Genomic DNA, 65085 nt, shown 5'->3' with positions numbered 1-65085 from the left:
CACGAGTTAGAAATAAAAAAAAAGTTGACTACTCTACAAAAGCCCCAACTTCCGGCGCAGCTCATCGATCAACCCCTGTAGGTATTCGACTCTGGCCGGGTCCCTGCACTTCATGAGGGTGTTATGTGTGTCCAACAACGTCCGCGCCATCGAGGTCGTTGCCAACTCCGCGTAGGCAAGTACCGACGAGGTCGGGGTCAGGATCGGCGATGGGGGGCGGCCGCGGCTTGCGAGGAGGATGTCGCCTTCGCCTTCGCCTTCCCCTTGTTCTTCGCAGCCTTGACGCCTACGGGACGCCGGGAGGACATCGCCACATCGGTGTGCCGGAACTCTCATCCTCCGTGTACGCCCGGTTGAGGTCCACCGGATATGCGCCGCTTTCGCTGCTCGTGTAACCACCAGTGTCGGTGGTCTTCGTCCTCTTTGTCACACCGGTGTCCAGAATCCCGCCTTGGAACTTCTGTTTGTCCTTCAAGAGCGCCCAGACATAGAAACGCTTAATGTCGCCGTACATGGACTGGTACGACAACATCGCTCTATCGCGCACATCGCTCAGGCTCTCGCCGCTTCTCTGCTCCATCGAGCACTTCTCGTACTCCGCCGCGAACAGGTTGACTTGCTTCTTAACCTGATCCCAGTGCTTACGGAGCTGCTCCCTATGACGCTTGTACGCACTCGGCGGCTTCGCCTCATTGTAGCGCTCGACGATGCGCTCCCAGTACGCAAGCTGCTTTTGGTTGTTCGCGAATACCAGGTCCTCCGAGATATCCACCCAACACCTCGCCAAGACGAGGGTTTCATCCGGTTGGTAGTTCGTCCTTCCGGGGGCGTACTCTTCATTCATTGCCGGAGGTGGCAACTTGTATGCCCGGTATTTGATCCGCTTCTTTCTGGCGGGGGCGGGGGCGGTGGAGGGGGCGGCGACGTGACGGGAAGGGGCGGCGTGGCGAGTTGGAGACGGCTCCATGTCAGACAGACCGTACGAATCGTACTGAATTCGGGATCGTACTGCGTGTCGGGGTCGAACGACCGATATTCGTCAGGTTGTGTACCCGGCCAACGTGCACCACCTCCAAACATCGGAATATTAAGACTTGAGTAATCACCGGAATTCATTTTCTAGTGTAAATTGAGAGTGAAATGCGAATGAAAATGTTTCAAATGAAGGTGGGGTAGGAGTATTTATATAAATGAAATTTTTGAATTTTAAAAATATTTGAATTTTAAAAATATAGGGCGGATGATGCCCTATCGTCAGCGCTTCCTCCACGGACTATCTGTCGGGCGAGGACGACGCATCGTCCATCATCCGCGCACCCACAGTGGCGGACGATGGCATGCCCGAGGCATCGGGCGGCCTATCATCCGCCCCACTGTGGGTGCCCTAAAAGTCAGTTTGTAAATGTGGATCTTATATGTGATTAGTTTTGTATATACCGATAATTCTCTATAGGGTTGCAACCTACTTCTGTTAGCCTTCCATAGGCTTGATATAAAATACCACTATTCTATTACAATAATATATTTGTTCCATTCTTCCAGGCAGTGACTGATCATTTATGTTTCCTATGGGTGAGCAAAAAAATCGGAAACCGAATATCCGAACCGAACCAAACCAAACCAAACCGAAATTTTGAAATTCGGTTCGGTTTTGAAAATACAAAAATTTTGGTTTTTCGGTTCGGTTCGGGCGAAGAAAAAAACCGAATAACCGAATTATATATATATTCTATTAATTTAATATATTATTTTATATATAATATATAGTGTATTCTTTTAATAAATTCTACTATATTATATGTATTATTAATTTTATATTATATATAAATATTCTATTAGTATATATAAAATAAAATAAATTACACACATATATATTAATATTATATTTATTTTTCGGGTTTTTCGATTTTTTCGGTTTTGTTCGGGTTTTTCGGTTTTTTAAGTTCGGTTTTCGATTTTTCGGTTTTTCGGGTTCGGTTCGGTTTGGATTTTGAACTAAATTCGGTTTTTCGGTTTTGGTTCAGTTTTGACAAAAAACCGAACCGAAACCCGAATGCACACCCCTAATGTTTCCAATGCATTTTGTTCCTGAAAAAACATTTAATATGTTAGTATTCATATTTTAAACATTTCTATCTTATAAATCAGAAAATTATTTATGAAAATTGTTTTCTTAAAGAAACTGGAGAAATTTGAACAATTTACTAAATACAACCACCTTTGCTACAAAGCATTTCTATACAGAAAGTTGCATGAAAGTTAGTTCGTTTCTGAAAGAGAAATTGGGTAGTCTATATATGATAATCTTACTTGCGAAAATTATGGAGTTAATATCTGCAAAAGATTACTAATTCTATTTGAAAATGACTACTAATAATCTTTAAACCCTAATGTACATTATGCTTAGGAAAGTAACATTGTACTATTAACTTGAAACTGATTGAAACTTAAAACAAGTTTATTCGAACTATGCTCTTAAAAATCTAGACATAGATGATATAATTAGTAGAAGGTATAGGTATAAGGGATTAATGTGCACGGTGTACCCATTAGAATGATATTCAAACATGTGACTGATAGATGTTGATGCAGTAGTGTAGGTTTTAGCCGCATGATGTTTGTGTAATCATTGTGGAGTGAATAGTGAGGCAGCTCTACATCTTTCTGTCTTTCTAGGGTCTTGTCTCTCCTTTCTCTCCTTTTGCTGCAGATTCAAGAGTGAGAGGCGGCTGTAGTGTTTTAGGGTTTTGTTTTCTATTTTTCAACTGAAAAAGCCACCTATTTATAACAAAACATAAGTTAATAATAGGAGATATGAAATGAGCCTTAAATGAATATATGCTTGCAAACTTATGGACTTAAATGGGCCGAATTTTAGACAATAGAATTCGGTAATATTTAACCTAATACTATTAATGAATCAACTGAATATTAATAATAGCTTAAAAGTCAATGTATAATTATTTCACTAGTTATTTATAAAATACTTTTCAGTGTAAATGTTATTAAACTGATTATTCTGTTTTTATGTGAATGGACTCTCATAATTGTGTCATTTTCGGGAACCTACATAATCTTAAAATTGGCATGCTGACTAGGATAGCTCTATAAATACCTTGTCCTAAGGGTATCCACTATGGTTCGGCGTGGCTATAGCCGGGGGTTGGGGCGACGGCGGGGCGGATTATAGTGTATGCGACGTCCGCCCCGAGGCGGACGAACATTCCGGGGCGGACAGTCATCAGGCGTAATCGGGGCGAGGACGCGCCGGTCCAGGGCGGAAGCGGCCAATAGGCGCGCCGGCTATAGTGATGCGGTGGCCGGCGTGCCGGTGGACGGCGGTTTATTTTTTTAATTCAATTTATCACCTATAAATACACTCCATCCCATTCATTATTTTCACACCATTCCAACTCTTCATTACTCAAACTTTCTCTCACTAGAATTTGTGGACTGAAATGGACAATTTGTGGAATGGCGCGTGGAATTCTCTGATTCAAGAGGTGCAACACCAGGCCGGCCAGGAGGAAGCGGCGCGCGCAGCGGAGGCGGCGGAGGCCGCGACCCCTCGTGCGATTACGCATCGGCGGACCATCCAACGAGACCACGCTGGTACGCACCAGCGTCTAATGGCTGATTACTTTGTGGATAACCCTCGTTATCCACCCGAGATTTTTCGGCGGCGATTCAGAATGTCACAACGGCTCTTCAACCATATAGCGACGAATTTGACGGAGCGTTACCAATGCTTCACCCTCCGGCGTGATGCCGCGGGCCGGATCGGGTTGTCTACGCAGCAGAAGTGCACATAAGCAATCCGGAAGCTTGCCTACGCCAGACCAGCCGATATGTTCGATGAATACCTACAGATGGGTGAGACAACTAGCCTAACAGTCCTTAGGCAGTTTTGTAAAGGGATCCGGGAAATTTTCGGTGGGGAGTTCCTACGAAAGCCCACACCTGATGAGAGTCAGAGACTGTTGGATATGCACGGTTCGATCCATGGGTTCCCAGGAATGTTAGGAAGCATCGATTGCATGCATTGGGAGTGGAGGAACTGCCCGGTGGCCTGGAAAGACCAGTTCACAATTGGATTCAAAAGCAAACATCCATCGATGATTCTGGAAGCCGTTGCTGATTACCGTTTGCGGATATGGCATGCATATTTCGGTGTGGCAGGTTCGAACAACGACATCGATGTTCTCCAGTCATCGCCGCTCTTCAGCGATGAGTGCCAGGGGGAGGGTCTAGAAATCAGCTTCGTAGCCAACGACACGCAGTACAGTAGGGGATACTATTTGGCAGATGGGATGTGGCCCGTATTCGTCAAGACAATTCGCCCAACCGGTTGGACCGAAGAAACAATATTTTGCGCGCAAACAAGAGGGTGCTAGGAAGGATGTTGAGCGGGCTTTTGGTGTCCTCCAATCGCGGTGGGCAATTATACGGTGCCCGCCCCGAGTTTGGCACGAAGATGATTTCGCGAATATCATGTTAGCTTGTATCATATTGAATAATATGATAATAGAAGATGAAGGATTTGCGGCAGAGCGCTGGGCACCGGAAGAGGGCGCAAGTACAAGTCACGGTGTTGCCTCCGCGCCGATCCAGATGGGCGTACCACGGAGCAATGAATATTTGATCCAACGTTTCGCTGATATGCGCAGAAACACATCACATACCACACTCCAGGCCGATTTGATTGAAGAAGTTTGGGCACGTAGGGGAGGCGGCGCAGTGTGAACACCTTTGTGATTTGCACTAGATTAAATTTTCGTTGTATAATTTTTCCTGTACTTTAATACGACGAAAATTTAGTGTTTAATTTTAATTTCTTCACGTATAGTCGTTTTCTTCTAATTACGCATAGTCCGATAAATTTAAATATAATTGAATTAACATAAATGAAAAAAAGATTGAGGCTATTGGAAGTGTCCATCATAGTGGCGGAAACAAAATTTTGGGGCTGTGGACAATAAATTTGGGGCTATGGACAAATTTTGGGGCGGGGCTATTGGAGTGTCCACATTATAGTGGACACTCTAACACTCCCAAAATCACTCACCTTCTTCTCTCAACCGAAATCACTCCACAGAATCAACAATAGAAATTTAGTTCAGTTTGTTTCCTATCTATTCTTCTCTGCAATTCCACTTCTATGCAATTCCACTATTTCTTCTTAATAGGTCTCTTCCTATTTGTTCGTTATCTATCCTTTATGCATTTTGTTATTTATTATTAATCTATTGTTTTCAGTTTCTGCTATATATGTTCTTACAGTTATTTAATTTAAGTTCCTATTTATGTTTTTGTTTTTGTGTCCTATTTATGTTTTTGTTTAAAGGTAACTCTGTTCAAGTTGCTATATGTATTAACCTTGAATCTGTTGTTGATTCCATGTTTTCATCCATGACACCTTGAGTGTCTCCTATATTTCATCTTGACACCTTGAATGCCCGTTGATATCTTTTTCTGGGAGATCCATTCTCTGCAAAAAAACACCAGTTCTTTTAATTTTTTCCGGTAAATTTGTTACTCATGTTGCAATATTTATTTCTTGATAACAGAAAGCAACAAGTCAAGTATGACACCTTTTATTAACTCTACCATGAAGGATCCCAATGAAAACTATCTTGGACAGAATACATGTGTACTCTGTACAGTTAAGTGCATAAACATTAGTGACAGTAGCTTCAAGCTGGCTAACAAAATCATGTACGAGAAACTTTATTAGAATCCGAATTTCTAAATTATGGAGTATAATGTGCAGTACCTCAGTCTTGAAAACTTCTTTTCTATAGCAGTTCAGAGTTGCTCAACCTCGCATTTATCTCTTTTTAGAAGCATTTTAATTGATGTTAAATTGTCCAAAAATGGCAACAGTGTGATATATCGAGAAATGATTCTGTACCTACCTGTTGCCATTTTTTATGCGAATCAAGTTCTCAGTTTATAGTTTACTTTTTTATTTGGATTAATTGTAATTTTTAAAATACTGCAAAAATAACACGAATTTATAATTTACTTTTTTATTTGGATTAATTGTAATTTTTGGAGTATAAAACCTCACATGTATTTAAAGTACTGCAAAAAATAACACGAATTTTAAAATGGGATAATAAGTTAAATTTTTTAAAAAATAAATAACTTGAATGTTGATGTAAATAGTTACCCTTTTGCTTCAAACTGAGCTAGAAAACAAACATGGCAAAAAGCTGGACAGTTACCGTCTCCGCGCTGCAATTCGCTTGCACCGGTGATGTTCTCACAAACGTCGAAACAGCAGAAAGGTGAATCCTCTTCCATGGGAATAATTTTTTCTGCATTTTGTAATTGTTTTTCCGTGCTGTAGAGAACATTAGTCAGTTGTGATTTTGGAGGAATTTTAATCCGTGCAACATGAATTAGTGAATTTTTTTGAAGCATTTTTATGTTGAAGAGCGAATATTAAACAACAAGAGATGCACTTCAATCGACAAGCGAAATAGAGACAATGAAAATTGTGATTTCCTGTGTTCGAATACCAAATAAGTATATTTATTGTCAGTGAGCAGTCGGTGATTAAGGGTTGATTGGTTTGTACTAGTTTTCTAATGATGAATAGTTTATTAATACTATTGAACAATTGATATTTACTCGAAACGACATGATATCTATTAGATCATACCATTGTGCTTCCAGTGCTTGTCTTTTAGTATTCATAGTCGATCATGCTGTTACTCTTTTACCTTAGAAGAAAAAAAGTTTAAAAGGTAATGGTTCTATTGGGCTAGCATTATTTTGTGATATGCATGTATCATGAACATCAATGGAGCTGAACCTTATAATCCCCCCACAGACTGTTTCTTAGTGAGTAAAGTAGTATATCTTAAGCAACGCACATTTGCCAGAAAGTTTTGGCATTTTATTGTAGAATGAATCAGAATACTTTTGGACGCAGGTTGGTTAGAGCAGCTCATAAAAAGGGGGCAAATATTATTCTGATACAGGTTTGTACTCTTTAATGAAGAGATTTCATTCCTTGAAACCATTGTAACCTCCATATGCCTTTCTGGTTGCTTTTGCTATAAATTGTTTCGTGTTTTCTTGGATTCATTGGCTACCAAAATTATTTTCATGCTTTTACTCTAAAATTATGGCTATCTTATGGGAATGGAATATTTTGGAAGTCTCTTATGTAATCAATGATTTTAACTTTCTTGACTTTTAATCCCACATGCAGATAACTTTTTTCTTGTTAGTTTTATAGTGTCTGCAGACTCTGCACAATTTAGCTATAGAAGACAGCTCCAAAGCTAGTCAGGATTATTAGTTGCCTTGGCGACTAGGATTTTTTTGTTATAAACTTTTTCGTTACTTAGTGCCTTGTCTTCAATCGCTGCCTTTTTCCATTGAATTGGGAGAAACATTACCCTAAATTTGTATTTTGCTTGGATCATCCCAGGGTGTTCTACATCAACAACATTATGTCTCTTTATGTGCCTATCTAGCTACTCCTATTATTTTTTGAGTTGTGTTTATGACATTGCACCTTCAGGAGTTATTTGAAGGTTATTACTTTTGTCAAGCACAAAAGGAAGACTTCTTCCATCGAGCTAAACCTTGTAAAGAGCACCCGACTATACTGAGGTACAAATTTTCTACTCAAGAATCTAGAAATGTACATCACTAAATCGACCATGATACTTTTGGATATTGCGTTAAAACCAGAGCAGTATGCGTCTCTAAGGCTTGTGGAATTCAGGATGCAGAAACTGGCAAAAGAATTGGCAGTAGTAATACCAGTTAGCTTTTTCGAGGAGGCAAACAATGCACACTATAATTCAGTAGTTGTGATTGATGCTGATGGGACAGATCTTGGACTATACAGGAAATCCCACATTCCAGATGGGCCACGTTTGTTGAGTTTGATTGGCGCATCCAAGATTGTATTTCCAGCAGAAGGGTTTAATTATGGGTGATTATGCTTTGTCCAGGTTACCAGGAGAAGTTTTATTTCAACCCAGGCGACACTGGTTTTAAGGTTAGGACCATCGAGTTGAATGATTAGTCTGATGCTTATCTTTATCGAAACTATACTTGTGGTACTGTTGCTGATTGCTTCAAACATTGGTAATATAAATGTCAACAGATCTTCCAAACTAAATTTGCCAAGATTGGAGTTGGTAAGATGTCTTTACATCTAGCTCACCACCCTTCATTGTTTAATTTTGTTTCAAGACCAGAGATCATTTAATATTTGAAATTACCACAAGAACAAGAATAACATAGAGTCTCCTCCGCTCCTGAACTTCTAATTTTCTGTAGTCTAGCTTATGCGAACTGGTAAATACTAGTGGTAGAGGGCGAAGCAGCTTGCAACCCTTCAGCGAGAGCTGATGATTACTTCTTGTTACTTGTAAGGTATTTGCTGGGATCAGTGGTTTCCAGAGGCAGCTCGAGCCATCGTTCTTCTAGGTGCAGAAATATTGTTCTATCCTACTGCCATTGGTTCTGAACCTCAAGATGATGGCCTAGATTCTCGAAATCACTGGAAACGGGTGATGCAGGGCCATGCTGGAGCTAATTTGGTGAGTTTCTTAGAGCAGCACCATCTTTAGATGAAAAGATTTTGAGCAACTTATAAATTGTTGTTCTGTTCAGGCATAAGATATGCTGTATGACAAATGCCATATTGCAAGCACGGTTTCTTTATTAACCATGCATCAGATCATAATTACTTTTGATCCCATGACCTCCATGCTTCTCCTTTTTCTTAATGGTGGGTATGTAGGACACATGATGCTCTCTGTTTTCCTTAATCTTTGGATATAGGTTTGCCTCCTTTGGCTGGAACTTGTTCACAAGGAAGTTCTTTTCTTGTTTAAAACTCATTTAGTGCAAGGTTTAGTTCCTTTGATTGCTTGCAGTTTATGTCATATTTTTTTTATGTAAAAATTGTCAATGCACTCCCATTTCCAGTATGCTAGTAGCCATATGTTTATACCCTAAAATATTTATCTGAGGAAATCAGCATTGCCCTTGTTCCTCGGCAAAGCTAGTGTGTAAGTCTTGATGGAGGAAGGAGGAATCAAACTCTTTCAGCAGCCTGGCCCTTTTTGAATTTCATGTATTTATCCAATCGCAGTGTCATATTGGTAGCTTTTGCTTTCACATTTAACCTCATATGCCTTTTATACATACAGGTACCTTTAGTTGCATCAAACCGCATCGGTAAGGAAATCATAGATACTGAACATGGCAAGAGTGAGATCACATTCTACGGGAATTCGTTTATAGCAGGTTAGTCTTTTGCCAAATTGATCAAATTTTCAGTTTAACACCTTTTACTCCCTACTAAGAGGATTTTGAACATGTGTTCTGTTGAATAGGCCCCACTGGAGAATTGATTGCTAATGCTGATGATAAATATGAAGCAATTCTTGTTGCAGAATTTGATCTGGACAAGATCAAATCCAAGAGACATAGTTGGGGGATATTTCGCGATCGACGCCCAGATTTATACAAGGTTCTTCTGACCTTGGATGGCAGTAACATTTCCCTCTGATTCCATAGAAACTTTGGCCTTGCTTAATACAAAGATTTATGATTTCTTTGTTTGAGCCCCTTAACTTCCTTGGGATGATATCCAGTCAATGGAGAACCATCGTCGTTTCAATAATGTGACCCTTTTCAGTTATTCAATTTGCATACTTAGTTCGATGAAAATATGCTCTTTTGGTTGTGAATCGTGGTATTAGTGGATTAGTGCATGCTTTGGAGTTTGTTAATGGGAAAATGCAGTTGTTTAGCTTTATAAACTGATTGAGTGATAGTTCTAGTTGATTAATACGTATATTATTCAAGCCTCATAAATTGATTAAACAGCAAAATTTTAGTCTGCTAGCGAATTATATATAGTATTTCTACCCGTATTAATTTGATAACTTAGAAAAGTGAGATACCCCATGTTATCATATAAATGACAATGTTTATGATTTTGATGATGTGGATATCTCAAATTTCTGAATAATTAAGATATGGAGGAAGCTTAGAGAATGTATTAATTAAGGTCCTAGTGAAAGTCAGGTGAAGGAGAAGAAGAGTTAAAAGTGTACAGAAAATGAAAAAGGAAACAATATAAACAGAAGAAGCAAAAAGCAGGTTTGTTTTGTGTTCTCTCTGCTATGAAGTAGGAACATTATGAATTACTAGAGTCGTCTTATTTGCATGATGGAAGCATTGACATTGATGCAAACAAGACGTAGTTAACTGGTGCCTACCTATGGTGTTTCTGTTATTTGCAGGTGCCATGGATGGTCTCGACTTCGTCATCCTCCTCGTCGGAGTGAACGACGTGCACCTTGAGCCGCCCGTTCTTGCGGCAGGCATGCAGGAACTCCTGCGTCGAGATTCTCATCTCCGTCAGAATAAACCTCCCATTCTGCCTTATGGGCTGCAAGCACCTCTTCCCAATGCAAGATATGGGCGGCGGAAACCCCCGTAGTTCCTCCTCGCCGGATTCCTCATCTCCTCCTCGTCCGACGACGACAACGACGACGACGACAGGGAGGACGTGGGGGGGAGCGTGAAGATCGAGGAGGAGGAGGAGGGATTGTGTTGATTTAGCTGACCAAATATCTCTGTGAAAGAGTGGTGATGGTGATTGTTGTCTCCTGCAGCAGCTGTCATGGATTGGATGTGTTTCCATGATGCATTTTCAGGCAATGGCATCTCAAACAACTGCTGTAGGCCGCCGCATGTTGCCATTTCATTGGCTTTTTCTTGGCTATAATCTAGAGATTGATGGTGGTGTGAAGCCCATTAAAGAATAATGAGAAATGGGAAAAGGGGTGAAATATGAGTAAATTATTATGTGGGGTATGAGCATTGAAGGAGAGATGTGTTGATGAAGTCAAATATTGGCACTTTATATGCGGGCTGCCTCTCATTTCTATGTTTATCCCACATCACATCAGCTTAACCTAACCTAACCCACTTCACTCTTGACTCTTCGTATTTTATCCAACTAATACCATATCATGCCACCGTAATTCATGTTAATATAATAACCCTTGTAAAAATTAAGGGAAATGGTCGATTTGTTGCTTATCTGAAAATGGCCCATCGCTTGTGTAATTATATTTTAGTATCCATTGTTTTAGTTTAAAGAATAGTATAATGTTATATCTGGTGATCGGAATATCGATGTGTGATTTTGGATATTCAACGTATAATTTGGGTAATTGGCGTGTAATTTCGGCTGTTACGTCAATATTCCGATCGTCAGAAACATAATGCATGGCATTTTATTCCAAAAAATGAAACGATGTGTAATATTGTGATTTGTAATTACCTAAACGATGGAATATTTTTGGGTAACCGTGTCAAAATGATGGAACAAAATCGATGTTTCACCCAAAAATAAATAGATACCCAAGCTTCTGTATAATGTATACATACAAAAGATTGGGAATTGCCCAAACTAAGTTGCACGATGTAGTACAAAACAAGTAAAACATGCCATCTTCTCAAAATTGAAATGGGCTTCAAAATTTTAACTTCATAGAACTGCAAGTCTTTTTTTTTATATTACCAAGGGTATCCACCGACCGGCCTAGTGACCAATTCCCGCGTTAATTTTTAGGCACCTTAAGGGTGGAACAGCTGCCAAAGGATTTAAAGTTGCTTTATATTAGGGGTGAGCAAAAAAACCGGAAACCGAATATCCGAACCGAACCAAACCGAAATTTTGAAATTCGGTTCGGTTATTTCGGTTTTTCGGTTCGGTTCGGTTCGGATCGGTTTTGAAAATGTAAAAATTTCGGTTTTTCGGTTCGGTTCGGTTCGGGCGAAGAAAAAAACCGAATAACCGAATTATATATATATTCTATTAATTTAATATATTATATTATATATAATATATAGTATATTCTTGTAATAAATTCTACTATATTATATATATTATATATATTATTAATTTTATATTATATATAAATATTCTATTAGTATATATAAAATAAAATATATTACACACACATATATATTAATATTATATTTATTTTTTCGGGTTTTTCGGTTTTTTCGGTTTTGTTCGGGTTTTTCGGTTTTTTAAGTTCGGTTTTCGGTTTTTCGGTTTCGGTTTTTCGGGTTCGGTTCGGTTTGGATTTTGAACTAAATTCGATTTTTCGGTTTTGGTTCGGTTTTGACAAAAAACCGAACCGAAACCCGAATGCACACCCCTACTTTATACCCAAAGGCAGGGACAGTTGCCCAAGAATTTAAAGTTGCTCTATACTCAAAGACAGGGATCGATCTCCTAACTATTTGGTTAAGGATGGACGAGTATCATGTCACTCGACTACACTCCTTGGGTTATAGAACTGCAAGTCATTATATGAATTTAATAATAGTGCACGTAACATTACTTTTCTGTCTCATAAAATGGCCACGTCCATTGAATGCTAATTCATCTTATAAAAATATGAGATATTAGAGAAAAACACGTATAATCTGAACTAAAATTGATAATTACCATTAAATTGGTCCATCCAAACTTGGTTAAGGATGGACGAGTATCATGTCACTCGACTACACTCCTTGGGTTATAGAACTGCAAGTCATTATATGAATTTAATAATAGTGCACGTAACATTACTTTTCTGTCTCATAAAATGGCCACGTCCATTGAATGCTAATTCATCTTATAAAAATATGAGATATTAGAGAAAAACACGTATAATCTGAACTAAAATTGATAATTACCATTAAATTGGTCCATCCAAACTTGGTTTTGACTTACATGACGCAAATCATCCAATCATACATTCTCAAACCACATGTTAGCTTCAAATCCACATATTAAAAAAATCATCTCTAATTATTTCTCTAAAAAAAATCGAATCATACATAATTAAGAAGATTACTCCTAATTGAGAGCAATGAAGATTATGGTAGTATAAATCTAAAATATCATTGATTGATTATATTGCTCTAGATTGCCGTTACATTTGATCACAAGTTCCTTAAATTTATACCTTGACTTGTGAATTTCAAATATTGAATAATAATTCAAGAACTTGAGGTCACGGGTTCAAACCCCGCCACCCGCTGGGAGACTTTCGGCCTTAATCCGCAAACCCGGTCTAGCAGGATTAGTCGGATTCGCCAAAGGCCTGTTCGGTACACATGTGGTCAAACAAAAAAAAGAAATTTTCCAAAATAAACCCAAACTAATTGCTTCCTTCTTTAATTACATTTCATTACAATATGTCAAAAGAAAAAAAACATTATAAACTGGAGGTTTCGGATGAATACTCAACCAGAAAAGCATATCTACAATGAATAAAATTATCTTGTTGTTTGTGTGTGTGCAAGTCTTCTTTCTTCAAGTGGTTGTGGATGGATGTTTTGCCACAACAAAACATCACGTTTATATCCTCAATAATCTTGTTTCAAATTCAACATCACTGAAGATTCATTGTTCATTAAAAGATGACGATCTCGGTTATCATACCCTTTCTGCCAACCAAAAATATGAATGAAGCTTCTGTAAAAACTTTTTTTCGACTAAGTTATTCTTCTGTCATCTCTGGTGGGATTCAAAGGACATAGCATTTGATGTTTTTGATGAGAAATTCTTTGCACGGTCCACACACGATGCATGGTGGGTAGCAAAGAATGATGATATTTATTTCAGTGATTATCGACAACCTTTTTCATTGACGAAAAAATATGATTGGAAAAATTAAGAAAAAAGATGCTATATCCGTTGTCTAGACACTTCTTGATAATTTGATTACTCGAGACTATTGCATATGAATAAAATTTAGTTTTGATTTAAGATATTTGTTGTGTAATCACTTCAAGAGATGTAATATATGCAGTAATGAAACGTTAGTGTTATTAAAATGTTTATTGCTCTCATATTTCATATTTGTTCAATAGCTTATATTTGGGTAAATTGTCAATCCTCATAAATGGGTTGGGATTAATTTCTGAGCAGGTCAACAAAATAAAAACTGCTGGTTGCTATATTTTGATAAATACTTAAATTATAATAGAAATTATGATGTTATTAGTGTACTATTATCCATTATTATGATGTTATAAGTTAGCTTAGTAAGAAAATCTTAATCTTTAAAATAAATTATGCTTATAATAATAAAAAGTAATAGTAATAATTATGCTTATAATAATAATAAAAATAATTATTATGCTTATATTAATATTTTAAAATTATTTTTTTAAAACTCTTAATATAATTTTAAAATTATTTATTATATTATTATTAATAAAATATTTTATTAATAACAATTTTAATTATTACTCCATATTTTTAATGGTTAAATTAAATATAAAATTTAAAATCTTGATAAAATTTCCAATTACGGAAAAGTAAGCGGTTAAGAGTCATATTTACATAATTTATTTTTCCTAGAAATTATTTTGCATGCCAACTTTATTTTTCTGTCAAACAAATAGTAATATTTAATAAAACTGAAACATTATTTTTTACTTATAAATGAATATAAATTTAAAGGCTGCACCGCGGAAGCCTCGAACCGAGATCTTTAGTCTCAGACATTATTAATTCTCCATAATTATGGTCAAATAGTAGTTTCCAAATGGTAACTTTTAGCAAAACATTGTTAAATCCATTAAAATTATTTTGAGTTGGTAAAATATTAAGTGGAGCTATTTTTTAGTTTTTTTTTATTAATGGATACTTTTCTTATGGTGACTTAGGCCATCTCCAAAATGCCAAAATGTCATAAATTTTGAATTTGGAGTAAAACTACTTTGCTGTAATATATACTAAAAAATGAGCTTGAGTTTAGTGTAAATGGTTGGAGATGGCCTTACCGTAGACTTCAAGAAATCTCAATTAAAATAATTTTAAATTGATTAACTTTTTATTTTTATATTAACGGATGCTTTTTATTTTTTTGAATAAATTAAAGGAAAATTGGTCTCTAAAACCATGAACTTTGCCTAAAATTTGGTATTTTTCATGAACTTTGAAATTAGTCAATAATATCACAAACTTTGCATTTTATTTGGTGTTTCCCACGACATGTCTATTACTATATTTGACTAACTTACGATGTTTTTTTTATCATATTTGATACAATTAAATCAACGTGGTTTTAAACATGACTTTTTATCCTATATGTTATAAACTAAAAAAGTGGTTTAAAATATAATAAAACGTATCACGGCTGCCTACGTGAAATAAGATTTTGATGAAAAGTGAGTGAGCTTGGAAAATACCAAATAAAATGCAAAATTTATGATATTATAGGTCAATTTTAAAGTTTATGGGAAATACCAAATTTAAGGCAAAATTCATGGTTTAGAGACCAATATTCCTAAATTAAACAGAAAATCCAATTTTCCCTCCATTTAAACGCCCATATTCAGTACTATAAACTATCGACGGTAAATCAAAACCCTAAGCTCCGCCGCCGGCCACCGCCATTACCGACGGAAATGGACGCTACTTCTCTAATCGACGATGGATTCCCAGCCACAAGGCTGTTCAACCAGGGATACTCCTACACATACGATGACGTCATCTTTCTCCCTCACTACATCGACTTCCCCACCGACGCCATTTCTCTCTCCACCAAGCTCAGCCGCCGCGTCGCCCTAGCTACACCCTGCGTCTCGTCTCCGATGGACACAGTCACCGAATCCTCCATGGCCACCGCCATGGCTTCGCTCGGTGGTATTGGTATTGTACACTATAACACTCCCACTGTTAATCAAGCGTCACTCATTCGCCGAGCTAAATCGCATAAAATTCCTTTTAGTTATGAGATTGTGTTTAAGTCTCCGTCGGATTCAATTTTGTCTGCCGATGATTTCTGCTCTGCCCCCTGCATTTTCGTCACTGAGTCAGGGAGCCAGAGCTCGAAATTTTTAGGTTTTGTGAAGAAATCTTACTGGGATAAATTGGATGATAAGGAAGTTAGGGTTTCCGATTACATGACCAAGTCGTCAGTTACTCTCCCAACTAGTTATAGTTTTGAGGATGTTGCTGGATATTTGGCCAGGGATAAGAGCGAATTTGTGCCATTGGCGAGGGATAACGGGGAAGGGGTGGAAGAAATTGTTAACTTAGTCACTAGTGAAGATGTGGAGAGGAGTAGGGGGTTTCCGAAGCTGGGGTTGCCATCACTGGCGCCGGATGGGAGTTTCTTGGTGGGTGCTGCGATAGGGACTCGGGATTCGGATAGAGAGAGGTTGGAGCACTTAGTGAAGGCAGGGGTGAATGTGGTGGTTCTTGATAGCTCTCAAGGAAATTCAATCTATCAGATTGAGATGATCAAGCATGTCAAGAACACGTATCCGGAGCTGGATGTGATTGGTGGGAATGTAGTGACGGCCTATCAGGCGCAGAACTTGATTCAGGCAGGGGTGGATGGACTTAGAGTTGGTATGGGGTCAGGTTCCATTTGCACCACCCAAGAAGTATGTGCGGTTGGGCGTGGACAGGTATTTCATCGAATGCATTTGGGTTGTTATCTAATTAATATTGTTATCAAAACTATCCTTTCCTAATTTGTGAAGTTAATTGGTATTTTTGAATATTCAGGCAACAGCAGTTTATAAGGTTGCATCGATCGCTGCCGAGAGTTCTGTGCCTGTGATTGCTGATGGTGGAATATCAAACTCGGGACACATTGTGAAAGCTTTGACCTTAGGTGCATCAACTGTGATGATGGGTAGCTTTTTAGCTGGAAGTAATGAAGCTCCTGGTACTTATGAATATCAGGTAAAACTGAAAACTACATAAAAATGACTTTTTTTTAACTTCAAATTTGCAAGTTTTAATGTAAAATTTCAATTTTGATACAAGGTGCAAAGCAGATATTTATCGTATACTGCGTTTTTGCATATTTTGATGCATATCATACATAGTAACATTATGGGGAAAGATCCTCAAATGTGGAGTCATCCACAACACCTGCTACTGTGCACAAAACTGCACTGTTTCATCACTTTTTCCGTTTCCCTTGTACTTTTTGCCTGGTATCTACATGAATAAACAATAGTTGTTCTAGAGTTTTATGTATAATCCATCATTTATTATTCTAGTGTTTCTATAGTAGTTTATTACTCCCTCCGTTTCTCTATCGTTGAGTCATTTTTCCATTTTGAGAAGTTTCTTCATAGTTGAGTCATTTCCCTATATAGTAACTTTTTTCTCTTTCCTACTTTACTCTTTCTTACTTTATTCTCTCTACTTTATTCACTTTCTACTTTATTATCTCTGCTTTTTTCCCTCTATTACTTTTTATCTATTTATTTAACACATTCAACATCCCTTTCTTAAACTTCGTGCCGAAAAGTTTTGCCTCAACTATGAAGAAACGGAGGGAGTATTAAACTTATTTTTACGTGCACCAATATTGTGCGGTGACTGCACTGTTTCATAATCACTTTTTTTTTCATTTCCTTATCTTATTTTTCGGTTGCTGCATTAATAAAAATAGTTGTTATAGTTTATGTGTTGTTCAACATTTTTATTATTTTTGTGTTCACATAGCTAAATTCTAGTAGTATTAAATTTAAATTGTACTTGCAGTAAAATTGTTTTGTGCTTTATTCACATTCCTTTAAATGTGGATTATATGAAGTGTTAGGATGGTTTGAGGATATTGTAAACTGATAAGAAGAGAAAGATTGATACTCGTTCCTTATTAATCTGGATGATAATCATTGTGTTTAGGGTGGTCGGCGAGTGAAAAAATACAGAGGTATGGGATCCCTTGAAGCAATGACGAAAGGGAGTGATGCCCGATACTTGGGTGATACAGCAAAGCTGAAAATAGCTCAGGGTGTAGTTGGAGCAGTGGCTGATAAAGGGTCTGTGTTGAAGTTCATACCCTACACAATGCAAGCTGTGAAACAGGGATTCCAAGATCTTGGCGCCTCCTCCCTACAGTCAGCTAATGACCTCCTGCGTTCCGGTGTGCTAAGGCTAGAGGTTAGAACTGGGGCCGCGCAAGTTGAAGGTGGGATCCATGGATTGGTCTCGTACGAGAAGAAATCCTTTTAAATTACCATCTCCTTATCTTTTCCTTTGGAAAATGTTGTGCTATTAAGAATTAAGACACTGCCTTTTTCAATAAATCATCCCATCCTTTGGTTTTCCACTGCTTTCGTTTTCTTTGTGCTTCCTTGGAATCAATGGCAAACAGCAAGTAGTTGCAAATCCAATGGGTATAATAATTCTTCAATTGCTCAACACTATCAAATGTTTAGTACAACAACATTTTACAATTCAAGCAACACTATCACATCTTTTGGTCCTTGAGAAGAATAGGTTGATGAATTATTGCATTTACAACCTTAAACAAATCTTGCTTGGTGAATCCATCGTCTTTACTGTAGAACTGATGCACTACAGAGCACATATGCCAAAACAATTCCTTGCACGCCTTTGGTAGAACACTCTTCTTCCCCTCCAAAACCAATCTCAGTAATTCTCTCCTTTCAGTCTCAATCCAGCTTGCAATCACAGAAATGGCAGCTTCTTTACTTACTTCACCGCCATGATTATTAATGTACAGAGATAAGGCGTTTAGTTTACCATCTTTTAGCTCCCTCTGCGGGCGAAAGAAGAATCAGCAAGCAAACCGGGGAGAAGTCAGAAATTAGAATGATGAAAAATGTTACTACCTCATAACCACGGATGTCATTCAGGAGGCGTCCGCACGTGCTCATCAGTCTGAACAGGTTATGGTACTCGGAATGGTTAACCATCTCTTCTGAGAGCTTTGGCCCCACAAGATAAAGAGCTGGTAGGACAATTGGGCCCAAAGCGAATGATACATGTGCGTTGCTCATATATTCATCAATTGTTGGGACGTAGTTGTCTCTGGCCCATTCAGTTTCTCTCATCATAGAATTTAGCAAATCTAGCCACTGAAGAGGCAAAGGAAAATATCATGACATACATTAATGAAACAATTATGAGCTTCTTAACGGTTTTGAAAGGCAATAACAACGGATCTCCAGAATAGAGGGAAGGAGTCTCACAATGCTAATTATATGGCTGGTAACACTACGCCCTTGTAGCTTGAATGCTTTGTCTCCAATCTCACAGATTGTGTGCTTAAGTGCTGAAAATATTATCTGAACATTGTTGGAAGAGCACTCAGTGCTAACATCCCCGTCCCATCTGCGACCAGGTCACCGGAATGATAATAAACAGTCACTTCCAGATGATCAAAATACTATGGAGAAGGGGCATAGGGATGAGAACATACAATTTAACCAACTGAATTAAGTTCTTCAATTCTTCCACTGAACCTCCAAGATCGAAAAAGTCGTCTACCACAGTCGTCAGAACACCATTTTTGGCCCACAACATGCGTGCATCTGATAGTTCTGGAGCAGAAAAGGTTGCTGCTGCAGAAAAATAACAGTAGGCAGACTTGCTCCTTGCAAACTTCAGCTCGTCCAATCTATTCTCAACAACCCATCTACGAGAAGGTAGACATGGAAAGGGAAACAATAAGGTAACAAAAGCACATGTGTGTCCAACGTAAATAAGCAGATACCACAATCTGTTAATAATCAAGTGAAAAACTTTGTGATGCCTGTTTGTTATGTTGCAAGGTACTGTAATCGACTCACAACGAACCACTAAAAAGGATGTTGACTTCTCCTTTGCAGCTTTTCACTTTTAACCAGAAGTTTATGATTGATTTTTAAGGATGAACGAGAGATTCCAATATACAAATATATACTATCTAAAACTGCCATTCCAATAAACAAATGTCAAAACTCTTTAGGAGCACACATAGGCTTTTATATACAATATATGTAAGTGAAGGAAGAAGATTTGAGCACCATATCATTTTGGTTGGGATGTTAAGGTAAAGACAAATGCTAAATATCCTACTGTTTATGGATAATTAGTTCCATGTCTTATGTTATCTAATGAAGCATACCTTTCAAGTTCTCTGAGTTCTTCACGATGTGCAGCTTGGCATCGATTGAAGTCTTCTACGGACAGAAAAGGGAAATCCTTGTTGCCAAAATTAGGCGAACTGGATTTCAAACAGTATATAAACAAAGTGTAAGTTAAAAAGGGATGATGGTGAGAGAGTCAGAGATGGAAGGGAGGGAAATTTACAAAGGAACTACCAAAACGAAGTTTTCAAAATTCTTGTATTATCAAGGTTGTAGAGCTCTATGTTTTTCTTCTTTGCCACCCTGTCCATGATTGCATAAAAGGGATACTCGATAGCCTGGTTCACCTGGGATATGAGAAAAACTTAGCATAACTAACTCATGCAGTCTAGCTGAAGTATCTACCTCAGCATCAATTCTTCTTCCAAGTTCACATGATTGCACCAAACCACTGGCTAATTCTTGCTCAAGGAAAAGTTTAAGCCTTTTGTTTTGTGTCTCAAGATCTCTCTCATCTGGATAGAGTATGAGTTCAGAAGCCCTATATAATTCAAGAGTTGTGTTAATGTCTGTCATATTTCCACGAATGGAACTTGAAAAGCACTCTTGTAGAATTTTTGTAACTGGATCTGCATAGCATGCCAAACAATTAAATTCCTAAAAAGTACTCTGTTCTTCTTGATGAAGGAAAGAACACATTAATATAATAAAGAATTTAGCTTCGGAATTAACCTGAAGTCACATCATAGCCATTCAATCGCAATGTCCGGAATGCTAAGGCACAAGTTGAGGCATCCATGAATATCTCTTCATCGCCCTGCATCCAACAACTTTATGGACTAAAGTCATGAGAAATTTAGTGGTATAATGTAACTTTGCAAATCTGATCATATACAACAAAGTAGGATTCATATGTATATGTCGCAGACTACCTGTATGTTTCATCTAACACTTTTTGAATCTCCGTAAAAAAATACTGGCTGATCCCCAACCTTTCAAGATTGTCAACTATGCACAACTGAGAGTATATATCTAGAGGATAAACTGCAGGAACTGTTGGGAGGGAGAAAAATTATTAGGATAACAAAAATTGCACAGTTGACAGGCAGAATATTTAATGAAGATACCTGCATTTCCAAACTTCTTTAAGGCTAAATTTAAGTAGTTGAGGCAGTCAGAATTGCGCAAGGAAATAAAAGCAGCTGCTGTCGTGGAAGGACAGTTGAAAAGTGATCCATTTTTCCTTTGATATTTCATAACTGATTCCCAGTTCTGTAACTCTCCCATTCCCTCAGCTATGTACGCCCAGTATGCTTCCCTCTCTGATGAGTAATTTTGGTTGCCCCTACATAATGCAAAGATTGAATAAAAAGAATGAACAGAGGACCTTCTCACCAGAGTCTACATCATCCATTTGATCTAGAGCATTGAATTTAGATGGGATACCCCATAATTATTTCTACTCTTCTGCCGAAATTCATTTGGCTACAATACCAATCAGGATCTAAAGATGTTCGACTTCATCTATACGAACTTAACCTCTTCGATATTTCACATCAGACATCAAGCAGTAACATAATGTTTCACATGACTTAAAAGTATTGAGCAAGACAATCAAAGAAACACCTTTTAAGCTCCAAATCCCTCTTATGCATCAAATTACTAAATGCAGTTGGCTCTAGCCGCAGGTTCAAAGAGGAACCTCTGGCATAATCAAGCATGGCAGGGAACACAATATCAAATCCAATGGGAGTAATCTGACACTCGTCGGTCGCTGAAGCAAAATTCAACTCCATAAAATGCAAACCTGAAAAATGAATGAATATCAGTGATCGGCTGAACAAATATGAAGATTGGCCGATATGTCAAGCAAACACACCCCTGTTGATTTGTTCTTCACCAACTCCCCATTTTTTAAGTGCGAGAACGCAAGCCAAGGTAGAAGAAAGAACATCTTTCTTTAGCAAAGAGTGATGGTGGGGACGAGCCCACGAACCATCAGGGCACTGGTTCTCCAGCAACCAGTTTAGACAATCCGGGAAGCAAGGCTCCTCCCACGAAGCCGGAGAAGGGACCATAGCAACCCACGCTGTATCATACGTCGAAACAGAAAGTTCATTGCTATGAAACAGCTTTGCTATCCTTCCTCTAGTCTCCTCAAAGCACTGTAAGGTTATGCACAATATCAATAAACTCCCCCTTCGACTGATATGCTAAATCAGGCATACATTTCCACAGCACAAAATATACTAAGAAAGAGTATTGTAGCTATACCTCTGGCAATGATGCGGTTTTTGGTGGAGTAGTTTGAAGCCCAGCTTTCAAAGAAGCTGCAGGTAAGAGAGAAAAACATATGCTACTAATTTATTGTTGAAAAAGATGAGAGAAGGAGATAATATTGCAAGAACCAAACCTTTAGCTAGTACAAAAGATTACATTTTTCGGATAAATGTAACTCAGAAATCTAAAATTAGATACATTTTCAGTGTGAAATCACAACTAGCTAAATACAGTAGCAAGTCATTTTCTTCTACTACTAGCTAAATTCGTTGTCCAAAAACACTGGACCATGATGACATACGATTTCCCTTGTTGCACTCATCATCAAATAAAAATGAAGAGAGGTTTACCTGAAGCAGGAGAGGAGCGGAATCTTCGAAAATGGGATTCATTGGGGGGAAGTAAGAAGCAAGTGGAGAGAGGAAGCGACATGGCGGCCTTGATGGTGATCACAATCACTGGGTGTTAACTTGGACAAAAATTGGGAATGTTAGCAAACCAAGGAATCAATTTACCAAGATACTTTTTGTCGACTCCACAAGTTGATATCTGCAATTATGTTGGATACCCATAAATCATTAATATGGAATTCCATAATTAAAATATATTTCTACTTTAAGATTGATGAATCCGCGAATTTCTGATGGTGATGAATGCTGGAAAATGCAGATCACGACACAATGATTTTACGTGGTTCGATTTACTGAGGTAAATCTACGTCCACGGGAAGAAAAGAGGGCAGAGTTGTATTGCTTGATCTGTTTTCTACAGCTTACAATACAGACTTGCTATTTGAACTTTTATCTCTATAGAGCTTAACAGAACTTAACCCTATCTATCTGATCTAGGTTCTATTTATACCTTGAACCAAGATCGTGGCATGCAGCCATTTACTAGGTAGTGGATGTCGTGGAGATCGTGGCGATCTTGCATGGGTCCACTATCCTGCATGAGTTAATGACTGCTTGACACCACTAAATAGATCGTGGGTGTAGTGGAGGTGGAAATCCTGCATGAGTCCACTATCTCCTAGTTCGGTCGAATACTGAGACCGAACTGCTGAATTATTGCCGAGCAGCTTTTGCCGATCTGAGAGTAGAGCTTGATGCCGACCTGAGAGCAGAGTTTGATTGGTTGGCTTTTACCGAGCTGTAGGCTGGGGCCGAACTCTTTGGTTGTGCCGAACTGAACTCTTTAGTCATGCCGGACTGATACTCTTTAGTCATGCCGAACTGATACTCTTTCTTGGGCTTTAGGCTGATGGGCTTTACTGCTGTTGGGCTTGTTTAGTACGTACTCCATCACTACCCCCCCCCGGAAAGCGAAGTGAATTACTTCGGCATTCTGGATAAAGGTACGGGGTAAGTTGATGTTTGTCCTCGGCCTTATGAAGTGAACTCTTCTTTGACCGGACTCGTCTTTGGTCTGATGAAATAAACATCTTTGACCGGACTCGTCTTTGGTCTGATGAAATAAACATCTTTGACCGGATTCGTCTTTGGTCTGATGAAATAAACATCTTTGACCGGACTCGTCTTTGGGTTGATGAAATAAACATCTTTGACCGGACTCGTCTTTGGTCTGATGAAATAAACATCTTTGACCGGACTCGTCTTTGGTCTGATGAAATAAACATCTTTGACCGGACTCGTCTTTGGTCTGATGAAATAAACATCTTTGACCGGACTAAGCTTGTGTCCTAATTTGGCGAGTTTTATCGCTCGGATCGGACTTTCCGTTGTCCTAATTTGGGGATCGGACTTTCCCTTGTCCTAATTCGGCGAGTTTTATCGCGTGGATCGGACTTTCTCTTGTCCTAATTCAGGCAAGTTTTATCGCGAGAATCGGACTTTCGTTGCAGTTCGTTTCAGACGAAGTGCTTGATTCTTAAGCTGAATTGCGGTCTTGTATCCTCTTTAGAAGCTTGGACTTCACAATCGTTGGCTTATTGCAGTTCGTTTCAGACGAACTGCTTGTTTAAGCTGAATTGTGGCCTTGTATCTTCTTTAGAAGCTTTGACTTCACAATCGTTGGCTTATTGCAGCTCGTTTCAGACGAACTGCTTGTTTAAGCTGAATTGTGGTCTTGTATCCTCTTTAGAAGCTTTGACTCACAATCGTTGGCTTATTGCAGCTCGTTTCAGACGAACTGCTTGTTTAAGCTGAATTGTGGTCTTGTATCCTCTTTAGAAGCTTTGACTCACAATCGTTGGCTTGTATATGTTCTAAGAAGGGGATCAGCCTTCGAAGAACAAGATACCTCAGTAACATTTGTAAGAGACGACACGCACATAGACAGACAAAACACACAGACAAAACGCACAGAGACAAACAAAGACCAAGCAAACCAAATAAAGCACATTGACCGAACAGGACTCAAGACTGACTGACCGGACTGTCTCTTACAAATGGAACTTCTTGAGGTTGGAAATGTGCCATGTTCGGGGTACCTGTTCTCCTGACATGTGAGCCAATTTGTAAGACCCTTTGCCGAGGACTTCTGACACCCGATACGGACCTTCCCATGTGGGTTCGAGCTTGCCCAGCTTTTCTGCTCGGCTTACTTCGTTGTTTCTCAAGACGAGATCTCCCACTTGAAATTGCAGCTTCTTCACCCTTTGGTTATAATACCGGGCTACTTGCTCCTTGTACTTGGCTGCTTTTATGCATGCCAATTCTCTTCTTTCTTCGGCAAGATCTAGCTCGGCTCTCAGTCCGTCGTCATTCCTTTCTGCTGAGAAATTTAGAGTTCGGGGACTGGGTATGCCGATCTCCACCGGAATCACGGCTTCAGTGCCGTACACAAGACTGTACGGAATTTCACCGTTGGAGGTTGTGGGTGTAGTTCGGTAGGACCATAGGACTTGAGGGAGATTTTCTACCCATTGTCCTTTGGCTTGTTCTAACCGAGCTTTTAACCCTTTCACCAGGATACGATTTGTTACCTCCGTTTGTCCGTTTGCTTGTGGATGAGAGACCGAAGTGAACCGCTGTTGAATATTCAGCTCTTGGCACCAATTCTTGAACGTCTTGTCGGTGAACTGAGTCCCGTTATCCGAGATGAGGATGTGGGGTATGCCAAATCGGCACACTATGTTCTTCCAGACGAAGTCCAATGCCTTTGAGCTCGTTATCGTAGCTAATGGTTCAGCCTCCACCCACTTCGTGAAGTAGTCCACGGCAACGATAAGGAATTTCATTTGCCGAGGAGCTTGAGGAAGTGGTCCCACTATGTCTATGCCCCATTGCATGAAAGGCCAAGGGCTTTGCATAGTGTATAGATCGGTCTGCGGCATCCTTGGGACATTTGCATGAATTTGGCACTTCGTACACTTCTTGACGAGCTGCACTGCCTCTTGTACCATGGTTGGCCAATAATATCCCCATCTCAGAACTTTTTTAGCTAAAGCTCTGGCTCCGATGTGGCTACCGCACGATCCTTCATGAACTTCTCTGAGGATGTAGTCCGTTTCTTCTGGCCCTACGCACCGTAATAACGGCTGGAGGTAAGACTTTCTAAAGAGGACTCCTTCATGAAGTTCGTACCGAAGTGCTCGGCACGTGATCTTCCGAGCTTCTCTCTTATCCTCGGGCAATTGTCCTTGATCCAGATACTGCAAGATCGGCGTCATCCAGTTCGGCGAGCTGGATACTGAATGTACCTCGGCTTCATCAATGCTTCGATGCATTAATTCTTCCGCCTTTGAGCTCGGATCTGAGGCCAACTTACTTAAGGTATCTGCTCGGCTATTTTCCGCTCTGGGAATGCGGATTATCCGAAAATAGGAGAAACTTCGGCTGATGCTTTGCGCTTTGTCCAAATACTTCTTCATTCTCTCGTCACGAGCTTCACTTGTACCCAACATGTGATTTACTATGACTTGTGAATCACAATGGACTTTGAGAGATTTGACGAGCAGACTTTGCGCTAACTGGAGTCCGGCCAGGAGGGCTTCGTACTCGGCTTCATTATTAGTAGTGGGGAATAGGAACCGAAGTGAGTAGGTTACCTCGTGTCCGTCGGGAGCGACAAGTAAAATACCAGCTCCACTTCCCATCTTGTTTGAAGCTCCATCTACGAATCCGCTCCAGCAGTCCGGCGGCTCTTCTTCGGATTCCAAGGGCTGTGCTAGTTCGGCATTGGCAGAATTTTTCTGTTCGGCAATGACAGGGATTGCTTGATCGAACTTGGCCTCTGCAAGAAAATCTGCCAAGGCTTGTCCCTTGATGGCTTTCCGAGGTAGGTACTCGATTGAGTGTTCTCCCAGCTCTATGGCCCATTTGGCGATTCTGCCTGATGCTTCTGGCTTGGTCAAAACTTGCCGAAGAGGCAGATCGGTTAAGACGCATACCTTGTGAGCATAGAAGTATGGCCGCAGTCTCCTTGCTGCATTTACTAACGCCAGAGCAATTTTTTCCAGAGGTTGATACCTTGTTTCTGGACCTCTTAATGCTCGGCTTGTAAAGTAGATGGGAAACTGCTTTAGGCCTTCTTCTCGTACAAGCACCGCGCTAATGGTTTGATCGGATGCCGCTAAGTATAAGAAAATTACTTCGGCATCTGTTGGAGCAGAGAGAATTGGAAGCTCGGCTAAATAACTTTTGAGCTCGTCAAAAGCCTTTTTCTGCTCTATGACTTCAGAGACGATTTAGTCTTCTCGGCAGGGAGAGCGTCAATAGTTAGGATTACTCCATCATATTGCGGCTCGTTATCGTCTTCGGGATCCCGTTGCCTTTTCGGATCCTGAGGAGCGCAGTTCGCACCTCCCTGCTTTTTGTTCCTTTTCGGCTGCTTGCTTTGGTATTTTTTTAACGTCCCTGCTTTCACAAGGGCATCAATACCTGCAGCCAAATGTCGGCACTCCTCGGTATCGTGACCGTAGTCTTGATGGAAGGAGCAATATTGATCCTGAGGTCGGCGTGCGGCCGATTTCGTCATCCGTCTTGGTTTTTCGAACATATCGGAATGTAGTTCGAAAATTTCCGCTCTTGACTTGTTTAAGGGTACGAACTGAGCGGGCGGCTTCTCAGGATTGAGACGTGGCCCCAATCTGCCTTGTACCGGTGCTCTTTGAATTCTTTCAAAAGGAGTTCGGCGAGGAAACCTCTGATCGCTATGATCGGGCTTCTTTTCGTCTCCTCTAGATGAGCTGTCTAAAGACCGTTTTCGACGGTCTGCCTCATCGGCACGGGAGAACTGGTCCGCAATGTCCCACATCTCTTGAGCTGTTTGCGGACTGCATTCCACGAGCTTTCTGTAGAGAGCTCCGGGCAGGATTCCATTTTGGAATGCTGAAATGACAAGTAGATCATTGAGATCATCTACTTGTAGGCATTCCTTGTGGAATCTCGTCAAAAAGTCGCTGATCTTTTCGTCGCGACCTTGACGTATAGAAAGCAGCTGAGCCGAAGTGATTCGGGCTTCCGCTCTCTGAAAAAACCTCCTGTGGAAAGCATCCATTAGATCTCGGTAAGATCTAATGCTGCCTTGGGGGAGGCTATCGAACCACCTTCTCGCGTTCCCGATAAGCAGCTCGGGGAACAGCTTGCACATATGGACCTCATTGAGACCCTGGTTCGCCATGTTATACTGATAGCGTCCCAGGAAGTCATGAGGATCCACCAACCCGTCATAAGTCATTGACGGAGTTCGGTAGTTCCGTGGCAAAGGAGTTCGGGTGATATCGTCCGAGAACGGAGTCTTTAATGCTCCGTACATGGTGAAACCGACATCTCTTCGGTACGAAGGAGATGGAGTTCTCCTGTGGTTCCGGTACCGAGGAGGAACAGGAACATGTCTGGGTTGAGGATTCTTTCTCCTGGAAGACACGTCACTACTGCGGTAGTGACTTTCATGTCTGGATGAGGAGGGAGAATCCGCCGTTGTCTTCTCCGGCTGTTGGCTCTTCTGCAGGAAGGTTAAGAACTCCTCCTGCTTTTCGGCCAAGAACAGCTTGACAGCTTCATTTAAATCGGGCTGCTGGGAAGACTCGGTGCGGTCTCTCCTGGAGTGGCTTGTTCCTTCTTCGTGAGAACCGGAGGTAGATGTCTCCCGAGGCCGTTTTTCAGACCTGCGAGCTGGACTAGCTTCCCCATGGTTTTCACGAACGGTATTACGGGTAGTATGTGATCTGGTATGCATTTTTTTGGGGTGGAAAAAGGGTCAAAAATTCGCTTTATCACAAATTTGGTTCTCTGTTTCCCACAGACGGCGCCAGTGATGAATCCGCGAATTTCTGATGGTGATGAATGCTGGAAAATGCAGATCACGACACAATGATTTTACGTGGTTCGATTTACTGAGGTAAATCTACGTCCACGGGAAGAAAAGAGGGCAGAGTTGTATTGCTTGATCTGTTTTCTACAGCTTACAATACAGACTTGCTATTTGAACTTTTATCTCTATAGAGCTTAACAGAACTTAACCCTATCTATCTGATCTAGGTTCTATTTATACCTTGAACCAAGATCGTGGCATGCAGCCATTTACTAGGTAGTGGATGTCGTGGAGATCGTGGCGATCTTGCATGGGTCCACTATCCTGCATGAGTTAATGACTGCTTGACACCACTAAATAGATCGTGGGTGTAGTGGAGGTGGAAATCCTGCATGAGTCCACTATCTCCTAGTTCGGTCGAATACTGAGACCGAACTGCTGAATTATTGCCGAGCAGCTTTTGCCGATCTGAGAGTAGAGCTTGATGCCGACCTGAGAGCAGAGTTTGATTGGTTGGCTTTTACCGAGCTGTAGGCTGGGGCCGAACTCTTTGGTTGTGCCGAACTGAACTCTTTAGTCATGCCGGACTGATACTCTTTAGTCATGCCGAACTGATACTCTTTCTTGGGCTTTAGGCTGATGGGCTTTACTGCTGTTGGGCTTGTTTAGTACGTACTCCATCAAAGATATATAGAATAAATTAATTAATCTTTAGGTGAACTTTGTAATTAGTTAGATTTAGAAAAAAAATAAAGTTGGATATCAAAATAAAAAATATACACAAGTGCATGTGGGCGCCGCGGCAGCACATTTCCTATTTTTTATTTTTTATTTTTTTAATTTATTTCTGTATATTATTTTTTTCTTTCCATTCTAATCTTCAATCTCAAATTTTTCTGTTGATTACTTTTGTTTATAATTCTAGTTGACAAATTATTTATGAATGAATTATGTTTTTATTTTTTTCTAATTACTTTTATCCAATTAATTTTATTCTAGTCCAATTAAAATATGCCAACAATTGAAAAATGGAGTAATGTAATTTGTGGCTGTGGCGTGGCTTGACAAGTTTTTGTGGTTGTGCTGACTAGGCGGATAAGATTTTTGTGGCTGTGGCGTGGTTGTTCCGTCTTATTGTGGACACTCTAAGATCGTAAGAGCATCCACAACAATGGCATGGTTGTAGTGCCGCGCCACAAACGGGGTTTTTGGGAATTAAGGAGTATTTTTAATGTATTGCTTTTTATAAAAAAATATTTTTTCTCTTTATAATTTTATTCGTAATGATAAAATTAATTTTCCATTAAATGTATGTTCATCGTTTCCAATTTTGCCTTTGAAAATAATGAATAGTGCACTTTAATGCTTGTGGTCTGGAGAGAGGCGTGGAATGGGGTGCAGAGTTGTAGGAGTTAAGGCATAGCCTAGAAAATGAGAATGATAACGTGACTGAGAGTTGAGGCAAGAATTTAGACTAATGTTGTGGATGCCCTAAAGGACTTCTATATTACTTTTTGATTCGACCATTGGACTACATTTGTAATTTTGTTAAGATATTATTTGCAGTTTCCATTCTTTAAAAATATCATCGAATCTATAAATTTTGATATAATATTGCTTGATTTATAATATTGCTTGAATGATTTTTTCATACTTTTTGGATTTCTTTACCAAAATGTCCTTAAGGATATTTTTTGGTGGAAAATTTTGTTATTCCCTCTCCTTTTTTTCAAATTAAAAAAATAAAGAAATTATATTGAACAATAATAAGGGAGGACAAAAACAACCCTTATGGGTTGAAGGGTATTTTAGTCTATAATAGTTCAAAAATAACATTCAAACAATATTACACCAAAGTTCAGAGATACATAGTTAGATAATGTTAATGTATAAAATCCGCAAAAGATATTATAATAAAATTCAATGGCTAAAAATGCGAGTAGTAATAATTTTCTTACGTTTTTCTTTTCTTTTTCTTTTTCTTTTTCTTAAAATATGCGCATTGCAAGGGTGTAAGGCAGTAGTATTTCTTAAAGTACTACCATGATATTGCAAATTTGCAATGGTGTAAATTTATTTCTAAAAGTACTATGATATGCACGCATTGCAATGGAGCCAAAACATGCCTATATTAATTATATTATCAATATGGTAATTGGTAGGTAAGCAGTCCTAAACCGCCGTAGATTATTTTAATTCATTCCTATTGAACTTATTCGCCTTAAGTTCAATGATTGCTCTTAGATACTTACATCATACTATATTAATTATACTCCCTCCGTCCCGGACTACTTGCACTTATTTTCTTTCTGGGCGTCCCAAGTTATTTGCACTCTTTCCATTTTTAGTAAAAATTATCACCTACAGCCGTAATATTTGACTTTGTCTATCACTCATTCCTTAATCTCCGTGCCGAAAAGGAAACGTTCGAGTAGTCCGGGACAGAGGGAGTATTAGATAGAATAAAAAAGAAGCAAATGTTAACTTTCAAATAATTTATTTTTATTAGATATACTATTAAATGTTTGCCCATAGATACGACATAGTAATAAACACCAAATTCCAACATTCAACAACCAGTTAGTATTTTAAAAATCGTTTCTGGCTAACTTATACTCCACTTACCTAGCAAAATAAAATAAATTTACAATCTTCCAAATTGAGATTAAAATCAAGAAATTACCAGTGCATAGAGCACGCATTCAATTATAAAAAAGTACGCACGCATGACGGATTGCACTTCATCCCAAAAAATAGTCTATTTTATTATTAATTTCTATTTTCTAAAATTCATTCACTTTTATTTTAATAATAGTTTCTTTATTAATGATACTCCAATCATTATTTTATCTTTATCTTATTTTACTAATTTCGTATTAAAATTCGTTTTATTTCAAATGCAAAGTAGTACTCCGTATTTCTTAAAGTATCATTATATGTGTGCATATTTTAAGAGAATTTTTTAAAAAAACTATAAAATTTAAACAAACCCAATCTTTGTTGGTTACTTATCAGTTATTCTCTATCGATATTACAAACAATTAATTATATTAAAAAAATTATTTATATCATCAAGAATCTGAGAGTACATACTTAGAGCATCCGCAGCTGTGAGTGGACACCCGTCCGTCCGTCCGTACCAACAGCGCGGCGCTGCTCGATACATCGAGCACGTCCGTGCCAGCGAGCAGCTGAGGTGGCGCGTTCTGATTGGCCAAGACATTTCTGTTGAAAATTCATTTTAAAAAAAATAATACCAAAAATTAAAAAAAAATCCAGATTCCCAAAAATATGGCCTTTTTTATACCGTTTTTCTGGAATTTTTTTGATTTTTTTATTCCCAAAATCATCTATAAATAAACACATTTATCATACATTTTTCACATCAATCATCTCCCATTCATCTTTCATTCATATTTTTTCATACAACTTATCTACATCTTCCTCTCTCACTCAAACCCTCTCAAATGGATTTCACCAATCTCATTGCGGAAGCGGAGCGCGAAGAACAAGAATACTATGAACAATATCGTGCCGCCTATGAAGCCTATGTCACCGTGAATACCCCCGCCCCTCGTCCTCCTCTACCAACTAGATCAACTTGCCGCTACATCCTTCGTGACCGGGAGGGAGCCAACGAAAGGCTCGTTACCGACTATTTTTCCGACCAGCCGCGGTTTCCGGAAGATTACTTTCGGCACCGTTTTCACATGTCAAAACGCTTGTTTATGTGTATTGTCAACACATTATCCGCCCGTGTTGAATACTTTCAAACAAGTACAGATGCAACCGGTCGGCAAAGTCTCTCGGCGTTGCAGAAGTGTACGTGTTCCATCCGACAACTTGCTACTGGGCAAACGACTGACCTCTTCGACGAGTATTTACATGTCGATGAGTCAACTGGAATCCTTTGCCTTAAAATTTTTTACGACGGCGTTCGTTCAGCTTTCGGTGAGGAATTCATTCGGGCACCCACCACCGATGATTGCCAACTGTTGCTTCGTCTTCACGAAACATTGACTGTATGGATTGGAGGTGGAAGAATTGCCCGACTGCTTGGAGGGGGCAACACTTAAGCGGCCACAAAGGCGACGGCCCAACACTTATCCTTGAAGCGGTCGCCGACTACCGCATATGGATTTGGCATGCATATTTTGGTATTGCCGGATCCAACAACGACTTGAACGTGCTCTATTCTTCACCACTCTTCAATGATGTTTTGAATGGTGTAGCACCGGCGATCGACTTCACCGTCAACGGAAATGCATACCACATGGGTTACTATCTCGCCGATGGTATCTACCCAAGGTGGTCGACTTTCGTGAAGACGCTCAGCAACCCGCAAGACCCGAGACAGGTTCTTTTTGCGCAGCGTCAAGAGTCCGCTCGGAAAGACGTCGAAAGAGCTTTTGGGGTCCTTCAAGCCCAATTCAACATTGTGAAGGCCCCGTCTCGGCTGTGGTACGTGAAAAATATCGCCGACATCATGTACACGTGTATTATCTTGCACAACATGATTATAGCTGACGAAGGACCGATGGCTGCTAGCTTTTACGACGAGGATGAAGCCGGAAGCTCAACCGCGAGGTCTTCCCACGCCGAGGTGTGCATACGACGGTGAGCGAGAGGATCGAAACAAGGAACACAATGCGCGATACCCGAGCCCACATTGAGTTACAAAAAGACCTAACCAAACACATTTGGGCGAAATTCGGCCACGAGTAGTGAGTTTTTTTAATTTTATGAATTTAATTATGCAATTTTTAATTTTTAGGATTTTAATTACGTACTTTTTAATTTTTTTGTAATTTGTAATAGTATTCCGGATATTTTTAATGCATTTTAATTTTGTGGAAATGTTTTTATTTAAATTGAATATTAGAATGGTGGGACCCTTGAGCTTGTCTTTGCTGAATAGCACGGATGTGGATGTTGTGCTCTTGCCTAAGAGCATGGAGTAAAAGTCGGTCTGGGCCCACATCCGTGCTCGTCGGCAAGAGCACGGATGGGGATGCTCTTAAAAACATCCAAATAAAATTGAAGTTTGGTTTGGGCTTAACTGATCATCCCTTAATCCGGCCTAATAAAAATGGCCCAATTCAATAAATTCAAATAAAAGAGGAGGATTTTATATGATAAACAAGGAGAATGAATTTTGCAGCAGCATCATAAACCTTCGATAAAGAAGCAGAGCATTACATGCCATTATCATCTTTGAGAATTCCAAACTAGAAAATTGGTGATGGGGTGTCGCTTCTTCACGTCAACAACTCTCTCTCTCGCTTCCACCGCCACAACCACCCTATAGGAATTCGCCTCCAATCACGCCAAAGGTAAGTTCTTTTGTTTTTTCACTCTTCAATTTCTATCTCGCTATTCTATTGCTGCTGATTGTAAAGCTGCTTTTTTGTGCGTGTTTGTCTTCAATTTGCATTCCGTTGCCGTCTCATTGCAAAAAATCTGATGGATTTAGTGGAAAAACAGCTCTGTCACTAAAAGATTAATTGCTTTTGTTTTACATCTCCACTTGTTGGCCTTCTATTTTGGGAAATTTCAGTTTTTGCAATGTCTAATTGACAGATTTCAGTAATTGAGCTTTGTATGAGTAAGCCTTTCATCAATAACTGCTTGTTTTTCATTCGTTTAAAAGGAGTTAATTGATAGGCGTTGCAAAGGTTGTGCTGAAAAAGGGGAAGACTCAGCTGTTTAAAGATGGCAGCCCTATGGTATATAGCGGTGCTGTAGATAGGATAGTTGGTCGACCGCCCCCTACAACAGGTGACATTGTCCTCGTCACTGATGAAACGGAGAAACCAATCGGTTGGGGTTTATACAACTCAGTATCGATGTTTTGTGTACGCCTCATGCAGCTGGAAGATGAAGCAGCCAAGTATTGTTCTGATCGATTCTTGTTAGTCTTCGGTTTGTTTTCCTAATCAACGAGGCTCACGGTGTCAATATTGGTAATGCTGCAGAGATCCATCTTGTGTGCTGAACGTGGACAGATTGCTTGAGAGTAGAATCAGTTCGGCTGTTGAGTTAAGAAGGCAGCTTCGGCTTCCTTCTGCTCAGACAAATGCTTATTGCCTTGTTAACAGCGAAGGAGATAGGTATGGCTTCTCTATTTTTTGTCATTTGTCTACTTGTTGTATATTTTATGAATAACGTATAAAGATATCATCACTTCTCATATTTATGAAAATGAGTACAAAGTTATGGAGGTTGCGGAATAAGAACAATTATTAGGCGCATAACCCGTTGTCGTCTATCAGCCACCACTGTGTGTGGTTGTGCCTGTTGTTTTTTCCCCAAACGCCTTAGGACTTAAGTATGTCAACGTAACTCCAATCGTGTGTGTTTTTAACCAATCAATGCTTAAGCTAAAAGAATTCACGTATCAGTGACTGAATATAAATTTCTAGACGTAATGCTCAAGTTATATTGTTTCACTCCAAGAATATCATTTTTTGCAAACATTTCCCGATAAAAATTTGTAACGGTACCAAATTATAAGCACTCATGGTATATGCTTAGTATCGTCCTCCTTTCCATGTTACAGAGTTTTAATCAAATGATCCACTGATTTGTATTCAGTTGGATATTTTTGGGTATCATTGTAATAATAAGTGAATATGTAGAACAGTATGCCGAAAACTATAGAGACACCCCACTGGTAAAGCTGATGCATTCAAAATGCAGGTTGTCCGGCCTTATTGTTGATATTTTTGGAGATGAAGCAGTGGTTGTTTCATCGGCTGCGTGGGTTGAAAAGTACAATCAACAGATAAGAGACTGTATCAGCAAAACAAACCATGTCAACCATATAACCTGGAGACCATCCATTGATATTTTGAAGGAGGAAGGCTTGGATGTGTGCTGTTATACTGCAGGATTTGCCTTAAATGCAGCGCGTGGTGGTGCGCTCAGTGTGACCGGTACATTCATGTCTTTTGCTTCTTCTGTTATTCCTCTAAAGTCTAAACATAAGATTATACCATTTGTAAAATAGCATAAAACATGATTTTGGAGAAAGTATCAGGTGTAACGATAGGGACTGGCTAGGTACCAGAGTTAGTGAACGAAAATCATGCAAATGACAAGAGGATATAACTGTTAAGGCATTTCTAGTTGAATCAATGAGGAAAAGTTAGGAAGGTGAGCTTTGAATATATAAAGAAATGATATAACTGAGAATAGCTTTAAGCAAAATATTCCCTGACATTGATAATGCCCAAGGCGTCTTTGCAAAGATCACTTTATCTTAGTCTAATACTTCCTTTTTCCCTTGGAAGGTGTGGATTCGTCTTCTCCTGCTCTGGAGATTGCCCGGGAGAATGTTGTTCTCAACAACCTCGACCCTAGAGTAATATCATTTCAAAAAGAAGATGCTACACACTTTATGAAGACGGCAATAGCTAATGGTGATTCTTGGGATATAGTTATTCTGGATCCACCAAAATTAGCTCCGAGCAGAAAGGTACTCTTCCTTGATTGGGTTGCATGTTAATTCAGAAATGTGTCCTTTTCTCCCTTGTTAGCACACACTATACCTCAAATCTGATTCTGTGCTTGTTTAGGCATTGCAAAATGCATTGGTATGTATAGGAATTTAAATTCCTTGGCTATGCAATTAACAAGAAGAGGCGGACTTCTAATGACCTGCTCGTATTCTGGTGCTATGACCCAAAGTGGGACGTTCCTGCGTGTTCTACAGGCAAGTCTCATTTCATTCTCTCTTGAGTGCACTCCAATATTTCAGACACCATAAATTTCATACTAACCGAAGATGGTCATTGATACTTTAGTTGATATAATTACTGTACCATTGTTTCAGGGTGCTGCATCCATGGCCGGTAGGAAGATCAAAGTGGTATGTCAAGCAGGAGCCGGCTGCGCTCATCCCATCGATCCATCTTATCCAGAAGGGGAATACCTCTTAAATGTTTTACTCAATGATAATTCTGAACCTTATTTTTTCTCTTCTAGGAATTAGGAAACACTAACGTCCCTAAATGAGTTCAGTAGATGTAAATTTGTAAAACTTTAAGCATGTTATATCCATGTTATATTGATTTATATAGGGTGTGATTTTGCTATAAACTGTTGCAATGTTAATAGATGTAAAACATGTGCAAATCTTGCAGTTGATAATCGATAAATAGAATCAGTTAGATTTACAGCTCTAGGCATATTGAGATCACTAGCAGAAATTCAACTCATACAACATAATGTGCACAAAATGTTCAAAAAAGGTCTTCATCGAGGTTTATACACACATGATCATCCCCACTGTCAGATGTCCAAGAAGGGTTTATCAGATTTTGATCGCAAACGTAAGCTATAGGACTAGTGACCGCTTGGGTTCCGGTTCCATGACAAATATGAAGGATCTCCAAGTTGCCTGAAACATAAAGAAAGCTTATATTCAGTGTTACACTAACAATGCCTACTAAATCCAATGTTAATCTTCGATGCAAAAAAGACCAGACTAGTAGTAACCAAGAATTACGGACCACATTGATCGATTCATTATATAAATAACATAATCACACCTTTTGTACGATTTATCAGAGATGGGGCAGAAGATCATACCTTGGTTTAATTAGATAAATAAGTAGGAAAACCAAGGCCAGGAAGAAGCATAGTCCGCCAACAGTGAGATATGCAATACCCACAAAATCATTCTTCCCTCCTAGCCAGCTTGTGGTAGAAAGAACTAGTTTCTTCTTGCCGCTGAAACTGTAAGTATTGTAATTGTTCTCCAATGTCACGTTTATGAGGTCATCACGTTGAAGATCAACTTCTATCTTCCCATACAATTTCCTGAAAGTGGGAAGTGCAGCAGTTCGCATCCAAACAATGAGGTCCTCCTGCTCACTCAACTGTTACATGATTCACAAGAGAGATCAGTCAATCTTTAAAGCAATAGAAGAGAGTATATAATGAATGATTATATAATTCCAAGAAAGATGGATGTGATATTCTCTACAGAACTAAATTGCAGGAACCAATTTTTTGGTGTATGAATGGAAGTTACATGCTAATGTACAAGGCTAGAAGCTTACTGACACGTTTGGATTAAGAGTGGCTCCACCTTTCAGGGTTCCACTTTGAAAATTTCTTGGGAATACATTTTTACCAAATTTGTGTTCCCTATCACTCTTCCACGAGATCCCTTTCTTGTTCACATCAAGTTGTTGGTTATTGCGAGTAAAACCATAAGTATCGTTAAACAGACTCCATGCTATAAGACCACAAGGAACAATAGGCCCACCAGCTGTATTGTCCTCAGGCTTACAGGGACCTGTATCCTGCAGACTTCCATTATTCCTTAGCTGCTGATCACTTCGGCTCTTCACATATCTATCAAAAATTCATAGAGACATACATTATTTATAGGAATCACAGGATACAGTAAGGACAAAAGGCAAGTATTTTTCAAATTATAGGAACACATGGGTATAACAGAGACCAATGTTTTGTACTTATCATATTACAAAAACAGAAGTAAAATTTAAAGGTAGTTTGACTGGTGTATAATCTGGTGTTAAAAACAGATTATGAAGTTATCAAGAGCTTTATTCTCTTAAAATTTGTCTGGTAACTTTTGAAATTGAAAAGGGCTTTATATGCCTCAAAATAAGATATAGAAAGCGTGCTTTATATTTGTTCATATGAGTTACTCCCTCCATTCCCACAGGAGTGAGCTCAATTTGCAATTTTTGTTCAGTCCACAAGAGTATGCTCATTCCTTTTTCGGAAACTACCACTTAAATTTCAGTAATTCATCTTTTCAACTTATTTACAACAAACCAAAGATGGTCCAAACCTTATATCCTCGAACAACAAAAGGTGGACCCTTTATCCACTTACCACATACCCCTACAACAAATGTTGGACCCTTTCTCCACTCAAAACTACTACTCCCTAACTTTATTCTCAAACCTGGGCCCATAAAAGATTCCAAAAAACCTTTTGCATTAGACAGCCAACAAGGCCTCGTTAAAAACCTTATTGGCCCTTATCACTTGGGTTTTACTTTAAAGATTTAGTGAATATGCATTTTGCAATACAAACAATATATTTTAAATTGGCTAGAACATGAGCCAGCAATATTGTAGCTCCATTCCAAATGTAATGAATTTCACTCCAATAAAGAAACCACAGCAAGACTCATTTGGAATTAGGTGACCAAAATGGTTGAGAAAACAATGGGAATCACAAGTGTAGCCACCATATTGGCACTATAGGGATAACACATTACATACCTCCGATGGTTTTGATAGAAATTGTCAAGCTGGTAATATACATAAATCGGCTGCTTCATATTCTTTGGAACCTGAAATAAATTGATTCAATAGTCAAACCATGATCTTTTGGGTGTTACGTACAGCAAAACCATTCAAGCTGAAGAGAGGACTCACCCTGAGAGTTCTTTGGCAGGTTTTGCTTCGATCACTCTGAATAAATCCAACCTTGTCATTTCTCAAAGTTTCAGGAATACATTCCGTCTCATACCGATCAACAATTTCTACAACCTGCCAAACATAAGGAATTTTGTCAGTAAAACATATTGAGAGGAGCTGATAGGCAATATCAAAATAAATTACTGTGAATTTGAAGCATACATCTCTAGAGGCAAAGAGGGAGACGACACCAATGGGAATAAAGATAACACTAACAAGCAAGAATGTTCCGATCACCTGCACCCAGGAGTAAGGCTAATATTAGAAAATATTCAATTAATGCAGACTGTATCAAAAGAATGTATATAAAACCATAATATTTACCCATTTAGGAGTGAGTATCGGCTTGCAAGCAGGAAGCTCCTGTTGAGTAAACCTTGAATCTGAAGAAAAAAATTATCAGAACAAAAGAACCCCACTCAAAGTTCCAAACTAACACTCGTTAGGCATCCCGAGATAGTTGTAACTTGTAAGAACTGGCTTTACACATTCGGCGAGGCTCAAATAAAACTGACTGAGAGTAAAAATACATGAATATCGACACATCTTCAATGAAACACAAAAAACTCATAAACAGGAGATAGATCAGGATTTAGTGGATATTAAAATCAAAGCCTTCAGTAGTGTTTTTCACTGTAACGATAAAGAGGGGATAAAGTATAAACCATAAAGAAAGAGAACTAAACCCATTATCTGTGCCATACTCAATCTGGCAATTATTATCTAATCTTCTCTGTACAGAAATTCAGTTGGTTGATAGGATCCAATGAATGCAAGTCGTTTAGGATTTTTCTATGGGAAATAAAAGCAAGAATGTTATTATCAAATGCAAACATGCATAATTTTACCATAAAGTTTTTGGTTAATGAAAACTTTATCCATTTGCTTCTTCTACAACTTGAATTTTTTAGGAATATTTAGCTATTTGCATCACAGATATAACCTTTTGGTTCCATCTATGCTTGCTAAAAGGTTCTCAAACTATGTATTTTGGGGTGAGGTGAGAATCCTTACAACTATATTCACTAGGAAACTAAAACACTGACTGAAGCATCCATTGCCATCTGTAATTGCATATATATCTTCAGCCAATAAACTCAAAAGGAGAAGATAATAACCATGTATTTGAAGTGAATGATTTCCGTTGTATTTTGATATCGCTGTAAACAAACAATCGTAGCACTCAGATCAAATAAGTTTTTCACTGACCAAAACCCTCGGCCATCCAAAATCAATCCTTGAAGTTAACATCCGTTTAAATTTAACGCACCTTGTTACAAACTAACCCTAAAAAGACTTGCATCAATTCGGAGATTCGCTAGTTCAGAACCCATCCATCCTCTCTTCAAATTCTCCAAATCAAAGCCTAAATCTTAAAACACATAAACCCTATCCATCTTACACATTTCAAACAACAACGAAATAGAACAAGTCAACACACATTATCTCTTTTTTTTTTCTCATGATCAATTCAAAAATAACAGGGTGTGGGTAAGGAATTTACACTTGGGGCGCTTGGAATTCCTTCTAGGCGCAATCGAATCGGCCGATCCAGCTCCTGCGGCGCTGGATGATGGAGTTCCCGAGTTCATCACTTAGCAATAGTCGTGTCGACTTTTTTAACTACAGTAACTCGCAATCCCTCGACGAATGCCGACAGGTTCAACCGGATAGCAGATTTGAACAAAAGAAGGGCAAATCGGAAACTTGAGGAAAGAATTATCAAATCAAAGAAGCGATGATAATCAAAGAGGGTTTGGAGATCTTCGTTGGAATCCAGTCAATTAATAGAACAACGTTGCTTCTTTGACTTTGATTTATCTTTCCATTGTAATTATCGGAGAATGGAAATATGGAAAAGATTGAGAAGGAAAATTACGCGAAACGTGTTTGCGCCGACTAATGGAAAATTACGAGAAAGAGATGATTGAATTCGTCGAAAACGAAAAATATTGAAATTAGTCAAATATGACCTTCCAATACATGTTTAGGGAAATTCTACTTAATTAATTTGATTTAGATTAGTTGAATCAAATATGATTATGGAAAATTTAAATAATATTTTTCATAATGTTGTTAATTCTAATTTTGTCATTCTTTAATAATTAAAATAAAGTTGATTTCTAACTATGATCACGTCAAAATTGGCATCGTTGTGTGGGAGTTGATTTTCATCCTAAACTTTTCTCATATTAATATTTATTATCCATTTCCCTTGTGTTAAAATGTACAACAAAGAATATGCACCCTCATGAGATTACGATTATCTCTTTTAAATTAGTATGATAGATCAGATATAGAAGGTGATAACGAAGTGTAGCTCAATTGGTAAGATGTTTCTTCTCCAATCAATAGGTTGAGAGTTCGAGTCATCACGAGTTGCATAATATTTGTTGGGCGAGGGTAGGTTTGCATATTAGGCGTTTTTAGAGAATTTTTTGTGTGAGGTAGAAGACATTTTAAGTGTTGCACTTAGAGCATCCCCAATTGTTGCTATATGGGTGTGTATCGTAGCTATTGCAAAAATTTATAAAGACATATACCCAAAAATGGTAGTATAATATGACATATACTTAAAAATGGATTTGAGTTTGATCTAAATTATTAGAGATTGACTTTATACATCAATTTGACTGAAGCTTAGAGCAAGGTAACTGCCACGGAAAGGAGTTGTATACTTGTATTCAGTGCTCCTACTCTTTCGTTGTTAGAGAGATGAACTCTTCAACAAGGAAAAACGTAGTCCTTAAAATTAGGGGTGGGTCGATACGATATATCGTATCGAAAATTTTGTATCGTTATCGTATAAAAAATATTATGAAAGAATTTCATATCATTATCGTATCGAAACTTTTGGTATACCGGATTTCGGTATACCGAAATTTTGGTATGGATAATATCTATACCGTTACCTTATCGAAATTTCGGTATACTGTTCTGAACGGTATATCGAAATTAAATGGATATCTATCTATGATTTTAGGGTTTCCAATAAATATTTTTTGAATATATAAATAAATTAAATGGATATCTATTCATGATTTTAAACGTTTAATCTTTAAAAAATAAATTATATTATTATTATTATATTAATTTTCGATATATTTCGGTATACCGATAATATCGATATATATCAAATATTCGATATAAAACGGTATATCGCGGTATAAGAAAATTCATATCGTTATCGTAACGAAAATTTACGATACGGTATTATATCGTATCGAAAATTTCGGTATACCAAAAATTCGATATTTTTCAGTACGATACGATCGATATACTGATTTTTCGGTATATTTACCCAGCCCTACTTAAAATTAGTCATCAAGTTTTGAAGGAATCAAGAAACCTTGATGCTTCAATAGAAAATAAAACTCATTTATGACATGATTTTGAATGAGAATTGATAACCGGAGGTTGATTAACTCAGGTTTATTTTTTATAAGAAGAATCCACATATTGTTGTCGAAATGGTTCATAGATTGAGATTTATATGTACATTCAGAAAGGAGCAGTGTTCCTGCTTCAACCTTTGTCATTTACTTCTACACTATGCATATATACTAACAAAAGGAAAAAATGAGATGATTTTAACAAGTGTATTTTTAAGCAGCACAATCAAACTAAATATACAAGGTGCACCTATTTATTTTTGAATTTTTTGTACTATTCCAAGGAGACAATTGCTCTTTTCTTGCACCCTTGTTTGATTTCAAGAATTGTTTTTTGTGATGATTGGATCCACATTTGATGAGTAGTTCCCGGGCTAAGATGATTGAAAATTTGTTTGGGGAAATGTGATGATGTTCAAAAATGGAAAAGTCGACTTGCCCAATTCAACTTATTTGTATGTATTCACATTCGAATTAGAGACTCATTTTCCCAATTCAACTTGTTTGTATGTATTCACATTCAAATTAGAGAAAGATATCTTGAAATTGCAAATGGATCCATTCATCTTCAAGTTTGGCGCTTTCAATAACGGGTTCGAGTTTTTGGGCTTTTGAGATATAAAGAAAGGAAAGAAGAGCTCTCAAACAAGATGGTCCTCCACGAATCTGATTCCTCAATCCCAACTTCACTCACTTATCCTATTTTATTTTATTCCACACCAAATATATATATGTGTAAATATCAAAAGGCTGTTAATTTGGATTTTGAAATTCATTCTCTATTTCACCTATAAAGGGTAATCACTCTAATTAGCATCAGTTTTATCACAGACGATCACGTGGTAGTAACAAGAAGATAGAAAAAATGTGTCATTAACACATTAAATATTTCGATTTAATTTGGTGTCGTCTATTTGATTTCGTGGCAGTTCATTTAATAATTTAATTATGTTGAAATTAATTAAAATGAGCTGAGGTATATTATTCATTATAGGAAAATTTTGTTCAACGATACCAGATTGGAAAAAAATGATTTCAGAAATTTTAAATAAAGGAGTATTGAATAGAGGAGTTTGAAAAGAATGCTATGAAAGGGTCCTTCACGAGTATTGTCGTTTTGTAGTTTTAATTTTCAAAGTTGTTAGGATCGTCGATGCAACATTAGTTTGATATTGTCCGCTTTGGGTCAAGCCCGCATGGATTTGTTTTTGGGTCACACCCAAAAGGTCTCAAACTATTTGGGGTTGGACAGGAATTATATACACCTTCCAACTTCCATCACTCATCCGATGTGTGATGGGTTTGTAACCCAACAAGTTACATCGCATGAGATATAAATATATAACGAGATATTAGTCTTAAAATCACAAACTTTTAGACAAGTTCCGGTATTTTACACTTTTTTTAAAAATGTTATAAAAACTATAAACGTTAAAATTGGTGTAAATTCTTCAAACCTGACATATCTACTGTATATTTTTATTTTATTAGGCACATAATATTCAACATCGAATTCAAGAATTAGGGTGTTGAAACAACATAATTTCATGTATAACTAGACTAATTAAGCCACATAGATTTCACACTTAGCCACGTTAAATCAAAATATGTCCTAAAATTTGTCGGATTGAAAAAAATTGCTCACTTTTAAAAATTTATAATTTTCAAGACCACGTTCGAAATTCGTGATAAATATTAAAATTTATCTAAAATTAATAATTTTAAAACCAATATCTATAAGTAAATTATTACTACTAAATACATTCTAGAATCGGTGCTTCTAGTTTGTGTTGATCAAAATTTGTGGGAACACCACACCCAAAAGAAGTCAGGCAAAATTTAATAATATAAAATTGTTAATCAATATTTTTATAGGTATAAGAAAGCAATTTAAAGAGGGAATGGTGGTAAAAAAAAAGTTTAAAATCGTGGAAGTATAAGGTCCCACCAATTCACCTCGAAGGAATATATTCATTTTTTGGAATAAATTCGAAAAGAATATTAAGATGCTTAAAATTTAAGCAAACATCGCTCATATCCCATTCCATTAGCTTTTGAATTAATTTATGGTTTTAAAATATAAACGAACTACTAAAGGTTAAACCTCAACTTTTAGTGCCATATGCTTTAGTAATGGGACAGCCTACTCTAACGTGATACTTTAAATTAATTTTTCATTAATCATTATGTAATCATAATTAACTAGTAACCGCGTGCATGCTATTATAAAATTTAGATGAAACTCATGGTTATGGCTACCGCACTAGATATGTTTTTAATTAGGGTTTTGTGTAAAGAAAAAATGTATGTAGATGTGTGATATGTGTCTCGACGAATAGATATATCTAGGTAAAGTTTTCTTATTTACATAGAATTAATAGATTTGTTGAGTTGGGGCATCACTATATATAAATTTCGAACTTCCTAAATTGATTAGTTATGGAGTTTGTTTGTGAATAATACTCCATGTTTCAGGTCTTAATTATGGCTTGAGTTAGAACAAGAGACGAGGGTATCTAATTATTTTTCTTTCCAAAATTAATATGTACCTAAAATTGAGTTTGTTATTGACATTATTGATTCATATTACATAAAATCAAACTTCGTTTAGTTATTTATTCATTTATATTTAGTTATAGAAAAAATTAACAAATTCAGCTTTCAATTGATCGAAGTAATTTATAAAATTAATGTTTTCATTATAGAAATAATTAACAAATTCAGCTTCTCTCATGGCTTGGTGCTCCTTTCAAAAGGTTCGATAAAAAAAATGTGGATCACTATGTTCTATGTTGTCTCGTGGATGATTTGGGACATCCGAAATAAGATAAAAAAGACTTCACATTAAACTGGGAGTTCGAAAAGAGAAGACCTTTGTTGCGCTTTGGCACATGAGTGAAGGGTTGGTGCTCATGATTTTCTTTTTCCTCTACACAATGGCAGCTAACTTGAACGATGTTAGAGGTTGGCAGGCGGACTTACATAGAGGCATTGGGGTCCTTGGAACCCCCACCCTTTTGAGCTACTATATATTATATAATCATACATCATTTTCCACAGAGTTAGCTAGTTTAGTTGGTTGTCACAAGCGCCTGGTTACCACGTGACCATGGGTTCGTGTCTTTCTCTGGCCGCTTTTCAACATTTTCATTTCAAATTGTTGCTGATTTAATCAGTTTTATTCTTACAACTAATTTTATTCTTTGTATATTTTCTCTTAACTAGTTTCATTTGCGAAGGATTTTTTTTTATTAACTATGCTAGTTCATTTATCTACTCCTGTTACCTAATTCCTTTTTATTTTTATAATTAATTCATTAACTATTAATTAATTATTTTTATTTTCTCATACTATCGTTTTTATTTATTTTTCCATTTGTGTAAATATTGCTATTGTAAGATCATAATGTAATGATTTTTAATTTATATTGTTCATTCTCCAATTATTTATCTCTTCTCATCCGTTTTTATGTCGACTTGTTTCTGGCGTCATCAATACTAAAAATATGCAACGATTGTTAATACTCCTTCTGTTTCATAGTAGTGAAGTCATTTCTCCATTTTGGGACGTTCCATCATAGAGTCATTTCCGTATTTAGCAAAAAGTAACAATTTTTTCCTTACTTTATTTTCTGTACTTTCATCTATTTCCTACTTTATTTTCTCTTTACTTAATATATTTAATATCTCTTTCTAAATCTATGTGCCGAAAAGAAGTGACTCTACTATTATAGAACAGAAGGAGTAGTAATTTGGACCCCCCATTGTAAAAATCCTAGGTCCGCCATTGGAGGTTGGTGATGCCTGAACTAGGTGCTCATGACGGAGGACGGTGTGGTAAGACAGTAATGTCCTTCGGTTGTATGATGTCGAGTTTTGATGCTTCTTGAGGGTTTTACGATGGGTTTTGATTCGTGCTAGAGCATTTGAGGTGTGCTCTTTTGTGGCTTTGGTGTTTTTTTTCTTTCTTTCTTTTTTCCTCTGGTGCATCTTTCTTTTTGTTGTTGGTGTCTTGTTCTTGGTTGAGCGGGCGGTGTGACTTTTTGTTGAGGCATGACTTGGGGTCGGGTTGTTGCTGCCTCGTAGTGTTACTTTGCTTAGTTTTGTACTTTTTGGTTAAGTAAAATAAATAATGTATTACTCCCTTCGTCCCACTAAAGATGACACATTTTTTTTAATTTGTCCCAAATAAGATGACACATTTCATTTTTTTGAAATTTTCTCTCTCCAATTAATACACCCAACCATTTTTTATCGCTCCTATAAAAATATTCATCATTTTTTTTCTCTCTATTTTAGTACTTACACTCACTTTTTCTCTTTCTAATTAAACACATTAACCAACAATTCCTAAAATCCCATGCCGACCAAGAAATGTGTCATTTTAGCCGGGACGGAGGGAATGATAACAATATTGCTAACAAATAATGCTCATATAATATGCATGTATCAATTAGCATAAGTAAACGAGAATAATTGATAAAGTAAGAAAGATGGGTAAAGAAAAATGAGTAAAATATAAGAGAGAAGAGAAAAAGTAGATAATCTTTGTATAATAGAAACATGTAATCAAATTCACTATTCTATACTATGTATGGGTATAACTAATTTTTTCATATACATATTGACAAAAACAAATTATTATTATTTGATATAAATTCAGAATATCATAATTTAATAGCTTATTAATAAGACTTGCATATTTATTGAATTGAAATAAATTTGAGAATTTGTTCTTCGAATCTTTACTTTAATTCTAAATGAAGGAAGAACTTATTCCTTTAGGAGAGATAAATCAAATTCACTATTCTATACTATATATGGATATAACTAAAATTTTCATATACATATTGACAAAAACAAAATATTATTATTTGATATAAATTCAGAAGATCATAATTTAATAGCCTATTAATAAGACTTGTATATTTATTGAACTGAAATAAATTTGAGAATTTGTTCTTCGAATTTTTACTTTAATTCCGAATGAAGTAAGAACTTATTTCTTTAGGAGAGATAAATAGTAAGGAGGTGAACGTTATTTTATACTAACTCTTTCTTTTAGAAGCTAGTATATAAGAAGTATAAGCCTTGGAGATGGTAAAAAGATTAGCTAGTGAAGAGAAAATTTTAAATAAAAGAGATTTGTGAAAAGACTAATGCAAGTTATAGAAAATATTTACGTGGACAATAACGTCTAATGTATAACAAAGAATTTAGGAGATTTAGTGATTTAGACTTATTAAGAAATTTCAACTTTGTCAAATGATACAACCTACTTATTCCGACATTCTTCATAAATTCTATAATTCTATATCTAGATTTTTCTAAATAAAAATCTAAATATTTTATCACCCCTACTGTCCTACATAATATCTATATTTATCTAGAGAAATCTATATAATTTTATATCTAGATAATGTACTACTTATCTAGATATTTAACCATATAATTTTAGAGGATTCTACATAGCATCTAGATTTAGAAAATATCTTGATATTTCTAGTATTAAAATTAATTTTTTTCTATTTTATTGCAACAAGTTAGGAGAGGATGCAAAAGTGTACTTTCATTGTGGGTTCGTAAATAATCCTCTATTTTAATATTGTATTTGAGGTATAAAATTAATGAATGTTTTACATAATTTCTTGAAACTCAAAATAATGAATTTTACGGTTCAATCTCGAAGGTTTTTATTTTTTGAGTTCAATACATTATAAATTGAATTTAGTACATTTATGCTAACAAGAATAAGTGTATCCACGAACTTACAACAACAAGGGGACTCATTATAACTCCACATGAAGTATTATATAGTCCTTCATCTCAAACCAGACATATTTATTTTTGGGATATCTCATTGCAACATATTTTGTAGTTGGCAATTAAGTTCATTATCTTCCTTTTCTATTTTATTATATAACAATTTAGTTTACTAAACATTGCTATTTAAATTCCTGTGTCAAAATAGACACATTTTACTTAGAATGTGATAGGGAGAATATAACGGTAATGAATAATAATACACAAAAATGTTAAGATATATATACATTATTAAAGAATTGTTTATGAACACCACTCAAGTTTCTTATGAGCACCACTCAAGTTTCATTCAAATTACCTTCTTTTATTCATATAGTTTGATTCTGATAAAAATAATCATTGACGTCATTAATTTTATAATGTTCATCAAACCGATGCAGATATCATTTTCTCTATAACATTAAATGATGAATAAAATTATAAATTGAGCTTTAGTTTTATACTCTATCCATCCAAAAAAATAGTTTTATCTTTCCATATTAGCCGTTCATATCCGTCCACAAAAAATAGTCATATACTAAAAATTAAATGTTGCTCCCAATTTATTACTCGCTTTTTATCTCTCCCATTCCTATCTTTTTCATAATTTCTTTTTATTTCTCCTATTTTATCTACTTTATCTCTTTCCTTTTCAAGACCTACTCATGAATATTATTTTTAATAGATAGAGGTGATATAATTTATAAAATTAATGAGGTTTTAAGATATTAGAATCAAATTAATTATAACATTGACTAAAACGAGGAGCAATGCTCATACTTGTCATACACCTCTATGATTCGCAGTTTAGTGTGCACACATGCTTATTATAAATCTGAACCCGTGATTATAGTTAAAATTAAACAATTTTGAATCATAATTCATTCATACAAATCTGTCCATCCGGAACGTACCAACCAACTGCGCTGTCCCTGCGGACATCATAATTCATAGTACTATATATTGTGCAGGGATCGGATGTAAAAAATCACAAGAATTCTTCTTGGTTTTTATGTTTAGATCATTCCACAAGAAACAAAAATTCTACTCCATTTTTTAATAAATTATTTTTTACATAGAAAAATGACATAATTAACACAAAGTTCATATATTTAAGTGCTTACAAAACGACATTGAGGGGAAGCATTTACCGAGCACCTTTTGTGCTTAGAAAGTGCTCGGTGTATGCTATTTTTCTAAGCACTTGGGTGCTTGTAAACACAATTTTTTTGTAGTATTTTACTAATTGCACATTATTATTTTAAACCCTTTAAATCATATAAATGCAAATTAAAATATGAAGTGAATTTTAAAACTAGCAAAGGAGAAAAAAATTAAAATGAAGGGTGGGGTCAACTTTTGGTTGTGTGCATGTCATGGAATGACAATCTTCTATTCCACAAAAGCATCATAGATTCAGATTAGAGCTGCCCATAATTAAAGCTTCATACACACACACTCTCTCTCTCATACACACACATGTCTCTTTATGGACTGAGCTTCACATCCTCTTCTACCTTTTTGTGACTATCTCAGTTGCTTATAGTAACTAAAATACTTATTTTCTCTTTTCAAAATTTTTCACTCAAGCTGATTAACATTTTATTTTAACACCACTTGTCATTTTAACTATATTTCTTAATTCTTTCTTATCGGGTAGGTGAGTATTAATTAAGTAGGGTTGTTTTGTTTTTGGGTGCATTGGTATTGTTTTATGTTGTATGCTCTTTTGTGTTCTTGGATGCTACAAACTTTGATATTGGCTAACTTGTTGGCTTTGAGCTTTTCTTTTGAATAAAAAAATATCATAAGACTTGGCTATTGGTGCATGTAAATAGTACTAACTCCATAATGTCTCAATTTACTATTTTGGGACGTCCATAATCTAAAATTCCATTTTAAATAATGGATCCCACATTCCACTATATAAATTTTTATACTCACCTTCTACTATAAAATTAATATGGAGTATATAAAGTGGGACATACATTGTATTAACTTTTTTTTAATCACTATCCTTCACATTTGTTAAAACTTATGTCAAATCAAAGTAAGACTTTAAATCGTGGACGAAGCTAAAGAATTGAATTCGAACTAATATAACAAGGTGAGATATAGAGCTCGATGTAAGAATTTAAAGGTGACAGAACTAAAGAATTGAATTGGAACTAATATAACAAGTTGAGATATATAGTTTGATATATGAATTTAAAAGTCGACAGTAGGGCTCAGTGGTGGGATTGTGTCTTATTAAACTCAAGTGACAGACTGAAAAGAAGTGATCATGTGGTTAATGATAGTAACCTAAAAAGGGCTCGTACTCGTACCACGAAAGACAAGTAGGCAACAAAAGAAATTCTTACTTTAATGAAATAATTAACTTAACTTAAAATATGGTCCTAGCTAGTCCTAGACTACTATACCAACTCAACATCAAAGTGTGAACTCAATATATCATCATTGCATTGCATGAATTTTAGAGCCATTATGTTACTATAACGAACTATGATTAGGAATCGATTTCTTCCATTATTTCATGTAATAATTAATTAGTAATACTGTTAACATGAAAAGAATACTCAATACATGTAGGTGTGTTTGAATAGTTAGAGTATCCATTATAAGACGGACACCCTAATAGTCCCGCCCCAGTTTTTGTCCACAACCCCAAAATTATTGTCCACAATCTCAAAATTTTGTTTCCGCCACTATGGTGGACACTTCCAATAGCCCCAAATTTTATAATCAATTTTCATTTTAAAATGTTTTTAGTTTCAATCAGGTATAATTAAAATCATCGCAATGTAGATAATTAGAAAACGAGGTAATTGAGACCGAATATTCGTTGTATTGAAAATTGTAAAATTATACAACGAATATTTAAAATAAAATACAAATAAAAACTCCGCCACCGTCTACTCGGTGTCGAAGTCGGCTTCCTCGTCTTCTTCTTCTTCTTCTTCTTCTTCTTCTTCTTCTTCTTCTTCTTCTTCTTCTTCTTCTTCTTCTTCTTCTTCTTCTTCTTCTTCTTCTTCTTCTTCTTCTTCTTCTTCTTCTTCTTCTCCTCCTCCTCCTCCTCCCTCGCTGCTGCCGGCCGCGGTTCCCCCAGGAGCATCATCAGCCAACCCTAGACGACGCTCAATCCGAGTGATGAGCTTCTGGTATATATTCTTGATGTACGGGTCATCGGTGGCTAGGTATTTGCTGCAGACGTCCTACAGTTGTTGCATCAACTGCACATCGAGGTTCTCCCTCAAGACCTCGTGGGGACCAGGAACCATGTGCTGTGGGATTGGGGCGGGCTGCGCGATGCGCGATCCAGACGCTGCCGACGATAGGCAGGAGGCACTTTGAGCCCTTCTGGAGCTGCGGATAGAGGCCTGTTGTCCCAGGGGCCGTCCTCGCCGAGTGTGTGTAGGGGCTGGCACTTCGACTTGCTCGTCGTTCTGCTCGAACGAGTGCGAGCCACTTCCGCTGCTGTAGTCCCCGGCAAGGTTGTGTCTTGTACGCTTCGGCCCGGGAGCTCCAGTGACCTCTTGCGCGCAGATTGCCTTGAATTTCGGACAATCCGCGAGGACTAGATACTCCTCCCACATTATGAACTTCGGCTAGCCCTCCGTGTTGTATTGGCCCATCGACAGGGCCTTCACGTCTGCTTCGCTTCGGCCACTCTCATCGTGGAGAAGGTTGTTCTGGTATATGCACGCGAACCGCTTGGTAGCCGACAGAATCCTAGACCACTTTTTGCGGATCTGTTTTGGGTCGCCCTCTCGGGCGTTGGCAGGTTTGAACTCGTCGTATGCCATCAGGACGCGCCGCCAAAAGCTCCCCTCGGTCTGATCGGTGTCCACTATGGGGTCCGATGTGATGGCATCCCACGCCCTCACCACGACAATGGACTTCGCTTTGGTGTAGAGCTTGCCCCGTTTGGAGCCTGAGCCACCGCCACTGCCTACGCTGCCTCCGGCACTGCTACCGCCACCGCCACCGCCCCCGGCACTGCTTCGGGTCGGAACGGGTGTTTCCACCCGGGTTGCAGGCGTATCCGGGATGCCGGAACTGAGCAGCTCCATCATGATATCGAGTGCATCTTGATCTGCTTCGGTGTAAGGAGATTGGCTGGATAGGAAAGGGGACTCCGGACACGGCTGGTTAAGCGCGTCGAGGTTGGGTCTGTAATTTCCAAACGCCGAGCAACTCAGATTCCGCTGAAAAGGTGGGGGCGTTGGAGAAGACCTCCACGACTGAGATGGAGGAAGGTTTGGACTCGATGCCCACGGCGGGGGAGATTGACCCAAAATCCACGGTTGGGACGGAGACCCGCCATATCCTGAAGGATGAGAAGGATAGCCGCCATATCCCGACGACTGAGAAGGATAGCCGCCGTATCCCGACGGCTGTGAAGGATTGCCGCCATAGCCCGATTCCTGCGAGCCGGGTGATTCGTCGTCTCCACCGTGCATTTTAAGAGAGTGAAAGTGTAGATAGTGAATGAAGGAAGAGTGTGAAAATGGTGTTAAAATGGGTGGTGGAGGAGTTGTATTTATAGAGGTAATTAAAAAAAATAATTTTCGAGGACCACCGACCCGCCTATCGCCTGCTCACTATGGCCGGCGCGCCTATAGGCGCGGCTAATGGCCGACCGGCGCGTCCTCGCCCTGCTTTCTCCGAATGGGCGTCCGCCCCGGGGCAGACGTCGCCTACACTATAGTCCGCCTCGGGATCGCCCCTGCCGGGGCTATAGGCGATGCGATCCCATAGTGGATACCCTTAGATAGTTAAAGTGCATTTAGTGGTCCAATCTAGTGTTTGAATAATTAAATTTTCCGTGTGGCCTGCTCAATGGGCGAAAGCCCATTGAATTAAGGCTGAAAAAGTATTTTATTAACATGAAAAAATGAGTGATAATAATATGTGCAACACTATATCAATTTTAAATTACGTGGAATTTACTAATATAGCCCTCAGCTTTGGAAATATAGAAAAAGTTAGATGATAGTTTTGAAATTTCCTACTATAGTGTGACTTTAGATAACAAACTAATCATTATGATATTAAGGACTATTGTATATATACATTATCACTATGTTCATAAATATATTAAATACTATAATAATTATTGACATAGTATATAATTAATCAGGAATATAAGGGCTCTGCAATTATTAACTACTCTCCTTTTCGTGATTAGAAAAGGTATACAAATCCTACGCATACACCATATGCATACGCTTTCTTTTCTTCTTTCTTCTTCTTGTTTCGTTTTCTTTCTTTGCGTTGTTACAAATTTATAGACACTATACATTTATGACATGTAATTAATCAGAAGATGTGCATGTACTTATTAATTTACTTCTCATAGATGGTCCATATTAACCTTTTCTTTTTCACCAGAAATTAAAATTACAACACGCAAATGCATAATTATACATGTAAAAACTCAAGCTTTCTCACTTTTCTTTTAATTCGTGGTGTTACTGATAGAGTAAAAGGTAATTATGACGAAACTTGACTTTACTAAGTGCTTTAATTTATAACCAAACTAAACCATGAATATGCCAAATCTTACACAGCCTTTCTCAAAATAGAGATAAGTTCAATGCTCTTGCTTCAAAATGTCAAATATTTTCCATAATCCCAAATATTAACCATACATAATAGGAAATTAAGTGTCGGAACCGTGCTTAATTTTATACTACAAATGTCCCACTTTATTGTTTAAAAGAAATACCTAGGGTTTTCCTTTTCTTTTTCGTCGCTAGCTTGTGGATAACACAATCTGATTTTCCTTTTCTTTTTTGTTTTGTTTCATCCCAACTTTATGTAAATTTCAAATATCTAGTTAATCAAGTCTGAAAATAAGCATAGTTTCATTGTATTTGAGAAAGCAAACCCCTTTTTCTCCCTTACCCTTCTTCATATCCGCACCTTATTCTCACAGCATTTGTTCTTGCATCTCTGGGCGGCGAGGAGAGAGAAAAAAGTAGAGAGATCGAGAATAATGTTCCACCCGAAGAAGCCATCAAGTATGACTTCCCACGAGCGGCCCATGTGCGTCCAAGGCGACTCCGGCCTCGTCCTCACCACCGATCCCAAGCCCCGCCTTCGCTGGACCGTCGAGCTTCACGAGCGCTTCGTCGACGCCGTCACCCAGCTCGGCGGCCCTGACAGTCTGTCACTCTCTCTCTATCTATCTTCAAAATTTATCTATTTATTTATTAAAGATTGGATTTTTTTGTAATTTAGAGGCGACGCCGAAGACTATTATGAGAGTTATGGGAGTGAAGGGTCTCACACTTTACCATCTCAAGAGTCATCTTCAGGTTTTTTTTATCAAGATTCTATTTTTATTATGTTTTCTTCTATTTAGATTACTTGGCTTGATTGTTTTCGAGTTTCTGAACTAGGGTTGTTTCAAAGATTTGATTTTATTTGTGGGTCATTTTTTGATTCAGAAATTTAGGCTGGGAAAGCAGCCTCACAAGGATTTCAATGATCACTCCATGAAAGATGGTATGAGAGGTGACTTTATTCCCAATTAAGTTTAATACTTTCATACACAAATATTCATCTTTTTTTCTTGTACATACATAAAATCTAATTATACATATTCACAGCCTCATCTCTCGATCTCCAACGAAACAATGCATCGTCGTCTGGAATGATGGGGCGAAGCATGAACGAGTACGTTTTTCACTTCCATTTCCATCGTTAAATTCGACAAAAAACTTTTTTTCAAAAACCAAAATCTTCAAATTTGTCAGTGGTTCATGTGATCGCATGTGCCCAACAACAAAAAAAAACATTCTTCATCCTTTCAAAATTAATTTTCCAAAAAAAAATCTAATTTTTTCTTTGGAATTGCATCTTCAAAATTGGTACGTGTGTTCTCATATCAGTGGCAATAATGCTCACATCACTGATGCAATTAGGATGCAAATAGAAGTCAACCGAAGACTCCACGAGCAATTAGAGGTATGTAATTTTCTATTTTCCATTTTCAACAAATTCAAAATATAACAATAATAATAATAAAAAATATTAAAAAAAACAGGTCCAAAGACACCTCCAACTCCGAATTGAAGCTCACGGAAAATACATGCAAACAATTCTCGAAAAAGCTTGCCAAACCGTCCTCGCCGGCGACGGCTCCGGCAGCTACACCAAATCCACCGCAACGGCGCCCGAATTCATCCAAACCCTCAGCTTCCCTTCCCTCCAAGACCTCAACATCTACGGCAGCAGCGAGCATCTCGAAAATCTCCACCACCAAAACATGGAGAGGGAATCCTTCTTTCCCGTTTCCGACAACTTCCTCGGAAAAAAAAGATCCGTCCAATACACCAACCCCAGCTCCAGCAAAAGCCCCGTGATCTGGGCGGACGACCTCCGCCTTCAGGAGCTGGGGCCCACGGAAGACCAGATCGGGCCGCTGTCGATCGACCGGGGCAGCGACATCGACTCGGTCTCGGACATCTACGAGACCAAGCCGATGCTGTCGGGGGGTCATGATAAGAAGTATGATCAAGCCAAGATGGATCGGCCGTCGCCGCCTCGGAGGACGGCGGCGATCAGCGCCGGCGGGATGCAGCAGGGGCGGAGCTCGCCTTTCGGGTGAAGTGAAGTTTAACCCCAAATACACATACACATATTTTAATGGAATTAATGCTTACTTTTTCTTTCTTTTTTTTAAACTTTTTTGGTGATGGTAATTTTAGTGTATTAACTCAATTAGGGGGTTTGGAGTTTTTAATTTAACCATTTAGAAAAAAATGTTGGGGTGTTATGACATCTTTGTTGAATAATTTGTAGGATTGACCGGTGATGTTTGAGCTTCATTTTTAGAGTTTTTTGTTTTCTCTTGCACATTGCATGCATGCAATTTCTTGCAAACAAATTTCCAAATAAGTAATTAAAGATGGTCAAAATTCTGACCCATCCCTTACATTTCAAAATTTGTCATATAAATCACGAAATTTGATATTTTTGCAATTATCATATCCTTCTCTTTTCCGACGAATTACCCACTGATGTGTTAGCCGGTTTAAAACACATTGACGGAAAGTCATTACTAAAGACATTGTCGTTTTGCCTAATGGCATTTTGTTCATATGTTTTAAACCTGCTGTCACATTAACGCGTATTGCGCTGGAACATGAAAGGATGACATAACTGTGAATATTCAAAACTTCGTACTTTATTTTTCAGATTTTGAAAAAAGTGGGACAGACTAGAATTTAACCACCTTTTGTGATTTATTTGGTACAAGATGTTTATTAATGTGTGTTGTCATGTTGATGTTTGTGGTGACATGTTGGAAAGGAAATCTACTAGTTTTAAAATTTAAGCTTTGAATGCTTAAATTAGATGTTTGGGAAGAAAAAGGAGGGTTTTTGAATTAAAGCCTTAGTTTGTGGTCTAGTTAATTAAGGTATTGACTACTTTAATTATGTTTCATTTGGGAGATTACTTACGGTTGATTGCAGTGTCATTTTCTGTCTTTATAGAATTCTCACTTGTCTGCTAAACTAATCATTGAATGTCTCGAACACTTTTCTGACCAATGCTTTTCAGTTAAACTATCTTTCATTATGGAGTTTGTTCTTTAATTGGAAGACTAACTAGCTGTGGTCCTCTAAAAAATGAGAAATCAGTAATTAATCGGTAGTAATTTATATACATACGTCTACTACTGATAGTTTATGAACTATTTTAATACAAAATTAATAAAATGACAACATTATTATACTCCCTCCGTCCCATAATAAGAGTCATATTTTGCCATTTCGATTTATCTCACAATAAGAGTCATATTTCACTTTTACCATAAATGGTAAGTAGTTCCACATTCCACTAATACTTCACTCATATTCTATTATAAAACCATTATAAAAAGTAGGTCTCATATTCCACTAACTTTTTCAATCAACTATTCTTTACATTTCTTGAAATTAAACCTATCCCCACACCAAATGTGACTCGTATAGTGGGTCGGAAGGAATAAGTTAATATTAATTGAGAATTAGTGTAACATAGTTAGAAAAAATTAGAAAAATTATCAAAAATAAAAAAAATAACTAATTTTATGGACGAATCAAAATAAAAAAAAGGAAGTAGATTATTGAATGTGGACGGAGCAGTAAGTATCTTTTCTTGCTTTAGGTTACATGTATTTGAACACTTTTGATGGAAATGAAAATAATTATTTTATGAAATATATATGGGATCAAGAGGAGAGGACATTACACGTTAAAATTTTAGGAATAATTAATTCGTATATATATTTTGACTTTATTTTAGAATTCAATTCTCCTGAATACATAAAGTAACAAAAGTGGGCACATACATAAACAAACAATAATTGAATGATAAATATGTATTTACCGAATATTTGGGAAAAAGATTAGGAGTCCAAGATTTTGTGTAGAGCAAATTGCGCCGACAATGAGTATCCCACTTTCGTAGCCTTTTTCTTCTTTACCATTCGATATTATTCCAATTATATGAAGTGAGTTAGTTGCGGTGTCAAATAGGTGCTTCTTCTAACTTTATTCTTACTCACTCAGCCCTCGATTTTAATTAACCATATACAAATATTACAAAATTGATAGTAGTATAAATTAAATGATATTTTCCAACTAAATTGATTTCATAAATTTTAATTAGTTTTTTTTGATAAATTTTAGTTTAATTTTGATACGAAGAGTTTTCAAATGTGTCAAATAAATTATAGGTGTTTAATTTTGAAAAAATTAGTTAATTTTGATACGGAGAGTTTTCAAATGTGTCCAAATTATTATTGGTGTGAATTTTTATATGATATTTATTTTTAATGGAGTATATCATATATATCTAGTCGACTATAAATAAAAAATAATAAAGTCTAGCCTAATTTTTTTTTATGCTTCAGGGTATATGCACAGTTTGCATAGTGTCAATGATGTGTGAAATGTACAAAATAGAAATCAATCAAGTATTCACCAACTAAAATTTTAACTAACTGTCTAACTTGAAATGAAGAGACTTAAATGTCTTTATTTTAACTTCACAAACCTTGTATGACTGTATGAATTTAGACCATTCGTATTAGTTATGAAGTGCAACATCGTATAACATATGTGTGAATTGGGAATGACAAGATAAAGTCGACCGTCCATATTCTAAGAAAAATTTTGCAAAATTTCTGAAATTTAGCTACAATATTAATTTGCATAAAATAAATTGGTGACCACCTACTAATTTCCATGGTAATCTCAAATTTTACGTATGTAATAGTAGTAGAATGAAGGTGAGAGGAAGTTGGCATTTTTGGAAGGGTGAAGCAATCGATGACAATCTTTATTTGGGGCAGGGACAATGCCATATATAGGCATGACGTAGGCGTTGCAGAGAGAGATCTGTTGTGGTGAATGGTGATGATGATGATGATGAGTGCAAAAAAGTGAAGTGAGGGAATAAAAATGTAGAAGCAACGCGCACTCTGATGCATGCAAATTTCGATGAAGCTTCCAACTTTACAACCCAAAACTTCATACTCGTTCACTGCTACCCATCATTACATGCAATGCAGCCTAATAAAATAATGCTAAACTAACTAAAATTTGTACCCAAAAAAAAGGTTAATTATATATTAAAATAATAAATGTAGTTAGTGGAAAAATTTAAAAGATTTGATTAGTCTTGGACCTCATTTTCAAATTTTTTTAAATATTTGAATTGACTTTATATTATTTTTAAAATTTGAATTAAAGTTGCATTAATTACATTTATGGTTCTGAAAAAATAAAAAATTCATACAAAAATCTTTAATATATGATCACTATATTATGCACGTTCCATGTACTATGTATGTGCACATATATTTTAACTAAAATATATCAATAAACTTTTTTTTTCAAGTAAACTAATTTTTGGTTGTACAAAATTTGGTCACATAAATTTAATGTAAAAAAATACTAATCGGTATCTTTCTTTTTTATTTGGTTTCTCCCACAAGGCTACAACATTATTTTACTTCTATTTATGATAATTTGTTTCTTCAATATAGAATGAACTTCATTCTTTAGTAATAATACTTTATAAAAACTCGGTATCGTTTGAGAGTACTAATTACTAAACAACACGGCATAAAAACACATGTCGAAAAAAAACTCCACTTTGAATGAAACAAGATGAGTACATACAACATGACTTTCTACCTTCTTTATATTATCTCAAAAGTCAATAAACTCGAATATTAAAGAATGTAGTTTTTATTATTCATCCATTGCTATTAATCATTATAATTTGTCATTTTTGTATGTCCTTAATTAATTTCTTATTTTCTTTTTACTAATTTTAGTATTGAACCTTATATTCTACTAACTTTATCTCACTTATTTTATTATAAAACTAACATTACATAAAAATAGGGTTCATCTTCCATTAACTTTTTCCATCCACTTTCTATTACATTTCTTAAAATTCGAGTGTAGTAAAATCATGGCAATTAATGGATTCGGACATATTTTTGATTTGAAAATTTATGAATGAGACAATTACACATACTTAGATTTGTTGGCATTTTATATACTCTCTCCGTCCCACCACAAGTGATCAACTTTCCATTGTGAATTATCCCACCACATGTGATCAATTTCTTTTTTTAGCTAAAAACAAAACATCAACCATCTCTTACTTTATTCCCTTTCTCTTACTTTATTCTCTATTTATCTCTCATACTTTTTCCTCTCTCATACTTTACTTTCTCCATTTTAAATCAATATATTATTTTCTTAATTTCCATCTCCACAAGAAATCAATCACTTGTAATGAGACGGATGGAGTAATTAGTATTCGTAGCACTAATATAGGAGTAAATCATGTGTTGGTTGATTGTGAATTGATGATGATGTCCTAATATGTGGCACGCACACCCATGCAACTACTATTACTATAAATCCTTCATCTATACATTGGATTCTACGGTTCAGTATTCCTTTATTCCCTTAACTTTCCTCTCTAACTAAGTACACAAGAAGCTTCTTTTCTTCTCTCTCTCTTGCATAAGGAGTTCTACTTGTGAAGCATGCACTGTCTCAATCTACTCCTTAATAATAATAATAATAATAATAATAATAACAATATATGGCATTGGCATCCACCATATCACGATATCTATTTAACTATGTCCATATCAAAGGGAATAATTGTTTGTACTTTTGTAAGTATATATCTAATCATGCTTCTGAGATTTTAAATATGATCGAGAACTTATCTAAAAAGATTAATCTATCAAGATAGATAGTCAGTTTGGTCTATAAACTCCACATTTATTGTCCTACAATTAATTTGAGATCGCAATGGAGTTCGTAACAATCAACTCTCCTTAAAGGCCAATGTCTTGGTTTGCCATGACTTGCTAATTTCCCAGACACCCCCTACTCCACCGGCAAGCCACTTCGAATTGGCTCACAAACGCCAGACCAGTACTAGCTCTGTCAGCCAACACTTGAAATTAGCTTTCAAACATCCTCGTTAGTCACGACTAGCTCCTTTCTTGAGCCACCACTATATGTAATTGGGTCCGTCAACGGGAGTACTTAGACCAAATATGATAACTCGCCCCAAAAGACTAGTATATAAAGAGAGTTTAAGCCATTTTTTTTTATTAAATCTTAAATCAATAATAGGTTATTAATAGTAACTGGATTTTGGGCCAAAGCACCTGCCCTTACTTACTTTGTAAGAACATCCATCATTTATCTAAGAGCCCTAATTCTTTTTATGGTTTTTTCGATTTCGCGACCAATATGAATCATGCAAATGTAATCCAAGGACGAGAATACGAGATATTTCATGTAAAGTAACATCTCTTGTTTTACAAGACATGACTATCAATTATACATCTTTGGGCCTAAACCTTTATTTTCGAGCCCAACTTTGTTGAAAGATCCATTTTTGGAGAAGCCCAGAAGAAAATAAAACCGCCAGTTTATAAGCCATGATCTGCATCACCTGAATTATAGGACTTAAAACCCTAAATCTCTCCAAAATCCCAACAGACTTAACGCTTTCAGTATACTATATATTTAGATATCACAATTGGAGAGAAGAAGAGGTTGCTGTTTTGACTTTTAAAAATGAGTTGGACTCATTTTGGTTGGGGTTTCTCTTAGTTGATTGGTTTCAATTTGTGTTGTGAATATTATGTGATGTTCATGTTTCTAAGTATTTTGTTAATGATGTTATCAGTGTTGTGTGATGTTAACAAGGCTTTTTTTTATTAGAATTATTCTAAACAATTTAGGTTTTTAGCCCATTCAAACATAATTCGTAGGATTCGTGATTTTTTAGCGAATAAATTGTTATTAATATATTACTAGTACTTATTTATGAAACTTGTCCAAAATTTATATGAGAAGTGGTAAACTTTTATAACAAAATAAAAAATAACTTCGACTAAAAAGTGGTAATGCATGTTGGAAAATTTGAAATCGTATTTTGTAGGAACAAGGTTTCTCTTTAGGATGACTCAAGACCGAAAGAAATATACTAGGATATGCATATAAATTATACATTACTTCTGAAATAGGTTCAGATTCAAGGATATGAGTTGGGTTAGATTTTGGAAAATGAAGACCGCAAAAAACAAGACCACCAAGATTGAGACAAACGAAGCTACTCAGCTGAAAAAAGGTGAAAAGTGAAGACGTACCACGACCACCTACAAAATGTTACTGATTTATGCTTTTTTTCGGAGTCTTGGTTCTATCGGCCTTCTAACGTTGATACGATCATCAACCACTTAAAGGTGAAAAGGGATAGGTAAGGTAGGACACCAACATTAACAGTAGGTAAATTGTACCTCGAAAGGTCTAATTAATTGATTGGTGTGATTTATTGTTATGTACTACATAACACCAAAGATAACTATGAATTGAACAAGTTAGCACGTTTCATCGAAACATGAATGGTCCACGTTAACCGAACCCACCATTTAATTCTCACATGATTTGTACGTATATGTCAGAATAGAAAAGTTTCTGTTATAATCATCGACCCCTATATATATTTGTTTCAAAATCAAATTGTTTTGTGGTTAGAATAACAATCATGACAAATAAATCCAATCAAAGTGCAGAATTTAAAGAATATAGATAACTAGGATTAGACCTTTTAGGCCACCTATAATGCGATTTCTTATCTGTCCATTAACCCTCTCTTAAATTACTATTATTAGGTCCCACTGTACTTTTTACTACATCTCTTAACTAACCTGCAACCCTCTATCTCTTATTCGTCTCTTAACCATCTCTTAAATTATTATTCATTCATTTTCATTTTTTATTTTTATTTTCAACAAATTCAATTAATAAAAGATACACTTCATTAAATAAAATAAAATTACAACTTAAAATTTAAAAAAATAAAAAAACACATAATTAAAATCCTAAAAAAATAAAAATTACATAATTTAAAATACAATTTTATAGAAAATAAAACAAACTACTCCGCCGGCGAATCATCCCCCGAAGGCGGTGGAGGTGCATTGAAGCCACATGGAGGCGGAATACCAAGTTGTCTTGCCATAAACTCAATTCCGGCAAGATATGCTTGGTATTGGGGAGACGTCATGCGGGAAGTGTCCGCCATTGTGGCGGTCATGTACATGGACAATAGGGAGTTCGAGGGTGCCCCCTCCTCCCTCTCACCTCCTTCGCCACATTTCTCCCTTGCGGCTGACGGCGCCCACGGGAGGACCCCCGGCATCGTCTGTCATGCCCTCAACCTCCTGCGAGGCAAACTCTTGTGCGGCGCTGCCCGAACCGCCCTCACTATACGAGTATTGGCCACCCGCTGTGCGCTTCGTGCGCTTCGAGGTCGAGCCCGATCTGAACGGACACCGTCGGCCCACCTTTCCTCGTCTTTGACGACCTCCCAAACATCGATATGTTTGAATTATTTGGCGGTGTCGTCGAAGTACACTCGCAAAGCCGACCTCAGAATGTCGGCTCCCGTGGCTCCGCTTTGGTAATGAGCCGCTTCACTCTTGTAGATGACGCAAAATTTTTTGACTTCTCTGTCGACTCGGTCAAAGTGAGCGCGGAGCATCTTAAATGTGAGGCGGCGGGACCCCTTAATCTCGTGGTAGGCCTCGGTGACCTTTTCCCAGAAGCAGTTCCGGGATTATTGATTCCCGACGATGGGATCGTACGAGACATCTGATCTAGGCGTTGTACACAGCCAGCGTTTCCTTGGGGCTGTACGGATGTCGGCCTATATCCTCCTCCTCCTCGTCCGCCTCCGCCTCCGCCCTGGAGCTTCCACCGCCTCGGCCTCCACCACCGTCTCGGCCTCCTTCCGGAGTGGGTGCAACCGAATAATCCTCGCGAATCTGGGATAATCTCTGCGAATACCTCGGGGTGGAGGGACGGGCTTATGCATCCACATCAAAATGGGTTGGTTAGTACCCCCCGGCGTCGACGAACCCTGGGTGCCCGACGTCGACGAACCGGAACCACCACCTAGGACATTGTACATGCCCCCAAGTCGTCGAACGCGTTGATGTCAAACCCGCCGGAGCCGCCACCGCCAGAGTTTCCGTCGCCGGACATTTTGTGATGAGAGGTTAGATGAAAATTGGAGAGGAAATGAAGATGATTTAGGAAGAATAGATGTGTATTTGCGTGTGAAATGAGAATGAATTAGGAGTATTTATAGTGTAAAAAATAAAAAAATTAAAAAAAAGGGGTCGAAAAAATAGTAATATTACCGTTTTTCGATTTTTTTTTGTTTTTTATTTTTTTTAAAATTTGAATTTTAAAAAAATGATTTATTGCGTTAGCGTGACAATGTCCACTCGCGGGCCGGCGAGTGGGCGTCACGCATGGCGCCGGAGCGCGCCACGTCGCGCGGTCGCGTGGCGAGACGGCTGGCCATTCGTCTCTGCGGGACGGGACGCTCGGCGTTGGGGACGAGACGGGACGCTGCAACGCGTCTCGCCGCCGTCTCTTCCCGGCGTGACGGGTTACAAGCCACCTGCGTGATGCGTTGCGGGTGGCCTTAAGTTGCTTTGTGGTGACAGGGTTACGGAATGATGAATCCGTCTTTGAGGCAGTGGTAGAAGATTGACGTTAGCTTTTGAAAGAAGTATATGGATCCTCTATGAGGTTTGTAAGGCGGTCAGAGAATAGGTTGCCCACACGCTTGCACGATCGGGCATCGGATTCTATAGCTGATAACAAGTATTGGTTGGTTGTAAACTAGTAATTTTTATTTGCAACATAATCTAATAATCATAATAGATTTGCTTGAATAACATATTAAATTCCTAGATATACATTTTATTTTGATTCTTATAGCAATTGCTCATTCATTGCTATAATTAAAATTAAAACAGCTTTTTGTTCTGTATAGGATAAAGATATGATTGACATCATTGTCATCTATTACCAAACACTTCCAGTCATTCCCCACTTCTTCATTTTGGTTTCCTCTTTGTTTGTAGCATCAAAGAAGAAATTTTAGTAATTAATGTAAAATATTAGTAGTAATTAATTATAGAAACAAGCCCTAAGAATTAGGAGCGCTCTTTATTAATTGAATCAATTTTCCTATAGTTTAATAGTTATATAGATTTTAAAAGCTTAACAGTTATCATACAGTAATACACACAGACTTTAATCAGTTTCAGGTCGGTGCTTAATAAACACCTACTACATGTTTGAAGGATTACACTTTCTGAATGAAAACACATCCGTAAATATAAATGGATTCCATAAAATAAATATATACACATATGTATATTAGGGTTAAACTGTTAGTATTTTTAAAGGTAGCAGCTAAGTGGGGGACACTTCTTAGTGGAGCACTTATATTGCTCTTATTCTCAGACCTTTCCTTTTCTATCCATAATACCAATGGATCTTCCCATTTTTGTATCAACTTAATTTCGTTACTCTCTAAAAAGCTAAACTTTAAGTGTCGAGTCATGCGTGAATTAACTTCTAAAGATGATAACATTTAATATCCTGACTATC

The 65085-nt window shown here is 37.3% G+C and overlaps 5 protein-coding genes and 1 pseudogene across 9 annotated transcripts; 4 read left to right on the top strand and 2 right to left on the bottom strand.

Annotated features, from left to right (window-relative positions):
- Positions 1-6160: 6160 nt before the first annotated feature.
- LOC121775965 (N-carbamoylputrescine amidase-like) lies at positions 6161-10218 on the top strand. Its single transcript, XM_042173077.1, has 9 exons — positions 6161-6290; positions 6941-6989; positions 7538-7629; positions 7745-7896; positions 7977-8023; positions 8132-8165; positions 8404-8570; positions 9186-9282; positions 9372-10218. Exons 1-9 carry the CDS (start codon positions 6205-6207, stop codon positions 9545-9547), a joined length of 900 nt encoding a protein of 299 aa, XP_042029011.1. The 5' UTR covers positions 6161-6204; the 3' UTR covers positions 9548-10218.
- Positions 10219-15387: 5169 nt separating this feature from the next.
- Positions 15388-18143, top strand: LOC121777195 (inosine-5'-monophosphate dehydrogenase 2-like). The gene is made up of 3 exons (XM_042174371.1): positions 15388-16479; positions 16580-16759; positions 17717-18143. Exons 1-3 carry the CDS (start codon positions 15472-15474, stop codon positions 18044-18046), a joined length of 1518 nt encoding a protein of 505 aa, XP_042030305.1. The 5' UTR covers positions 15388-15471; the 3' UTR covers positions 18047-18143.
- Positions 18144-18207: 64 nt separating this feature from the next.
- LOC121777194 (ent-kaur-16-ene synthase, chloroplastic-like) lies at positions 18208-22716 on the bottom strand. 2 transcript variants are annotated; one of them, XM_042174369.1, is made up of 14 exons: positions 22539-22716; positions 22183-22238; positions 21788-22073; positions 21535-21715; positions 21036-21253; positions 20841-20961; positions 20641-20738; positions 20314-20537; positions 20143-20255; positions 19947-20045; positions 19260-19475; positions 19030-19171; positions 18670-18915; positions 18208-18596 (listed from the first exon to the last, which is right to left on the bottom strand). In XM_042174369.1, exons 1-14 carry the CDS (start codon positions 22618-22620, stop codon positions 18285-18287), a joined length of 2394 nt encoding a protein of 797 aa, XP_042030303.1. In that variant the 5' UTR covers positions 22621-22716; the 3' UTR covers positions 18208-18284. The 2 variants fall into 2 exon arrangements, with proteins under 2 accessions (XP_042030303.1, XP_042030304.1); XM_042174370.1 differs by having other exon boundaries at positions 20143-20246.
- A 7836-nt stretch (positions 22717-30552) lies between these two features.
- On the top strand, positions 30553-36480 carry LOC121776626 (annotated as a pseudogene).
- A 39-nt stretch (positions 36481-36519) lies between these two features.
- LOC121777458 (ALA-interacting subunit 3-like) lies at positions 36520-40817 on the bottom strand. Its single transcript, XM_042174723.1, has 8 exons — positions 40375-40817; positions 39195-39253; positions 39033-39107; positions 38829-38942; positions 38673-38743; positions 37470-37767; positions 36997-37286; positions 36520-36805 (listed from the first exon to the last, which is right to left on the bottom strand). The coding sequence occupies exons 1-8, from the start codon at positions 40460-40462 to the stop codon at positions 36751-36753; spliced, it is 1050 nt and encodes a 349-aa protein (XP_042030657.1). The 5' UTR covers positions 40463-40817; the 3' UTR covers positions 36520-36750.
- Positions 40818-53925: 13108 nt separating this feature from the next.
- On the top strand, positions 53926-55913 carry LOC121777353 (myb family transcription factor IPN2-like). Of its 4 annotated transcripts, none has more exons than XM_042174591.1 (6): positions 53926-54234; positions 54311-54387; positions 54520-54586; positions 54682-54748; positions 54997-55039; positions 55119-55913. In XM_042174591.1, exons 1-6 carry the CDS (start codon positions 54066-54068, stop codon positions 55680-55682), a joined length of 987 nt encoding a protein of 328 aa, XP_042030525.1. In that variant the 5' UTR covers positions 53926-54065; the 3' UTR covers positions 55683-55913. The 4 variants fall into 4 exon arrangements, with proteins under 4 accessions (XP_042030525.1, XP_042030523.1, XP_042030526.1 ...); XM_042174589.1 differs by having other exon boundaries at positions 53927-54234; positions 54964-55039; XM_042174592.1 differs by having other exon boundaries at positions 53928-54234; positions 54520-54577.
- Positions 55914-65085: the final 9172 nt, after the last annotated feature.

The sequence above is a fragment of the Salvia splendens genome, chromosome 18 (genome assembly GCF_004379255.2).
Source record: "Salvia splendens isolate huo1 chromosome 18, SspV2, whole genome shotgun sequence".
Lineage (NCBI taxonomy): Eukaryota > Viridiplantae > Streptophyta > Magnoliopsida > Lamiales > Lamiaceae > Salvia > Salvia splendens.
Note: the sequence above shows the minus strand (reverse complement) of the source record. Positions and strands in the feature narration are given on the sequence as shown.

Excerpts from the sequence above, each read along its gene's own strand:
- LOC121777195 (XM_042174371.1), top strand. The coding sequence starts at position 15,472 with ATGGACGCTACTTCTCTAATCGACGATGGATTCCCAGCCACAAGGCTG. Across the intron at positions 16,480-16,579 it reads GTGCGGTTGGGCGTGGACAG|GCAACAGCAGTTTATAAGGT; the intron begins GTATTTCATCGA and ends TTGAATATTCAG. Across the intron at positions 16,760-17,716 it reads CTGGTACTTATGAATATCAG|GGTGGTCGGCGAGTGAAAAA; the intron begins GTAAAACTGAAA and ends CATTGTGTTTAG.
- LOC121777353 (XM_042174589.1), top strand. The coding sequence starts at position 54,066 with ATGTTCCACCCGAAGAAGCCATCAAGTATGACTTCCCACGAGCGGCCC. Across the intron at positions 54,388-54,519 it reads ATCTCAAGAGTCATCTTCAG|AAATTTAGGCTGGGAAAGCA; the intron begins GTTTTTTTTATC and ends TTTTTGATTCAG. Across the intron at positions 55,040-55,118 it reads GACTCCACGAGCAATTAGAG|GTCCAAAGACACCTCCAACT; the intron begins GTATGTAATTTT and ends TAAAAAAAACAG.
- LOC121777458 (XM_042174723.1), bottom strand. The coding sequence starts at position 40,462 with ATGAACTCGGGAACTCCATCATCCAGCGCCGCAGGAGCTGGATCGGCC. Across the intron at positions 39,254-40,374 it reads GAATTCCAAGCGCCCCAAGT|ATTCAAGGTTTACTCAACAG; the intron begins GTAAATTCCTTA and ends TTTTTTCTTCAG. Across the intron at positions 38,943-39,032 it reads CCCTCTTTGCCTCTAGAGAT|GTTGTAGAAATTGTTGATCG; the intron begins GTATGCTTCAAA and ends TATGTTTGGCAG.
- LOC121775965 (XM_042173077.1), top strand. The coding sequence starts at position 6,205 with ATGGCAAAAAGCTGGACAGTTACCGTCTCCGCGCTGCAATTCGCTTGC. Across the intron at positions 8,024-8,131 it reads CAGGCGACACTGGTTTTAAG|ATCTTCCAAACTAAATTTGC; the intron begins GTTAGGACCATC and ends AAATGTCAACAG. Across the intron at positions 9,283-9,371 it reads CGGGAATTCGTTTATAGCAG|GCCCCACTGGAGAATTGATT; the intron begins GTTAGTCTTTTG and ends TCTGTTGAATAG.
- LOC121777194 (XM_042174369.1), bottom strand. The coding sequence starts at position 22,620 with ATGTCGCTTCCTCTCTCCACTTGCTTCTTACTTCCCCCCAATGAATCC. Across the intron at positions 20,538-20,640 it reads TGGCTATGATGTGACTTCAG|ATCCAGTTACAAAAATTCTA; the intron begins GTTAATTCCGAA and ends CATGCTATGCAG. Across the intron at positions 19,172-19,259 it reads TTAATTCAGTTGGTTAAATT|ATGGGACGGGGATGTTAGCA; the intron begins GTATGTTCTCAT and ends ACCTGGTCGCAG.